Source organism: Pongo abelii, chromosome 12 (genome assembly GCF_028885655.2).
Source record: "Pongo abelii isolate AG06213 chromosome 12, NHGRI_mPonAbe1-v2.0_pri, whole genome shotgun sequence".
In the NCBI taxonomy this organism is placed as follows: Eukaryota; Metazoa; Chordata; class Mammalia; order Primates; family Hominidae; genus Pongo; species Pongo abelii.
The window spans coordinates 94,052,437-94,124,525 of record NC_071997.2 but is presented as its reverse complement, the minus strand read 5'-3'; the positions used below and the strand labels follow the sequence as shown (position 1 = coordinate 94,124,525).

At 38.8% G+C, this 72,089-nt stretch overlaps 1 protein-coding gene across 2 annotated transcripts; it reads right to left on the bottom strand.

Moving 5' to 3' along the window:
- Positions 1–28,506: 28,506 nt before the first annotated feature.
- HNRNPLL (heterogeneous nuclear ribonucleoprotein L like) lies at positions 28,507–71,262 on the bottom strand. 2 transcript variants are annotated; one of them, XM_009237380.3, is made up of 14 exons: positions 67,667–67,842; positions 67,245–67,410; positions 56,304–56,422; positions 50,448–50,685; positions 48,648–48,733; positions 46,869–46,965; positions 46,710–46,782; positions 42,412–42,483; positions 38,180–38,397; positions 34,771–34,892; positions 34,100–34,301; positions 33,370–33,427; positions 33,183–33,281; positions 28,507–29,234 (listed from the first exon to the last, which is right to left on the bottom strand). In XM_009237380.3, the coding sequence occupies exons 1-14, from the start codon at positions 67,675–67,677 to the stop codon at positions 29,179–29,181; spliced, it is 1,617 nt and encodes a 538-aa protein (XP_009235655.1). In that variant the 5' UTR covers positions 67,678–67,842; the 3' UTR covers positions 28,507–29,178. The 2 variants fall into 2 exon arrangements, with proteins under 2 accessions (XP_009235655.1, XP_024098379.1); XM_024242611.3 differs by having other exon boundaries at positions 67,245–71,262.
- Positions 71,263–72,089: the final 827 nt, after the last annotated feature.

The following is a 72,089-nucleotide window of genomic DNA, read 5'->3' as shown; positions in this document are numbered from 1 at the left end:
CAGAACCGACTCCTTGGAGGATGGAATCTTGAGGTTTTATGTGGGAGCAGAAGAGAAGCAAGCACCAAATATCTATCAAATGCCCACAGAGGGAAACACTGTAGTAGCTGCCTAGAGATTCAGTCCTGCTCAAGTTTCTCTGCTCAGATCTCAGGCGCAATTTTGAGAAATGTTCTTCTTCCTCAGTGGATAACCTAATCAATGACCTCACCCTTTATGGGGAGGCATGCCCATACGCACAATAACACAGTACTCATAAAGTCCAAGAGAGGCCGGTCCAGGCCTTGGCCAGGGAAGCATCCATGGACTTGGGCGTTCCTTGCAGAATCTTCAGACAGGTGTGGATGAGGGGTGAGGCCCTGCCTTGGAGGGGCTGCCCTCCCTCTGTGGCATGGAAGCCCTGCTGCCTGTGACAGGAGGCGACTGCACCTCACCCGCGGCCTGTATGCTGCAGGACCCAGCGAAGAGCTTCCTTAGTTTGCAGCTGTGCAGACACTAGGAAAGGGAGCACCTGCCAGGGAGATTTGCCTTCTTGGTCCGGTAGCAAATGCAGTCCCGCCGGCCCACCTGGTACAGGTAGGACGTTCCGCAGGCCTTCCAGATCTCCTTGGCAGGTTTATGGGCGAGAGAAAGCGGTTCCCAGCCTCCTGCCCTGATGCAGCTGCACCTTCTGGACCACCGTGAACACTCTGCCCCCTGCCAGGCCCCCAAAATACTCTTCTGTCTCTACAGTTGTGCCACCTTTCCCCAGCACCAGGGAGCAGCTCGGCAGGACCAGGCTCTGGGTGCCAGCACATGCGTTCTTCACAAGCCTAAGCGGGCTGTCGTGAGGGGGAAAAAAAAAAAAAAGGCATTATATGACGTCATTCCAGCTTTCATACCCTTTCTGGAAAGAAGTGAGGATATAAAGAAATAGACATAGATTATGTACACACATACATGAAGGGTAAGTACTTGGAAAGGTTAAAGAGTTCGTTTTAAAAGTCCCTAGGCAGCACCCCTTTCTCAAGTTAATTCCCACTTGATCAAAGGTGGAGCTCCGGGCTCCGAAGAGGCGCGGTCAGGGTGGGAGGCCTGGGCTGCGCGGACCGCGAGCGAGCCTCCTGGGTCTCCCTCCTTAGCGGAGAAGATCCTCCAGGCTAAGGTCCAAGGCCCATCTCCCTTGGTGTTGTGGCCGCCCACCTCCTCCCCGCCACCCTGGGCTTTGGCTTTGTCCTCAACCACGCCCCGGGAGTGCGCGGAGCGGTCGCGGTCCTGCTAGCCAGGGCTGCGTTCCCACCGAGAAGACACGGGCGCGCGCTGCTGTGGATCGGCTCCGGTGCTCCGGCCACCAGGTGGCGCCACACGGCTACCTGCGCGCCGCTCTGAAGCGGTCGGATCGCCGCAGTGCAAAGGACCCAAGACCGGGGGTAACCGGTCACCCGAGCCGACCCACCGCCCGCACTGCCGAGGCTCAGGCGCCCCAGTTCGATGCCGAGAGGCAGGCCCCGGGGCCAACCTGGACAGGTAGCTTCAGCAAACTTGCCGGACAGTTAAAAAAAAAAAGTTTCCACCCCACCCCCCACTCCCAAATCAATTCAAAAACAGAAATTAAACTGTGGGCTGGGCGCGTCTGAAACCCCGTCTCTACAAAAAATACAAAAATTAGCCGGGCTTGGTGGCGTGCACCTGTAATCCCAGCTACTCAGGAGGCTGAGGCAGGAGAATCGCTTGAACCTGGGAGCGGAGGTTGCAGTGAGCCGAGATCACACCACTCCACTCCAGCCTGGGCAACAGAGCAAGACTCCGTCTCAAAAAAAAAAAAAAAAAAAAAGTTAAACTGTGGTGGGGAAAGTTGTTGGCGACAACAATACAGACCCGCATGGATACAGGCAGCGGGGAGCATGAGTTCTGAAGCCCAAATTGCTGAGTTCAAATCCTGCTTAATGACCTTGGGTGCGTTATTTAACCCCGTATATAACCCCATTACCTCATCTGCACATGCAAATAATTTACTTAGAACTCACATCATGAATTGTTGACAGGAATTAAATGAGTTGATACACCATATATATTTATACGTGAGTGTTTTACATATTTAATGTAAGTGCATATAAATGTATGTATGCATATAATCATATGCATGTATAATATATAAAATTATGTACATATATAACATATATGCCTAGTACATAGTAAGCACCAGTGTTAGCTATATTTTATGCATTTATATATTTATTCGTTATGCAAGTTCTATGAATTATTAATTTTTAAAAACATATTTTCACTCAAAAGAAAGACACTATTGGGGTTTAACCTTTTTTTTTTAAATTTATTTTTGAGATGGAGTATCGCTGTTTCCCCCACGCTGGAGGACAGTGGCATGATCTCGGCTCACTGCAAACTACGTGTTCTGGTTTCAAGCGATTCTCCTGCCTCAGCCTTCCAACTAGCTGGGATTACAGGCGCCCGCCACCATGCCCAGCTAATTTCTGTATTTTTAGTAGAGATGAGGTTTCACCGCGTCGGCCAGGCTGGTCTTGAACTCCTGACCTCATGATCCACCCGCCTAGGCCGCTCAAAGTGCTGGGATTACAGGTGTGAGCCACTGCACCCGGCCTTTTTTTTTTTTTTTTTTGAGTTGGAGTTTCACTCTTGTTGCCGAGGCTGCAGTCTCCCAGGTTCAAGCGATTCTCCTGCCTCAGCCTCCCGAGTGGCTGGGATTACAGGTGCCTGCCACTATGCCCAGCTAATTTTTTGTATTTTTAGTAGAGACAGAGTTTCACTACGTTGGCCAGGCTGGTCTTGAACTCCAGACCTCAGATGATCCACCTGCCTCAGCCTGCCAAAGTGCTGGGATTACAGGCGTTAGCCACCGCTCCTGGCCTGTTAACTTTTTATATGGGAATTTTCAAACATTTACAAAAGTTGAGAAAACAGTATAATGAACCCACATGGGCACATCACACAGTTTCAATAATTAACACATTGTCAATTCCATTTTATCTATACCCCAGGACCCCTCTTCCACTTAGCTAGGCTATGTTAAAGCAAATCTGAGATTACCTGTAATTTCATTTGTAAATACTTGACGATTATGAAGTATTTTTTAAAGCTCAATGTTTGAGATTTCCTTCATGCACAATATTATATTCTTCAGTCCATAGATTTCCCATGACCCTGGAAATCTTTTCCAAACCAGCATTTGATACAGAAGTTGGAACTGAATATTGAATCAGTTATGAAAAATTTGGAGCAGTGATTTATTTGCCTGAAAAGCATTTCCCCTTCTCAAGAGATAAGTTCTCCCTGAGGAAGGGAACATTACGCTCAGCCACTGGTTCTCTTCTAGTGAGAATCTACGGGGTGTTCTTTTATCTGCAGTGACACACCCCAGGTTGAATGATCACTCCAGGGAAGGAGATTCTTGTAATTAGTCAGATTCCTGCACTCAGAGAAGGATCTATCCATTTTAAGAAGGAAACCACTTCTCCAGACACTTGAAGGCTCTAGGATATATAGCCAATACTGCAGGTAAACCACTGTCTGCTCAAAGTGTCTTTACACCAGTGCCAAGTCCCATGCATACTAAAAATTTAAGCACGTTTATTTCCTCAAGGAATGTTGTTAATATGTTAAATTATTTATTTAAGATACTAATACACACACATCCCTGCCTAATAATACATTAAGAGCCCTTTGAGATAGGAGAAAGACAGAAACCAGGGAAATAGTTGTTCTTATTCAACTGTATGGTTTTGGGGGGGTTTTTTGAGACAGTCTCACTCTATTGCCCAGGCTGGAGTGCAGTGGCACGATCTTGGCTCATTGCAACCTCCACCCCCCGGGTTCAAGCGATTCTCCTGCCTCAGCCTCCTGAGTAGCTGGGACTACAGCTGCGCGCTACCATGCCCAGCTAATTTTTGTATTTTTAGTAGAGGCGGGGTTTCACCATGTTGGCCAGGATGGTCTCGATCTCTTGACCTCATGATCCACCCGCCTCAACCTCCCAAAGTGCTGGGATTACAGGTGTGAGCCACCGCACCTGGCCTTCCATGTTTTTACTGTTGCTTCCCCCTTCTTGACGTTGCTGGTGTTAGGGTTTCCACGTTTGATGTACCCCATCTCCATACCTCCCCACGGTCCTGTGCAAACCCCAAGTCTTCTAAAAAAGCCCCGTCTTTCCCTTCACTGAATTTCTGCCTCTACCACACAATTAGCACTAATGTACGTGGACATGCCCCCCAGAGGCTGAGCTTGCGTGAAAGGACCCAGGCATTTCTGGAGAGATGGGACCAGCCTAGAGGAGCTGACATGCATGAGGAGCCCAAGCAGCTCCAATTTTGTAACCACCCATTAAAGTGTGACAGGTGAGGGGGAGGAAAGGCATTGCCCCTTCCTGAAGAACCAGGACACTGAGGGGACTTTGGGAGTCTAGGGAACATGATGCCATTTTGTACTCTGGCAGAGCCCCAAGCACAAACCGCACCCCCTTCGGGGGGTTACGTGCCTGGGTGTCATGGGAGGCCACTCCCTCCCAGGGCTTCTCCAGCAGAAGGTGAGCCAAGGAGGAAAAACAGAGTGGGGGAAAAGGCCTTGAACTCACTGGATGAGTTTTACAGGGGACCTGAGCATACTGCAGAGGGGACATAGGTTATAACCATAATGTGATCCAGCATACAACCACAGACTGGGGAGGTTGAGAAAACAAAGGTTGTGCTTTTTTTATTTTACAAAAGCACTCTTAAAAATTATAATACACAAGCCAGATATGGTGGCTCATGCCTGTAGTCCGAACTACTCGGGAGGCTGAGGCAGGAGGATTGCTTGAGCCCAGGAGTTCAAGGCTGCAGTGAGCCAAAATCGCACCACTGCACTCCAGCCTGGGCAAAAAAAAAAAAAAAATTATAATACACACTCATAACAATTTAAATAAACTTAATTATAGGAAGCTAATATATTATATATAATAAAATATATATATATCATATATAATATTGACACATATTTTGTAATATATTATCATATATAATATATATATAATGTATATATTTTTTCCTCCCCTGTCCAATTATACTCTCTTGAAGTAACCAGTATTAGCATGCTGGTGTATATATCATTCCATATTTTTTCTATGCTTACACAAGCACTGAATCACCTGTTGAGGTCTCATTTATGCTTTTAATAAAAACATGGTCATATTTTTCATTATCGTTTACCACTTGCTTATGTTTACTTAACATGTCTTCTACACCTTCCCAAGTCAATACATATAAATGTGGTTCATTCTACTTGATGATTGCATAGTATTCCATAGAACAGATGTACTAGAATGTATTCAATGAACCCATCACTAATCGTGGGTTTTGGTTATAGCTCATCAGCTTTGTTAATTGTTTCATCTGAGCTAGTCCTGTTTTAGTTGTAATCTCCTAAAAAACAAAGGCCATACCGTAAACACAAACTTACTTCTCAGAACTTCGTCGTTGCCTACATATGTCACACATTTAACATGACGTGAATATCCCTTTAATTTTGGAAATGCACATAATTTCTTCTCATTTGTTAAAAGGACGACAGTTCTTAGGATGATAGGCTTATATTTGGCATGTTTACTGAGCAGGAGGAGATAATTTTTTAAATTTCCTAATCCCATATGGTCTGATTTTTCTCCATATGTCAACCTCCTTCCCAACAGGTGCGTCATACTTTCCCACGGCACTACTCTTGTATCTCTACAGAAATCATATAAACTCTACCTCCGTACCATAAAATGATTTAAGTTTCAGAGTGAGACTGCCTAATCCAACACACTCATTTTAAAGATCAACAAAGCTAAGCATTCATAACTTAGCTACCTAGCAGAGGAGCCAAGGCTGGGACCTATCCAGGGCTGTCTCCACTACAGGACACAGCCGCACCAGGGCTGGGGAGTGGCTGGGGCACAGCACATAGCGACAGTATTTTTATTTGTATAAATTATAAAGTAGGTCGTTAATTTATAAAGTAGGTGGCTAATTTATAAAGTAGGTCGTTACTTTTTCTCAAAGACTGAACAGGTAGCTGATGGGTGCCACTTGCTAACCACCTGTTTGAAGAAGGAACTCTTGCTGCTGGACCTCAGGTCTACAGCTTGTTTTTCCCCAGAGGCTGCTCTTGCTCCAGCTTGCGGTTTTCTCTGCATCCAGCAGCCAATAGAGTTGTGAATGCCCCTCTTTACTTGCATTCCCACACCATCCCTGGCGTGCCAGTGTGCCCTGGCTTGGAGTTGAGGCTGCTGACTATCTAGTTATATAAAGGTAAAATCCTTCAGGCATAGCCAGAGGAAGCCCGTCATGGGTGGACACAGATTTGTGGGGCCTAAACTTACAAAGTTTTTGAGATCATCTTTAATGGAAAACAATATAAAAATGTCTTATTTTTGCCATTTATAAAAGAAACATATGCACACATTGCTAGGTCCTCTGCCTAGTGTCTTAGAAAGGTCTAATCCCTGACAAGTGAAGGGTGCTGAAGCTTCATTTCCTTTATCTTCAGGGCACAACTTCCCCTGGGCCTTATATGGAGTCAGTAGGGACACACCTGGGGCACCCTTTGATCCTTCACATGTAGATGGACAGAGCTGCTCAGACCCCTCCATGAGGTTATGCACACAGTAGCCCAAAGTCCAAGATTTCCAGGACAGTCCCTGTTTTCAAATATTTAATTATGTATCAAATGATGCATCTTGACTTTTCAAAAAATATAAGTGATAAGGTTACAGAATAGAAGTACCAAAGAAAAACAAAAAAAAAAGCAAGCAAAACAAAACCAACACCCCAAAATGCATACAAATCAGGATGGAATTACCAATTGTTCCCTGTGGATTTTTCCATTCCCATCTCAGAATGGAAAGAGCAAGCCCAGGACGGACAGTAATGGCACCCAGCAGCGGCAGAGTGCAAAAGTTCCCGCCTGCTAAGAAAACAGCAGGAATCTTTAGAAGGAAATTCTCTTCCCTTATTAGGTAGCAGTAATTATGCTGCCAAGAAAAATCTTGCCTTCATAGACTTTTGTTGCATAAGAAATAAAGTTTAGCTGGAATGGACAAGTTGAGTTCAAAAAACTACTGAAGAATCTCCTTCTAGTCCCTGTCCTCAGCTTTCCATTCCATAGTAACTAGACCCGAGATTTCAGAGCACAGTGTTGAAGCTGCTATGCTGCATACGTATCCCACACCCAAAGACTCAGGCAACTATTCCACAGATTTCTTTCTTTTTTCTTTTTTTTTTTTTTTTTTTTGAGACAGAGTCTCACTCTGTCGCCCAGGCTGGAGTGCAGTGGCGTGATCTCGACTCACTGCAACCTCCGCTCATGGGTTCAAGCAATTCTCCTGTCTCAGCCTCCCAAGTAGCTGAGATTACAGACGCCCACCACAATGCCTGGCTAACTTTTGTATTTTTAGTAGAGACGGGGTTTCACCATGTTGGTCAGGCTGGTCTCGAACTCCTGACCTCAAGTTATCCGCCCACCTCTGCCTCTCAAAGTGCTGGGATTACATGCATGAGCCACCACGCCCAGCCAATTTCACAGACTTCTAAGGGGCTATCAGGGAACAAATGTGTAGTAAAAACTGTTCACCAAGCATTTATGAATCATCCAGGAAGGTCAGGATAGGTTTTTGTTTTGCTTTACAGGAGACATCCTGAATCTGAAAGGCAGAAGACACCTATCTGGCAGGTCCAGGGTTAGCACAGTGTATTCACTGCCTGTTCACGAATAGTAACAATGATCATAACAGACATAACTACTGTTTGTTGAGACTATGTGCTTTAAATGCATTATCTCACTTAATCCTCATACCAACTTTGTCAATATTCATATTTCACCTACAAGAAAATAGTCTTAGTGATGTGAAGAGACAATGTCATACAGCACACAGCGCTAAAGTTGATACTCAAACCCAACTCTATCAAACTGCAAAGGCCATTCATTTAACCGCCGTGAAAGAAAATAAAATCTCAGGACCCCACTTCATGATGCCAAAAGGAAAAAATTAAGCTGAAAGCTGAGTCATGCCAGAAATTGCCTTTCTCTTTGTTCCTAAGCAGACAGCTACAGATAAAAGGCCAGATGTCTCCACAGTCAGCTGCTCTATGTTCACCTTATCAGTGATCAGTGCTGATTTACTGAGTGGGAGACGACTACATAATTGTCTATTCTCCTACTTGCTCCTTTTCTCTGGCAACATGTGGATTCAGTCATGTGACCACATCCTCCCTCTTTCTCTTCCAGCCTGCTTTTCCCCTTTAAATACTGAAGGCTTCAACATGGTCTTTGAAGAAAAGCCCCCACCACAGGCTGTTTCTGTGATATCTGTGTTCCTTCTTCCGGCCATGTCCTTAACCTTGGCAAAATAAACTGCTAAGTTGATTGAGATCTGTCTCTGATACTTTTTGATTTATACCACTATATTTTCCAGTCTTTTTTGTTGTTGTTGTTTTTGAGACGGAGTTTCACTCTTGTTGCCCAGGCTGGAGTGCAATGGCGCAATCTCGGCTCACCACAACCTCTGCCTCCCAGGTTCAAGCAATTCTCCTGCCTCAGCCTCCCAAGTAGCTGGGATTACAGGCATCCGCCACCACGCCCGGCTAATTTTATTTTATTTTTTTAATAGAGACGGGGTTTCTGCATGTTGGTCAGGCTGGTCTCAAATTCCTGACCTCAGGTGATCCGCCCACCTCGGCCTCCCAAAGTGCTGGGATTACAGGCGTGAGCCACTGCGCACAGCCTCCAGTCTTCTTTAATAGGCAACAGATGGATTTCTAAGCAGTTACCTCAAGAAAAAAAAAAAAGGAAAATTCCGTGAAACAAATCCACAAGGATTAGCCGATCCCTACTTAGTGATGATGCCTACAGAAACTGCTGTTGGCCAGGCTCCATTCCCTCACCAGTCCCAGCAGCAGAATCACCCGAGTACTCACAATAAAGGCAGATTCTTGGGCCCATCCCCAGATCTATCGAATCAGAATCTCTGAGGATAGAGCCTGGGAATCCTCATTTAACATGACCCACCATACCCCAACTCCCAAGCAATTCCCCTTCACATTGAAGTTTGAGAAGAGCTGCTTGAAGGATGAGCATTCCTCCCAGCTTGCCTGGAAGACAAGTTTATACCTGTTATCCTGGCATATCAATAGTGCCTCGCTTTACCCCTGTAAGTGTTCCAGTTTAGACAACCAACTTGCATGTATATACTTCTATATTTTTTGTACCAAAGTAAACCATACTGTACAAGCTATCTTATAACCTGAAATTTTTATGCAATGATTTCTACTTTTCCATATAAACTTTTATCTTTTCTCATACCAATCTATATTCAGATGTTCTCAGTCACCTTTAAAACATTCTCTACATCTGGTTTAATCAGTCTACGCATTGCGTGATAATAGTTTCTCTTCTAAACTAGTAAGTTTTTCTCTCTATCTCTTCCTCCCCACCCCACATCCCCACCTCTCTCTCTCTCTCTCTCTCTCTGACACTGACTTGTTAATAGACTAGGCCAGATGTATTATAGGCTGGGCCATGTTTTGGATTTTTCTGGACACTTCTTTATGGTGTTAGTTTGGTCCCTTGTTTTCTGTATTTCTTATCAACTGAAAATTAGATTAAAATTTTTATTCTTATCAAGTTTGAGCCAAGTTTGGCTATACATCACAGGTAATGTTATTTCATCTTATATCACATCAGGAACATGTACTATCTTGTTGACCCACAATTAGTGACACTGAGATCAACCACTGAATGAGAGTGCCTTTTTGATCCAATGACAGGACACAGTTACATTCTTTTCCTTGCAACTGGGTAAAAATCTGTATGGTATCACTTTGGCTCTATATAAATATTCAGTTTCCCATCAACCTAACGCTTTCAACAATTTGATACTTGTTGCCTGAGTTCAGGGTGTTGCAAAATGTCAGTTCACTAGTTCTATCAATCTTCTACATGATTAGCAGACATTCTTCAGTACAAAAGAGATTTTTCTTCATTATCTGGGACCATTTAGTTACCATGAAAAGCAGTTCCTATTGGAAAGGCAAGTTAAATGTTTCTTTCCTTTTTTTTTTTTTTTTGTTGTTGTTGTTGTTGAGAGAGTCTCAGTCTGTCTCCATGGCTAGAGTGCAGTGGTGCAATCTCAGCTCACTGCAACCACAGCCTCTCGAGTAGCTGGGATTACAGGCATGCGCCACCACACCCGGCTAATTTTTGTTATGTTTAGTAGAGATGGAGTTTTGCCATTTTGGCCATGCTGGTCTTGAACTCCTGACCTCAAGTGATCCAACCACCTTGGCCTTCCAAAGTGCTGGGATTACAGGCATGAGCCACCGCACCCAGCATGAATGTTTATTTCTTACGCTTTATTATTTTCAAATTAAGGAACTAGTTTAATAGCCAGTTGGGCCCAATTTCTGTGGTCCATTTGCAATATCTCCATCAAGAGAGCGAAAACCTTCCAGAAAACTCTAGTGGTTATAGGAGAACTAAACAACGCCAGTAAGTTTGGCCACACTATGCACAGATACAACTGGCAACCAGAAATACTCCACTGGAAATGGTAGCCCTGGTGAGAAGTCATGGCCTAAGCTAACTAGTTTTTCACATCTGATCCTCTAGTCACATCATATACTGCTTTTTTTTTTTTTTTTTGCTCAGGAAGTTCTTGAAGAGCGCTTCATTTATGACAGAACACACTCTGTTGCCTCTCAGAAAAGAGCTTTCATTAAGCAGAAACAGAGCTGCTCTAGTAAATGGGCTCTCAACAAACAGGAGTACTGTACCAAGCAATAGGACAGTGATTCTTTGTGTTCTGAGTTTGACACATGGCGTAGGACTTTTCTGGCTGGGCACTATGGCTCATGCCTGTAATTCCAGCATTTTGGGAGGCTGAGGTGGGCAGATCACTTCAGGTCGGGAGTTTGAGACTAGCCTGGCCAATATGGTGAAACCCCGTCTCTACTAAAAATGCAAAAATTAGCCAAAAGTTAGCCAGATATGGTGGCAGGTGCCTGTAAGCCCAGCTACTCGGGAGGCTGAAGCACAAGAATCCCTTGAGCCCAGGAGGCAGAGGTTGCAGTGAGCTGAGATCATGCTACTGCACTCCAGCCTGGGCAACAGAGCAAGACTGTGTCTCAAAAATATAAAAATAAAAACAGTATTTCCAAAGGACATACACCACATACTGTGGCATATTTTATTTTCCAAAGATGGTAGCTATAATCTCTCTTATCCCACATGCTGTTCTTACAACATAATTTTGACACTTCTCCCCCTTGGAAGTAGAGTGTCCTTAAATCTGGAAAGGTTTATGGCATGGATGAAGTGACACTATGTAAGGATATGCCACAATTTGTTTATTTATTCACTTTTTTTTAGATGGGGTCTTGCTCTGTCACCTAGGCTGGAGTGCAATGGCATGATCATGGCTCACTGCAGCCTCAAACTTCTGGGCTCAAGCAGTCCTCCCACCTTAGCCTCCCAAGTAGCTGGGACTATAGGTGCATGCCACCATGCCTGGCTAATTTTTTTTATTTTTTGTAGAGACCATGTCTCATTCTGTTGACCAGGCTGGTCTCACATTCCTGGCCTCAACCAATCATCCCCCCTTGGCCTGTCACCTCCCAAAGTGCTGGGCATGAGCCACTGCTCCTAACCTATTTATTTCCTTTTTGATGACACTTAGGTGTTTCCAGTTTGGGGCTATTACAGATACAGTTGCTACGAATATTTATGTATGAGTCATCGTAAAGACATATACTTTCTTTAGGAGTGGTAGGTATATGGTTTAACTTTTGGAAACTGCCAAATTGTTTTTGCAAAGTGGTGGTACCATTTTACATTCCTATGAAAAGTATATGAGAGTTTCATTTCCTCCACATCTTCACCATCACTTAGTATGCTCAGTCTTCTTTTTTTTTTGTTTTTTTTTTGGTTGGAGTCTCATTCTGTTGCCCAGGCTGGAGTGCAGTGGTACAATCTCGGCTTACTGCAACCTCAACCTCCTGGGGTCAAGCAATTCTCTTGCTTCCTGAATAGCTGGGACTACAGGCACGCACCACCATGCCCAGCTAATCTTTGTATTTTTACCAGAGATGGGGTTTTGCCACGTTGGCCAGGCTGGTCTCCAACTCCTGACCTGAAGGGATCCACCTGCCTCACCCTCCCAAAGTGCTGGGATTACTGGCGTGAGTCACCGCGCCTGGCCTCAGTCGTCTTAATTTGGCCATTCTAAGACATATAGAGTGGTATCTCATTGTGGTTTTCATTTCTATTTACCTAATGACTAATGAATAATGATGGTAAGCATCGTTGCATGTGCTTATTGATCTTTTATGTATCTTCTTCAGTAAAATGTAGATTATAATCTTTTTGCCAAGTTTTAATAGGGTCATTTTCTTATTGAGTTTTGAGAATTCTTCATATTTTCTAGATACAAGTCCTGTATCAGAAATATATGTTACAAATATTTTCTCTTAATCTGTAGCTTGTCTTTTCCTTCTCTATTAGAGCAGAAGTTTTACATTTTGACGAGTTTATGAGTTTGGGTTTTGGATTTTTTTAATAGACCAATGTTTTTGGTGTTGTAAGAAAGCATTACTCAAAAAAAGGTCACAAAAAGTTTTCATCTATAAGATTCATAATTATAGCTCTTGCATTTAGGTCTTCCACCCATCTTGAGTTAATTTTTTGCATATGGAACAGCATATGGCTAGAAGGGGTCTTTTTACATATGTATTTCCAGTTGCTCCAACAACATTTGTTGAAAAGATGGTCCTTTTTTCACTGCATTTCTTTTCATATTTGTAACAAATCGGTATGCATTATCAATATATGTGTGGCTTTATATCTATATTCTGTCTCATTGATCTATTTTTATTTTACACACCTACCACAGTCTTCACTACTATAGCTGTATAAGTTTTGAGGTGGAACCCTCATGAATGGGATTAGTGCCCTAATAAAAGAGGTCCCAGGGAGATCCCTGCTCCTTCTGCCATGTGAGGTTACAGTAAGACAGCCATCTATGAGGAAGCAGGCCCTCATCAGACCCTGAATCAGCTGATGCCTTCATCCTGGCCTCTCTAGCCTCAGACGGAGAAATAAATTTCTGTTGTTTATAAACTACCAGTTTGTGGTATTTTGTTATAGCAGTCCATCCAAACTAATACTTACTCCAACTCTGGTTTGTTTTCAAAGTTGTTTTGGCTATTCTAGGTCCTTTGCATTTCATATGAATTTTTACAATCAGCTTATAAATTTCTACCTTAAAAAAAAAAAAAAAAAAGAACTGCTGGGATCTTGACAGAGATCGCATTAAATCTATAGGTCAATTCAGGGATAACTGACATTTTAACTATATTGAGTCTTTTGACTCATGAACAAGATATATCTCTCAATTTATTTAGGTCTTCTTTAATTTTTCTAAGCAATGTTTTATAGTTTTTCAGTGTACAGGTCCTGCATATCTTTAAAATTTTTTTATTTGTAATTATTTTTGTTGTTGTTTTGAGATGGAGCCTCACTCTGTCACCAAGGCTGCAGGGCACTGGCAAAACCTCAGCTCACTGCAGGCTCCGCCTTCCAGGTTCAAGTGATTCTCCTGCCTCTGCCTCCCGAGTAGCTGTGATTACAGATGCCCACCACCACACCAGGCTAATTTTTGCATTTTTAGTAGAGACAGGTTTTCTCCATGTTGGCCAGGCTGGTCTCAAACTCCTGGCTTCAAGTGATCCACCCAGCTCGGCCTCCAGAAGTGCTGGGATTACAGGTGTGAGCCACCATGCCCCGCCTATTTCTAATTATTTGTTGCTTATATTCACTGACTTTTTAATTCTTTTAATTTTTATCATTTACAGTTCTTTATGGTTTTGTCCTTTTTTATTGTTTAAAAGCATCCCATATTTATTTCACTCATGTAAAATCATCTCATCAAAGAAGGTAAAAGTTTTTGCTTTTTAATTTTTTTCTGCTCCCTGCACAGTCTGTTTTCTCTAGGTTTCTGTCTTTCATGTTAAAGGATTAATTTTTAGCAGTCCATTCATAATTAAGAGGGACATACTAAAAAGCCAATTAGCAGCTCTGCATGCATGGGCAAGGAGGATTCGGTAGTAGCTATCACTGTAACTGACCATTTAACAAGAAACCCTTAAAATGTCAGAATCTGTAGTATTTTTGCCTTTGGCTAGACAGCTTCTCCAGAGAAAAATCCTCCAATCTGCTTAATGAGCTATAAGCTGATTGCCAGAATTCTGGGAGCCTAGTTGGAAGGAGGGAGCAAGAAGAATGAGGGTGGGCAGTGTCAGTCTTCCATATGTAGATCTGCATTTCATTTTCATTTTCAGAACAGTGCCTCAGCGCTCATTCTCTCTGCCTTTGTTTCTGAATTTGATGCTTCTCTACTTTAATTTCTCAAGAAAATAAGCTTCCTTTCTTGTTCAGAGGTAAGGGAGAGGTAGCCATCTGGCAGGGTCGGATATGGAAAGGAATCTGTGGTTTTAAGTCTTCCTTATGTTCTTTCAACAAGACTCTGTTATGAGCCCCTCTCACCTCCAGCTAGTTAACGCAACTGAAAGGTTCCGATTCCTGAACCTTTCAGAGTAAACTTTGTAAACTGGCATGCCTACTGGCATTTTCTCTGCAGGCTAATTTCCATTTTTCATCGGCTTCACATTTTTCAGTTTGTTGACATCACTAATTTGCTGATTTCTTCTATCTTAGGTGGATTTAAAGCCTGCTTATTTTTTGCAAAAGTGTGCAATCCATATTTATCTGGAAGTCAAAATAGTTTTGAATTACCAAGTAATAACCCAAAGTAGCAGTCCTGACCCTTCGTGCCATCCAGTGTGGCTGCAGAGTTCTTACGTCTAAGGAAGGGAGGGAGGCTGAAAGGTGGGGCCTGGTTCACTCAAATTAGTAATTTTAAAACGTTGTTTGTAAAGATATATAAGAAAGTGTAGATGACTATTTTCTTTTTTAAGAGACAGTGTCTTGCTTCGTCACCCAGGCTGGAATACAATGGCATGATCACTGTAACCTCAACCGCCTGAGTTCAAGTGATCCTTCCACCTTAGCCTCCCAAGTTGCTGGGACTATAGGCATGCACCATCATGCTGAAGTGAGAAGTGCTTGAAGCCAGGAGTTCAAGACCAGTCTGGACAGCATAGAGAGATCTGATGTTGTTTTTAAATTTTTTTTTGTAGAGATAGGCTCTCCCTGTGTTGTCCAGACTGGTCTTGAATTCCTGGCCTCAAGCAATTCTCACGTCAGCATCCCAAAGTGCTGGGATTACAGGAATTAGCCACCTTGCTCAGCCAATTTCTATAATCCTCCTATAATGGCAAACCAATATAAAAGTAAAAATTAAAAATTGCAACGTCAGACAGAATTGCCCTTATATAAAAAGAATGAAAGAATAATTACAAATCAATAAAGAGATGAGCACCCAATAGAAAAATAAAGATGGCTAAAATATGTGAAAATAACATTCTTCACCTATGAGGTTAACAAAATTTAATAGGCCATTTCTTGAATTGAGGGGTGCAATTTGGCAATTCTGTCAAAATGTGAAATATGATTACTCTTTTCGACTGAGAAATTCCAGTTCAGGAAGTATCATGAGCACATAAATGGGTACTTGAAAAGCTATATGATGGGTAAGCATAGGCAGAGAGTAACCACAAAAAAAAGAAAAATATAGAAAAATAAAACTAAGAAAAGCGGTATGGCAAAAACCCATCAGCATGGGATTGATGACATAAGTTACCATTCCATCTCACAGTGGGATACTCTGCAGCAATGAAAAAATAATATTGGGGAGGTGATTTTCCTTTTGTTTAAACCTTTTTGACTGAATCTTTTCTAATAAGCATGTCTTACTTTTATAATCAGAAAAATCAAGATTGCCATTTCGTTTTATTCACTTAGAAGCAATTTTGAATAGTAGTTGAGAGTATGACCTTGGGAACAAAATTGCCTGGGTTCAAGTCTGAGCATCACCCCCTTGTTAAACCTTCAGCAAACTGCTTGATGTCTTTGCTCCTGTTTGCCTGTCACTAAAAGGAAGATAATAACAACCTCATGAGTTTGCGGTAAGAATTAAATAAATTAATATACAATATATTAATACTTGGAACCCACCTGGCTCACAAAAGGCATATATTAGCTATTATTATTTCATTTTGGAAACACAAAGATTATTTAATGATTTGTGTTTAGGCTGTGTCAAAATGTCTCTGATGTCAAACAGCTGTTTTAAAATGCCAGTGGTCAATGGGAAAAGACAAGAACCAAGTGACAGGTTTAAATACTGGAAAGGAAGAAACAACATGTAATTATTTGCAGATGATGCAATTGCCTACCTAAGAAAATCCAGGAGAATCAACTGAAAAATTATCAGGATGAGTATGAAAATTCAGTAGAATAGAAGAATAAAAGAGACATATTCTGAATTCAATAGCCTTACACTATACTAGCAATTACTAGTTAGAAAATAAAATGGAAAAAAAAATTCAATTCACAACAAAAAAACATAAAACATCTAGGAGAAAGTTTCACAAGAAATGTATAAATGCACACAAAGAAAATCAAGGTGTTGGCTCCTTTCCGGAGGCTCTAGGGGAGAAGACATTTCCTTGTTCATTCAGCTTGTTGGCAGAATTCAGTTCCTGACAGTGACAGGACTGAATTTACCTGCTGCTGTCAGCTGAGGAGTGTTTCCAGTTTCTGGAAGCTGCCCACATTCCGTGGTTTGCAGCCCCCTTTTTCTACCTTCAAAGCCAGCAACAGCAGGCAGTTCTCATGCTTTGAATCTCTCCTTCCATCTCCTCTTCTCTTAAAGAAGATAGGAAAGTTTCTCACTTTTAAGCATTCATATGATTAGATCGGGCCACCTAGATAACCCAAGAAACTTTCCCCATCTAAAGGTCGGTAACCCTTACTCACTTCTGCAGAGTCCTTTCTGTCATGAAGGTAACATATTTACAGGGGCTGAGGATTAGGACGTGGATATCTTTGGTGGGACATTATTTTGGGGGACTGTTATTATGAGAGTTAAGAGTGTCTGCTTTGCAACCAAACCTCAGGGTTTAGAATCCTGGTTTCACCATCTAATGGCTGAGCAAGATTGAGCAGCTTACTTTACATTTCCCCATCTTTATAATAATGGCCTCAGCCTCATCCGTCATAAGAATTACTTAACATGTATATTTAACAGGATGCCTAACACACAAGTGCTCAATAAATGTCAGTTATAATTATTAATAGTCAACTTAAACGAGGAAGATTTTCTGATCTCAATTAGGTTTTACCTTGTTTCCAACCCAGGGCTGCAGCCTGTTGAGAGAGTTTTTAATCTTGATTCTGTGGTCTTCAGTATTGTAACTTCCTTCTAGATTTGTGTTATCTTCCCTTTGATAGCATGCTTGCTCCTTCATCTCAGTCACAAAGTCAGGCAGGGTCACCCTGTGGCTTTGGCACAAATGGAAGCAGTTCTCATCTGTGAGAACAACTTTACAGAGAGACCTTGACTACATGGGCAAGGTGCTGAGAGGAAGGGAAAAGGAAATACAGAGTTCCCTGATGTTACGGAGTTCAGAGACGAATGACTGTTTTAACAAAAAAATAGAAAAAAAATGGGGTCACTGCAGTGGTACCCAAGGCCTACTCTATGCCACTCAATTTGGGTTTAATTAACAAATAAGATAAATAAAATTATTACTATTCTATAGATTAACAAAAAACTGAGGCTCACACCATCGTTAGGACTTTTTCAGGCTCATATGGCTAAAAAGGGCAGCACAGGACGCACATCCAGAATTTTTGACTTTGCTAAGTCCTATGCTTCCTCCCCTCAGCACCTTCTTTCAAAGGATATGGAAACCAAAATAGAAACAGTTTCCTATGCTTATCTAAAACTGGAGTAGGGTCTGCCACTGGCACACAGTTCTGTTTGTTTGCCCATCTGAAAATCTCAAAAACCCCAGAAAGTGGACAACTAAATGATGGAAAAAATCCCAGGGTTTTGATGAAAGAAGAGCTACTTAATTAGAAGAAACTAAAAATGATAAAAAAAAGAAAAAGAAAATTGAGACTCATCAACCTAGAAATGTTACAGTCGAGAAAAGAAACCTATCTAATCCAGACTGACAGAACTAAGATGGACAGGGACTGTTTATGATAATCTAGTTGGCACTTTTCAAACACCTGTTAAAGTACTTATTCACAGACCAGAAAACAAACTTATCAAACTCTGTATCTCCACAAAGAGTGCTGGCCAGAAATATTCAGGCAGGTAGTCATGCCAGTGAGTTTCTGGGAAAAAATACTAAGTTGAATCATTAGAAATTAAATTGTGTTTTCCCGTATGAACAGCAATATGATGAGGGGTCCTGGCCAAGGGGGTATCATGTCAAATAAACCATATGTATGGCCAACGTAATATTAAAACTCAATGTTGTCTCTGGAAAATTCCATATTCATTAAAAATAAAAGGGTCTTTATGTACCATATCTTGGTTATATAAGGAATGTCCATCTACCATAAGCTGCGTATACAAATATAATTCATATATATACAATACCAAAATTTCTATAATAAATTTCCCTTAAACCTCAAGGTTAAAATTTAAAAAAAAAATTTTTTAATAGAGATGGGGTCTCACTACATTGCCCAGGCTGGTTTCAAACTCCTGGGCTCAAGCAATCCTCCCACTTCAGCCTCCCAAAGTGCTAGGATTGTAGGAATATAATCTTAAAATGATGTTAACTTTGCCTGCCTTTAGAATTTAGGCGGGTTTTTGCTGATGTTATATGAATGAGGCAAGTCTTTTGTGTGTGTGTTATGAGAGCCAGGGTCTTGCTCTATTGTCTAGGCTGGAGTGAAGTGGTGCCATCACAGCTCACTGCAGCCTCAACCTCCTGAGCTCAAGCAATTCCCCCACCTCAGCCTCCCAAGAAGCTGGGATTACAGGCACACACCACCATACCCAGCTAATTTTTTTTGTAGAGATGGGGACTCACTGTGTCACCCAGGCTGGTCTCAAACTCCTGGGCTCAAGTGATCCTCCCACCTCAGCCTTCCAAAGTATAGGCAAGGTGTGAGCCACTGTGGCCGTCCAGCAAATCTATAAGAAAAAACAAAAGCCAGGTGCAGTAGCACTGTGTCTGTGGTTCCAGCTACTCCGGAGGCTGAGGTAGAAGGATCGCTTGAGCCCAGGAGTTCAAGGATGTGGCACACTATGATTGTACCTATGAATAACCAGTGCACTCCAGCCTGGGCAACATAGGGAAACCCCATCTCTTAGAAAAAGCTGTCCAGGCAGGTTGGGGTAATTTGAATTGCCAACTTGCTGTTATTTTCTAGTACCTGAGCTAGACTTTTTAATCTATAAAATCCATTTGTATTGCAGAAAAACCACGGATTCACAATGGCAATGATTGGATTGTGGCAGTTGATATTTCCTATTGTGGTAGCATAGGGACGCTCTGGAATACCCTTCTCTCTTCTAGAGATTTGTATTGAATGTCACCAAAAGTACTTTTCTACATAGTATTTCATTATGAGATCAGTTGGTCCTCAGGTATTGTTGCTATTCCCGTTTTATACGAAAAGAATCTAATGTTTAAAAGTCACCTTAAATGACTTGCTCCCAGTCACACAGCTCATTAGTAGCAAAGCTGGGATAAGCAGCCAGGTCTCACAAAGTCCTAACCCAGTGCTCTACTATACAATACTATCTCAAAATTATTGGGAATTATTTTAGGCTCATCCAAAATGACCAGAATGTAATGAGTTATTTCTGTCCCTTCCTAACTCCACCACATTATTTTGGGCTACATATAAACTGTGCCTTAAATGAAAAATACTACTCTTTCCCGCAGGATAACCAGCAGCTGTCTGCCAGCACAAAGATATTTCTTCCAAGAATCTTTGGGAGCTGGAGAGATGTATACATGGCCAAAGCAGGATTTCTAGTTGATAATAGTATGACCATAATCCAGACAGTAGACTACAATCCAAGTCTTCCCAGCAACGTCTTTCCTATTTAACCTTTTTTTTTTTTTTTTTTGAGATGGGGTCTTGCTTGTTGCCCAGGCCGGAGAGCAGTGGTATGACCTTGGCTCACTGCAGCCTCGACCTCCTGGTCTCAAGCAATCCTCCCACCTCAGCTTCCCGAGTAGCTGGGACTATGAGCGTGCGCCACCACACTTGGCTAACTTTTGTAGAGATAAGGTCTTGCTATGTTGCCCAGACTGGTCTTGAACTCTTGGCTTTAAGTGATACTCCCACTTTGGCCTCCAAAAGCGCTGGGATTACAAGCATTGCAGCTGACCAATTGATTTTTTAAATGCCTATGATCACTCCTCCCTCTCACCACTAGATGGCCAATGGCATAGTGAGACTTTCTTCTGACTATAAATGCTCTTTTCAGATTTTTCTCAAAGCCACATGACTGCAGGGGGAGTAATTATTGCGTCTCTTCTTCCCAAGTCTTTAGGATCTGGTATACCCCAGATTTCTTCAAGCTCAGAAAGGCCAGTCTTCGAAGAACACAGCTTTCAGGATATCCAAATCCAATACCTAGGTGTGCAAACACTGATTTCACTCCCTGCATCATAGCAACCCATTCTATCTAGATCCTGCCCCCATCCACCTTACCCATAACTTGACTAAGAGGAGGTAGTTGGTGTCAACTGGGAATCCCATGGGATGGAACCACTGCTGCTTAACAACCATTTCCTCAGCTATCTTCCCGTAGGCTGGGATAGAAAGTTCCCAGTCCGACCTCTCTCTCTGACCTACACCAGCTTTAAGGATCCTCACATGAGCATTTTTCATGATGCAGGGAATTAGCAGGCAGCCTGATCCTTTCCTTTATTCACTAAGATTGTTGCTACAATGCAAAGTTACTAGGTAACAAAAATAATATTAAATTAACTTGATCAATTTAAGAACCCTATTTGGATAATTCAGGCAAGAATAAAACCTTTACTGAATAACAGTTTTACCTATTCTATCCAAAGAACTTCAGCAGCCCCTTACCACACGTTAACTGCTGAGTCAGAAAAGAATCAGAAAAAGTATGGAACAGAACTGCATTCTTAACAAACCATGCCATGTAGCCTAACTTCTACATTATATAGATGAGGAACTAGACCTAGGAACTGAGTTGCCCAAGACCAAATAGTGACAGAAATGACTAAAATACAGGCCTCGCCCCTCAGTCTCTGCCCTTTCCCCTGTACCCTGTCACATATTCTTCATTGGAAGAGCATCATGACCCATTACACGGCCCTGAGCTCCATCCCATGTGTCACACCTGGTGGCAAGAAGGTTGAGGATGGGACTCCATCTATTCCCTGTGCACTTTCAGTGTCTTGCTCTACAGTTTATAAACCATGTGGCCTTCACTCACACATAATGGCAATAATTTGCCAAAGCAGTCTTCCCTTCCTCAGAAACATAAATAAACTAACAAAAATAACAGGCTTTACCGATCCTGAGTCAAGTGTTTAAGAGGCAAAACTGCAGGGAGCAAAGGGTTATTACACAGCAGGAGGAGGTACAACAGGTGTGGAGCTATTTTAGTCTTTTTGATCAAGTGGTGGAAATTTTGGCTCAAATACTAGTGCCTTGCTGAGAAATATTGTGGGATAAGTGATCATACTAGGTCTTTGTAGGACAAGCTTGAATTTGTATTGTCAACAGTTGTATAAATATTACTTACCCTTCTAACAGTCTAGCAAGAAAACCTCTACCATGACTGAGGTGGCTGATACTGCCATCAGTCCTCTCAATTTTCTGTTAGGCAGAAAAATCTGAGGTTTTATTATGTATCATACAGGTGCATAAAACAACACGCATTAGCTATCTCATTTTAGATTTTTTTTTCCAGAAGATTCCTAAAACCCTCTAAAGGATTTATAAATACATTGCACACATAATTTTTGTTTTTATGGATTTTTGTCTACATAAATCAGTCTCTTACTGAATTCCTCTTCAAGACTTTGAAGCAGCTATGTATATACGTTAGCACGTGTGCCAAAGTCTAAATGAAACTGGGAAAACTGGATAAAACAGTCTCTTAATTTTTCAAGAAAATGTGAGTACATTCATGAATAGATCCTCCTGCAGGCTGAGACTCAGTGAGAGTAGCTCAAAATTAGTTAGGATAAAGTCTGTAAACTAAGCAACCAGAGCATTACTCAGGCTTAGAACACAAGAGAAATTCTATTTTCTATTCACAGAATCATCCCCTCCCCACCCTCAAATCCTCTTTCCTAACTGTTCACTGTGCACAAGACCTCAGTGGGCTCTCTTCCTGGCTCTAATCTCTTGTCCCATAGTCCAAGGTGACCAGAAGTAGCCAGCCACCCTAGCAATACAATCATAAACCAGACTCAGGATCCCATCTCCTGCTCGTGTGGGAGTGAACTAACTCACAGATTCTCCCTACACACCTTCCCCAATGTATCTAACCGGCTACATTTAAGCCTTGCAGACCCATATTAGCCTTTAAACTAAAGGATTGCTGGGCTAGACCTACTTTGTTACTGTAGTAAAATACTGTAGCAAAATCAAATTACCATTTTAACCTTTTTAAAGTATACAATTCAGTGGCATTTAGTGCATTCACAAGGTGTACAACCATCACCACTATCTAGTTCAGAACATTTTAATCACCTAAAAGATATCTTGTAGCCAATAGCAACCACACCTCCATTACCCTCAGCTGGCAACCAGAATTTTACTTTCTAATCATTACCAAAGCAGTTAACATTGCTTAGGCTACTACAGCTAATACTTCTACTCAATGAGAAGAGCCAATTATTTCAATGACTCAAAAGGGCTTTTGTGTAAGATTTTGAGTATTAACATCTGGATTCAAGTCATTATATCCCTGTTTATTTTGTTAAACTTGGGCAGATCACAAAAATCTGGGTCTCTCATCCCCAATTTGTGAAACGGAATGATTATACAGCCTTCGCACCTCCACCACAAGTGCTGATCATTCCTTGACCTTATTTTTTCATCTTATAGTGGAATTCATAAAAGCTAAAAGATTTAGATTATATTACTCCAAGACTAAAGACTCCCTCATCAATTTTCAGTTCCTCTTAAGGATTTAGGAAATAGTCTGCCTCATATTTAGAAAGAAGGCTTAGCCATTTTTCCGTTGCTTCCCTTCTAAGCTCAAATTAACCTACTGACTTTTTAAAGCTAACCATCTGTCTGAACTTGTATTGTCTGGCATACTAAGTGCACTTGATAGAAGCTGGAATAAATGACTGAAATATCCAAGAAGCCAAATCGTTGCAAGTGACACTTCTGATATGGTTTTTGTAGAAACTGAAGGTTTTTTGGTTTAAAATTGTCATTATTTCTTTGAATTTCTAAGTTGCAACAAAAATAGTCTTGTCTACTTTACATTCATGCTTTGTGACATCAAAAATCAGATATTTTAAATGGAAATCAATGGATAATAAAATTTGTTTTGAATATATACACACATAGTCCAAGTAAGTCAGATGCTGCAGATTATCTGGGATATCAGTATTTTTTAAAAGTTCCCCACATGATCCTTTTTGCTAGTCATGAAATCATCTCCCCACAAAATAAAACGTTCCTCTCCTAAGTGTTGAGAAGCACTGCTAAATATCACCGTGCAGCACGGGCATTATCTATCTACCTTGTTTTTCTTCCCCTACTCTCCTAAGAAAAGGGTGTTTCACATAAAGTCACATCCAAAAATCACCTTAATAACCTAAACTTCACAATCATAAGTTGTAATCAAGTTTCACACTCCCAAGCTATACCACTGGTATTGTTATTTAATAAGCTATACTAAAATTATGGTAACAACGAAAGTCTTTCAGGCCATTTACTGATTTTCCGGGCTCTCAATAAACTATGACTACTTCCCAGAAAAAAAATAATAATAACATTGCTTCTTAATTTCTTTTGGTATTACTGGGGAGAAAAAAAAGGAAAAAATAAATTATGACCAGATTATAATTATCAACTCAACTCAAAGCAAACATTTCAAGGCTGCTCTGCAGCTTAGCCTGATTACTGTGTCACCCCACAAGGGAGCTGTGAAAGTTTCCAAATCAGAGACTGCCACTAATTCAGTGCTTTTACTTTATTAGCAGTTCTATATCACTTACAAGGGTTTAATGTATACAGTAGAGATGATTTCTAAGTTACATATAAATAAGCTTTCTGCTCTTGAAAATTAAACGACCCTAGAGTCGATTTTAAATGTTCTCACCACAAAAAATAAGTATGTGAGGTAGTGGATATGTTAATTAACTTGATTTAGCCATTCCATAATGTATACATTATACCCCATATATGTAATTTTTGCCCATTAAATGTTAGAAACTCTTCAACGAGCTATTAACAAATCTACACACAATGCTTTCAGTAAGTGTCCATAAATATTACATCTATGCCTAAACTTTGTGGTATCTGACAGAAGAGTACAAGGTACAGTCTCACGCCTGTAATCCCAGCACTTTGGGAGACTAAAGTGGGAGGATCATTTGAGGCCAAGAGTTAAAGGCCAGCCTGGACAACATAGCAAGACCCCCGTCTCTACAAAACAATAAGTTTAAACATAAAAGAGTTACAAAAAAAATAAAGCCTACGGTTGGCGAAAAGACAAAGATATATCATATTTAAAATAGGGACTTTTCGGGCACAGTGGCGCACGCCTGTAATCCCAGCACTTTGGGAGGCCGAGGTGGGCAGATCACAAGGTCAGGAGATCGAGACCATCCTGGCTAACATGGTGAAACCCCATCTCTACTAAAAATACAAAAAACATTAGCCAGGCGTGGTGGTGGGCGCCCGTAGTCCCAGCTACTCGGGAGGCTGAGGCAGGAGAATGTTGTGAACCCAGGAGGCGGAGCTTACAGTGAGTGGAGATGGCGCCACTGCACTCCAGCCTGATCAACAGTGAGACTCTATCTCAAAAAAAAAAAAAAAAAAAAAAATTGGGCCTTTTGTCAAACAATTGTCAGTGCTTTGATTTGATTGTGTTGTTTGTAGATTAAACTGCTGAAGATGAGATTTAGGCAAATGGAGACCCTTAAAATACATAGGTTGTGTTTTCAAACTCAAAAGAGAACTCTGAAGATGGGTGTATTTTGCACAAAATACCAAACTAGCCTATGCTCAAGGTGGTTTCCACTGTGTATTCCATTTTTCTCTACTAGCTAGTTTCCCTCAAGACAGCAAAATGGCTATAACAGTCCCAGGCCTAACCTTACACAAGCAGACCACATCCCTTAGCAAGAGCACTTCCTCATCCATTCTTCAACAAATCCTAGGTGTCATTCTCTTTGGATCAACCTAGGTTACCTGTTCAACACAGAATCAGATTATTACCTTGTTTACAGCAATGGTTCCCCATCCAATCTGATATCCTTTTACTATGCTGAAATAAAATCCCTAGTTAATACCTACCTACACACAGACACACACAACTTAAAGAAAAACCAAATAAAACTCTAATTGTTAAGGCAGAAATAAAATTTACGATAAAATGTACATTGTAATACATAAATGCTCAGGTATGGCTACAATAGAAGACAGAGATGAATGTGACAGCTACAAATGAAAACTGACCCTTGTGTATTATAATGGCAATCCCAATAATACGTTGATGACATAATTTTCCAAAATGGCGAACAACTCTTGAAAGCATTCTAAACATTATTTCCTTGATTTATAAGGTAGTTGTATTGCTAAAAATTCAGTGTACTGCATATTAAAACCACACAAAAATATTTTGCATTAATATATTAAAAAGTCAGACTCTAGGATCAGATTATAAACAGGTTTTTTACCTATTTGAGTATCTGACTGGAAATCGGAAAGTCATGCAGGACAAGGGATAATTCTTCCTGGTCCTACCCATCAAATTGTTTGCAGTGTCCCCTAACCACTGAAAACACACCCCTACAAACTGTCAAAATACCCCTGTAGGCGAACCTGCTGCCCTTATTAAGAGGTACTGAGAGTGATGAGGCTAAGTCAATGAGGCTCACTCAAACCTTGATTACTGCTACAAAACAGGGGAGGGTGGAACGGAGGATAGAGAAAACAATATCCAACATTACTAGCGTCCTCATTTGTAAGTTAAAACTAAGAGAATTTCAAGTGTTCCCTCGAATGAAGCGCTTTCTATGAAAGTAACTAGTAAAGCAAAGTCCATTTTATTTGTTCAAGTTCAAAAAAACATTAGAACTAAGATCCCTAGAAGACGGTATTTTGCTAAATAAAATATATTAAGTTTTAATCAACACTTGAATCTATTTGATGGAAATGCTAGGTTTTAGGCAAAAGCAATATTATGGATTAAATATCCACTATTTTAAATCCCAAATATCCACAGATTTAATATCCCAAATAATTTATTTGGTTTAAACAGTATTCATGCCTGCACATTCACTTACTTTTTGGTTGACACTGAAAATCATCATGAGCAGAGCCGCAGTACTATGAAGACAAAGGCCTGCTACTCTTCACATGAACTCACAGTGGACTAAAAGTCTCTTAGACCAAACCACCATATGGAGATAGGAAGTTCATCGCTGTTATCTTACAAGCACTTTTGTTACTTTTAAGTGAAGCAAAGCTCCTTGTGCTTCAGATTCCTAAGGTATGGGAGAATGTTCTACACTCAAAATTTCTTTATTCCAGAAAGAGTATCACTGATAGCTACTTTGCAGTTCTGTAGCAGCCTATCTGTAAAGAAAATATGAAACAACTCACCCCATTTAGTCATTTTTCCCCTCTTCTCAGTTCTGTTCAAGACATAGTTGAGATAACCAAATCACTAGGATGTTTGCAAAGTCTCACATTGGCTGCAGCTGCAAATATTTTTATTTGGTGAGGTAATGCCTTCAGCAGGAGAATAGGGATTTTAAAAGGCAGCTCATATTCCATAACTCAGTTTGGCAGATTTATTATCAAATATGTAGTAGACTTTGGATACAGAGATGGGATTTCAATTTTTTTAAAAAAACTCAAAGCTAGTATTATTTCTTTACAGCTCTTAAATCTGCTTTTTCTTGTTCTTCTAAAAACATAAAGATAGCACAGAGAAGAATGTTGCCAAGGCTAAGGAAAGAGAGAGTATTCACAAAGCAAACTTCATTAACAGCAGTCATGCCTAAGTAAACTATCAAACACATTAGTGACAGCAGCAGTATAGGGCTTACACACCAGTGCATATATCTTATCAGCAAGGCCCAACTTACCAACTAGTTTACTCCCAAACAATTCACTTATTTTGGTGGAGAGAGAGCCTTACAGATAAAAATCATTTCTACACATCAAAACTAATTAAAATCTAAATGAAATAAGCCCTGCCAATACCTACAGGTTTATTTCTTAAAATCTTAGGCATTAAAAAGTCTGTAATTCTGACAACCCACATTAATTTTCAGAGGAGGAAGGAAAGTAGACAACTATTACATAAACCAAAATTAAGGTATTTCAATTTTTCAACAGAGGTAGAAAAGTATTTATAGGGGAAAAAAAGCTTTATTGTAAAGTTAGATAAACTTAGGCATTAAATTGGCAACAAATAAGAAACATACATAGCCCAGTATTGAACACAGTTCACACAGTTACCCTTGGCATAACTTACTGGGTTCTGTGATAAGGGTCTAAAATACTTCTAGATTAAATTTAATTTTTTCTTTATCTTTAGAGGGCTAAATGCTGGTCCACTGCCATCATAATGAGGGGAAATAAATGTTAATGTGTGTTTAGTTTCCATCTAAACTTTCTATTAAACAGCTCTAAAATTGTAAACGCCTGCCTTATTTCTAAAAGGATTTTTTATATTAAAATTTAAAATAAAGTCTTTACAAAAGATCTAAATGGAACTTTCATTTACAAATTTGTTTAAAAGTGTCAGGATTACAAAACTGATATTGTCAACTATTGATATCAGTTATTCTAGGTAGACGACACATATTCTCCCTTCTTTTAAAGATGAAAACAAAATGGCCACATCAGTTTTTCTATTGTAAAAAAGCTGTGAACTTGATAACAATCATGCTATAGTCTCTTAATACCATCTTTGGTCCTTAAATCTTACTTGCCTATGTATAAAATCTATTATTTTAAAAGGAAAAAAAAAACAGATCCAGTGGGAGAAAGAATGTTTAATAAATGGTATTGAGACAAATAGCTATCTGTTTGGAATAAAAATAAAATTAGATCCTTAAATCTTGTACCATATAGAAAAATACATATTACTGATGGATCCAAGAGTAAAAAATAAAAATGTAAATATCCAAAATTCCACATACAGTTTTAGGGGGTACACAGATTCTCTGAAGCCCACCCATGGATCCCAGATTATTATCTATAAGAGGAACTGTTAATTATAACCTCTATTAAAATCTCAATGCCAAATACTAGCTGTATTTAAGATTTAAGTCACATGCAACAAATGAAAATGAACACATTAGCTCATTGTTATAACTTTATAAAATCTCCAAACTGGACTAGAAACAGAGGCATGTCAATACAAATGGACAGTGACTTAAAAAAAAATACACCAATTTAAATAAGTTTGAATGCATACTGTACACGCGTATCCATGTCTGTTAGCCTTTCAGAAATATAAAATCAGTTAAATCTGTAGTACTTAAAATTCAACATATGTAATGTTATTCTCAAACTTGATTAAAATAATAAATACAAGTTATGTTTAATATGAGTAACTGCAACATACTTAAACATCTAAACATATAATAGGAATTCTATATTAAAATGCAATACTTTCACCTGCATTAATCTCTTACACAATGAAAAAATACTTGCAGATAATTAGCATTAAGAATGCAAATATATTTTTACTGTGGAAGAAAAATTCTAGTAATAAGGTTAGAAATCATATATCTGTATAATCTACAATGAAGCTGTAGATAGTCTACATTATGATATTCTATCTTAAAATGAAAACAATTCAATATTTAAGTTTACAACAAATTTACTCAAGGCAAAATATGTTTATTACAGAACAGGATCTTAAAGTAAGCAAGGCAACATGAGATCAACCATTTTAGATTTTTTTTTAATGAAGTGTAGCTTTGAAATTGTAATAAAGGTGAACATAAATTCTAACATGCTCTTCTCTTCTTATAAATGGGATGATGTAGAAAAGCAAAGCTTCAATGTATAGGGATTGGAACCATCTGTAAAAAGTAAAAAACAGAGTTAATATTTCACTTCATCAAACTTTCAAGATCACCTTGAAGTACCAGAGTAAATTATTTCACCTTTTTATACTAAATATAAAAAATATGGTGAATATAATGCAGGAATATAAAGAAGTAAAATTGGCCAGACGTGGTGGCTCACCTGAAGTCAGGAGTTCAAGACCAGCCTGGCTAATGAGGTGAAACCCCGCCTCTACTAAAAATACAAAAATTAGCTGGGTGTGGTGGTGCACGCCTGTAGTCCCAGCTACTCAAGAGGCTGAGGCAGGAGAACTGCATGAACCTGGGAGGTGGAGGTTGCAGCGAGCCGAGATTGTGCACACCAGCCTGGACGACAGAGCGGGGTGACAGAGTGAGACTTCGTCTCAAAAAAAAAAAAAAAAAGTAAAATTTCTAAGTAAGGTAAGGGAAAGATTTTTATTCATATTTACTGGAAGGTAAGCTCATGAAGGCAGGGACTTTGTTCACTGCTACATTTCTATTGTTCTCAACACTGTCTGGCACTCAATTTTTTTTTAGTGAATTGATCATTAAAGAATAAATAGTTTCAGGATTAAGCAGCAAAGCTCACATTGCAAAAATATTGCCAGCAGTTAACTCTCTATAAAAGCCAATTCAAATACAGCTTGGGAAGTAGGACAAAGCTGGAATGTACATAAAGACATCTATGATCCCAAAAGGTTCCAGGAAATCTAGTATTAAATCTCTCTTCATCAATGGGGTAATATAAGTTTTGAAATTACTGGAAAAAAAAAAACCCAACTGGGTATACATCACAAAAATATTTCCATTTTGTAAATTTTTCTTTCCTTTAATTTTTCAGACCAGGCAGAAACAGCTCTTCCTCAACTGCATATATAATAAATCAAAGCAAAGAACCAGTTTTGCTATCTTAATGTATCACAATTTTAGTATTAAAAGCTGTAGTTCATTAAAGAAAAAAAATTCCTGTAAGGAAAAGCATATGCATCAACAAGTGTGTACAAGACACTGCAGAGGATAAAAACATACATAACTGTCCCTATCTCCAAATAGTTTATAATCTATATACTGTCTCTAAGGTATTTCATATAACTTTAAAGCTTTTTAAAACTTTCTCTCAAAAATTAAGCCTGACTACTTAATAATTTTTTTTTTTTTTTTTTAAACTAAAAGTAAAATGAGAAGAAAGCCGACATTGTGGCTTGTGCCTATAATCCCAGCAACTTGGGAGGCTGAGGCCAGAGGATTGCTTGAGGCCAGGAGTTCAAGACCACCAGCCTGGGCAACACAGCAGGATCCCTCCATGTAAAAAAATTTAAAAATAAACAAATATACATCAATAAGCTGGGTGTGGTGTTGCACTCCTATAGCCCCAGCTATTTGGGAGGCTGAGGTGGGAGGATCACTTGAGCTCAGGGAAGTCGAGGCTGCAGTGGGCCGTGATTGCACCACTGCATTCCAGGCTAGGAGATGAGCAAGACCCTGTCTCAAAAAAAAAAAAAAAAAAAGGTGTTTCTTACTTAACTTTTTATTAAGGAATTTTCAAACATACACAAAAATGTAGATAGGTTTAATGAATCCCCACATACCTATCACCCAGCTTCAATAATTGTCAATATTTGGCAGTCTTACTTCATCTACCTACCCTTCACACATAGTTTTGAAAGCTAGAATATTTTAAAGCAAATTTCAGATGTTATTCCACCCATAAATCATTTAGTGTATTTTTTTCTCTTTTTTAAACCATCATTTATCACCACACCCAATAATGTTTCCCTATTATTTAAATACCCTTTAGATCCAGGATCAAAGTAAATTACACAGCACAAACTTTCAAAAATTAAACTTGAGTTTTCTCACGCCTGTAATCCCAGCACTTCGGGAGGCCGAGGTGGGCAGATCATGAGGTCCAGGAGTTCGAGACCAGCCTGGCCAACGTGGTGAAACCTCGTCTCTACCAAAAATACAAAAATTAGCTGAGTGTGGTGGTGGGTGCCTATAATCCCAGCTACTTGGGAGGCTGACGCAGGAGAATCACTTGAACCCGGCAGGTGGAGGTTGCAGTGAACCAAGATCGTGCCACTACACTACAGTCTGCGGGACAGAGCGAGACTCGTCTCAAAAAAAACAAAAACAAACAAAAAAGGCCATTGTTACTATTATGGAGACAAACAAACAAGGTAACAATTTCACTTGACTTGACACAAATTAAAACAACCGAATACCATTTTTCATCTATCACACTGGTAAAAACTGAATATCTGACAACACTCAGTGTTACTAAGAGTGCTGAGCAATGAATATTTTCATATACCACGGTTGGTAATGTAAACTGGTACAACCTTTATAAAGTACAATCTAGCAACATTTCACCTAACTATAAACCTTCATGCCCTACACTACTGAAAAACTGTCCTACAAACACACATTAGAAAGTGCAACTATTGACCAGTTGTGGTTGCTCACGTCTGTAATCCTAGCACTTTGGGAGGCTGAGGCAGGAGGATCACTTCAGCTCAGGAGTTCAAGACCAGCCTGGGCAACACAGTGAGACCTTGTCTCTATTAAAAAAAAAAAAAAAAAATTAAAAATTAAAAAAAATTTAAAAATAAAAAAGTGCAACTATAAGGATGTTTCTTACAATAACAGAAAAAAAACAAACAGAAGCAACCAGAGTGTTCATCAGTGGGGGGATGGGTAAGACAAAACTGTGATATATCTTGACTATAAATAGCTATCCTGAAAATGCCTTAAAAAAGCAGCTTTGAATGTGGCAATATAGAAATAGCTCCAAGATATATTAAGTGAAAACGGCAAGACACAGGAAAGTATGTACAGAAGAATCATTTTGTTTTTTTATTTTATTTTTTTGAGACGGAGTCTTGCTCTGTCGCCCAGGCTGGAGGGCAATGGCGTGCTCTCGTCTCACTGCAACCTCACCTCCCGGGTTCAAGCAATTCTCCTGCCTCAGCCTCCCAAGTAGCTGAAATCACAAACGTGTGCCACCACGCCAGGTTAATTTTTTTTTTTTTTTTTTGTATTTTTAGTAGAGACAGGGTTTCGCCACGTTGGCCAAGCTGGTCTCGAACTCCTGACCTCAGAGGATCTGCCAGCCTCAGTCTCCCAAAGTGCTGGGATTACAGGCGTGAGCCACAGTGCCCAACCAAGTTTTAAAAATATATGTAATGATATATACACACTAGGGAAGAAAAAAGAACAAGACAAAAGGTTGAAGGTTGTAGAAAGCTTTAACTTTTCATTTTGTACCTTTATGTACTGTCTTAGTTTTCTAAACATATGCATGTATTGCCTTCCTCTAAAATGATCAGCAGGGATTGTGGAAGATACAGCTTGAAGGTGATTCCAACCTCCTGGTATTCCCACCCTGTATAGTCCCCTCCTACACTCACTGTACTATGTTTGGTCTCTGTGACCAAAAAAATTATAATGTTAAGTGACGGTATGCCACTTCCAATGTTAGATTATAAAAAACATTGTTGATTTATCTCTTGGATCACTCAGAGAGAAGTCAGCTACCATCAAAAGGCCAATGTGGCTTGACTGAGCCTACACACAACCATATGAGTGCGCCTGGGGGTGGATCTTCTGGCTTCAGTCAAGCCCTGAGATTACTGCAGACTTAGACAACAGTTTGACTGCAACTTCATGAGAGATCCTAAGCCCAAATCGCCCAGCTGAAATGCACCCAAAATACTAACTCTCAGTAAGATAATAAATGTTTGCTGTTTTAAGATGCTAAATTTTATGGCAATTTGTTATACAGCAATAGATAACTAATACAGGATTAATATGCCTTTCTTTTTTGTATTTATCTGTATTTTTTAAGAAGCCTATTAAGTGTTATTTTTATATTACCATGAATGTTTCTGTGAAGGTAACTGCCACTATATAATTACGACACAAATAAAGCATTTTACTTACTCGGCACTCTTATCTGATAGTGATTCAGTGCCGTAAGGGCTTCTACTGCATCAGTTTTGCACTCCCATTCTAATAGCCCAGAAAGTGTTTTGGCTGAAGCTAAAACAAAAAAACACAAACTCAGTTATTATTACTTGCTTATCACCAACTTAACCAGAAAACTTTAAAAGTGGGACTCTTCACTTACGTTTTGCATCAAACACTTTATATTTGATGAATGTAAGAACTTCATGGTCATTACACAACTGTCAAAGAAAGTAAAACTTCATTAAAAATATAGCCAAAATAATATCCCACTTTTTTACAGAAAGTAAACTTTATGGCAGAATTTAAGTTTTAATTCTCGAATGAATGGATTAAATCAAGTATGTTTTTACATTAATATCAAGCTGTATGAGAAAATCAATTAAAAACAGTAAAATTCTATAAACTATATTAAGTAACTTAGTGCTGTACAATAAAACCACAGATTTGTTAACTAAAATATATATTCTCAGAGTTAACCAGGATTTATCTAGTACTTAAGGTAGGGAGTAGAGTTCCACAAAATCATTTCTTACAGTTCCTACTTAGCATTTTCTAAGTTAGGGGAAACGATACGGATAGAGAAAATTTTGTTATGGGTGAGATTTAAAGACATCATATGTCTTTAAATAACTTTCTGAATGCAGGAGTAAGATGACCTCATTCTAATTCCAACTCTCAAAAGGATTGAGCCACAAATCAACAAAGACCAATGAGGAACGGAGGCCAGAAAAGTACAATGGTCAAAGAATCAACTATCCAGTACCAAGTAAATAAAATACTAATAATATCAAAAGCAAAAGAATGAGCAAGACGACTTCAAAATGAAGCTAAAACAGATTTTAAAATAGGAAATAGCAACATTCTATACACATTTGTATTTCAGTGCCTACCTTTGTGAAGGTCTCTTCTGTGACACACAATGGAACATTATAATAATGCAAAACACAGGAGGGTGGCTGGATTATATTCTTAGATGCTTGGCCAGCACTTGTAAAGCGATTATTTTTGCTCATTGCAAAATCTTTGTAGCTACTCGTACCATCCTCCAGCTCAAATATTTGACTTGGAACAACTGAATGTTGTTTAGACACGCTAAAGATTGGAAAGAAAAGACATACAAAAGTACTTTGTTAGATAAAAAGCAGCAAGTAGTCTCAGAATGCTAATATATTTTGCTTGCATAAATCTTAACCAAAAAAGGCATACACAGAGTTATTTAAATAGAGGATTTAGTTTGGGTTATAATCAATCACTCTTGTAGTTTAGACATCAATTAGAAAGAAAATCTATTAAATATATTCTCATATTAGAAAACTTTAACATAAAAACTTGCCCATTTTAACATGTTTTATCATCATAAAACTAAAAAGCAGGTATTGCTAAGCAAAATCTGAGTGATACGACCCTAACTCTTGTCTAAAATAACAATATTACAGCTGTTGTTTCAGATGTGCCCTCAGTTACATTAAAATATTCTCAAAGTTGACATTAATGTCTCTAATAAAAAGGACAAAGATTTTAAAATATTTTTAAAAATTTATCATTTAAGATAGATAATTACCAAACATTAAGTCTTTTCCCAAATAATTTGACATTATTAAGGTGTGTGACAGCTCTTTCTACAGCATACTCATCACCCATTTCTACCAGTGCTGTACCAGGAATGGTCTTCATAAATTTTACCTGTAAACACAAAATCCCAAAAAGGTGACCATTTAATTCCCTTTTACAGTAACAGAAATTTTAAAAGACAATACGACCTAAGTGGTTAAAGTAAAATACGGAAGATCACCTGGATTTTAACTATATTCTGCCATGTTATGAGATACCCTTAACTCTTATCAAAATTCAATAGTTAAAAAGGAACACTATACTACTATTGTATGGCCCACTGAAGAACAGCACAGGCTTACCCTAACTCTGTTATGTATTAATTGTGTGATTTAAGGGCAATATACTTAACTACTCTGAGCCATGGACTGTCGCTGAAAATACAGATAATACCATCTGGCAGGACTCGTTAATATTTATTCTTTCAACAAATATTTATTAAGTGTCTAATATGTTTTGATAAGCACTGTGGTAGGTACTGGGGATTTAATAGTGAATGTTAACAGACATTTTCTTCTTGAACCTTATATTCTAGTAGTTAAGTCAGAAATTTAAAAGTAAACAAATAGTAATTACCAACTATGTAGAATTCTGTTAATGCAGTAAACAAGATGCTATATAAGAAATAACACAAAACAGCCTTGAGACAGCATGGTCACAGGAAGGTTTGTGCAACATAGGGGAATACACGTTATTTCAGGACAGTTTGGGCAGAGGCCATACCTACCCTCTTGTACTATTTCCAGTTTTAGAATATAATGCTGTAAGGGTTAGAAGGCATAAAGTATGATATTCAGCATAGTGCTTAGCCCTTTGGAAGTCCCTAAGTGGCTATTAAGTACAATAGTTCCCCCTTATCTTTGAGGGATACATTCCAAGAACCCCAATGGATGCCTGAAACTGCAGACAATGCCTGGTGCAGTGGCTCACACTTGTAATCCCAGCACTTTGAGAGGCCAAGGTGGGATGCTTGTTTGAGCCTAGGAGCTTGAGACCAGCCTGGGCAACACAGTTGAGACCCCATCTCTACCAAAAAAAAAAAAAAGTACAAAAACCAGCTGGGCATGGTGGCATGCACCTGTAGTCCCAGCTACTCAGGAGGCTGAGGCAGGATTGCCTGGGCCCAAGAGCTAGAGGCTGAAGTAATCTATGACTGTGCCACTGTACTCCGGCCTCAGCGATAGAACAAGACCTTGTCTCAAAAGCAAACACACAAAAAAACTGCAGACAGTACTGAAAGATAATTAGATAGAGAGAAAGAGACAGACAGATAAAAGATTAAGCATAGTATATACTATATATAAGCACAGCATATATATACTATGCTTTTTCCTGTACATACATACCTATGATAAAGTTTAATTTATAAATTAGGCACAGTAATAGACTAACAAAATAATAAAATAGAAAAATTATAAATGATCTACTATAATAAAAATTACGTGAACATGCTCTCTCTCTCACAATATCTTATTTTACTGTAGTCACCTATTGTTGGAGCAATTAACAGTGAGTAACTGAAAGCAAAACTGTGGATAAGGGAGGACTCCTGTACCAATGACACAGATGACACCTTGAACATAGTATTTCCTTCTTATCTATTGACCTCTAAAGAATACTGAGAATGTATTTACACAACAAATGCAACATGGCTTCTATTTCCATCACTTCAACTACCCACTTTAATAGGATATACTACACCTGTACTTGAACAAAACTCAGTCGTAACAGGATTTTTCAGCTTTATTTGAAATCTCTTGTCTTCTCATGGACAAAATTCCTCTCCCTTGATTTAATCCAATGACTATCTACAAATCTAATAGTGACTAAATATACACATTAAATATGTGGTTCTTGTATTGGTAAATCTCCAAAAGAAAGTTAGAAAAAATTAACTATGGACCTTTAAAGGATTATGATAGTTTGAGTTCAACGTATCATAGCTTATCATTTAAGATGTTTTAAAAACTTGCGAGATGTAGAGTGAAAGGGACTAGAAGTAGTCAAATAACATAAAAAAATCTAAGTTTTATTAGAAAAAGTAATTTGAGTTTCTAAATCATATGAGACAATTAGTTCATAACACAAAAGACAAAGATCTACTAAAGATGTTGATTAAATTGCCTGATTCTGATTGTCTGCATATGTGAAAAGCACAAAAAGAAAATATTCTATAAAGAAAGTTAAAATATACATTAAAGCCCATTTAATTATCAAACATGCATTCCCTCCACTTAACAACTGGGTCTAAGATAAAGTGTCTGTGTGAAAATAATACTTCTCCCAATGTTACTAAACCTATCCCATGTATTCTTGCCCAGTTACACAAGCATAAGTATCCCATATGTTATCCCCCAGACCAAATGTGGAATTTTTTTTGTTTTGTTTTTTTACTGTGATCAAATGGTTGACAAAATTCTTGTTTCAGAATTCTGAAGAGTTGCTTCCTCAGATCAAGAAGACTTTAGAATTAATGAACTAAGAACTAAATGTAGCAACTTTTCAAGCCATGTTCCCCTCCCACACATAGTGACTCACATGCTGCAAGTACTTACTGTTGCAAAGAACACTAAAATCACTTAAAACAGGAAAAAAACACATTACTACAGTACTAAAACTCAAATTAGCAAGTGTTTTTATCAAACAACTGGTAACTTTAGACTACCCATTCATTTTCCTCAATTTTCCATGATTCTTTCAAAAACTATTTATCTCACATTTGTGAAGTATCAATAAATAAAACCTCGCAGATTTGGGGAAAACACAGTTATTTGATAATAAAGTTACAATTATTAAAGACCTTCAAAATAAGTAAATTGCTAGACAGAAAGTTTTGGACACATTCTATCAAAGTGGGTCAGTTTCAAATACTGATTGAGCTAAATGCACATGGTTCCTCTGAAGATAACAGAACCCTGGCATTTAGGAGGCAAGTGCATAAATTCTAGAACTCTTCTGAAATTCACAACTTCTGGCTAGGCTCTGAAGCTTGTTTTTATATATACCCTCCATGAAAGTAACTGCTCTTTCAACATGTTAAATGCTAGAATCTCTTTGAAATGAGATCACCAAAATATAGACTTCAGGCCTCTCATACCATAGTGGTTGATTACTACTGCTTTAGACTTCTTTTTATATTGGTTATTTAAAAAATATTTGTAGTATCAACAACCTATACTTATTACTTATCAACAAAAAACATTTTCCAGAGTTCCTATGTAATGGATTTTTAGCTTACGTGGGTCATTACTGAAAGAATTTGAATATTCCTGATACAAGGAGAAGACACATATTTGCAGCCTTTTCAGAACTACCACTGAATATCCTAGCAAAAGAAACTAATATAAAGAGAAACTTACCTTCTCAATATTTCCATATAAGCAGAACAGGTTGAAGACTCTTGAACAATTCATTTTTAGTTGATGTAATCCACTAACCATTACAACTGAACCAGAGGGATTTCCTCCATGCATGTAAGAGGAAGAAGCCTGCGGTAATGGATAAGCAACAAGTTCAGGTGTATCTCGAGAGCCCATTCTGTAACGACTTGGTAAAGGCAATAATGGACCATGGGATCCTATAAAAATGATCAAAATAAATAAGTTAATTAACATATACATATAGTTCAGTAGATATACTGCACCACACAAAAAAATAAACTTAATATTAGCTAGTTTGATGTACAAAGAAAACTCAAATGTATGAATATTTCAGTATAACCTGAGGAAAATTAATAAAATCTGTATTCATTTGCACCAGACACAATATATATTGACCTATACCTGCATACACCAGGATATAAGTTTATATTTTTAAAAAATTATAGTTTAATAAAAAAGGCTATGGGGGGGTTAAGAAAATGAATGTAAAATCTGGGGCTACTGTATATAAATTATACCTCAAATTTAAAAAATAAACCTCCTGCCAATGTCTTTTGGAGGAGTAATAATATTACATGTACAGTGAAATCTGGGAAGCTATCTCTATACAGATATAAGAAAAAGAAACTTCAGTTCCACTGAAAAGTTATTTCCTTGAATATATTTTACTATGTACTTTCAGGTTGGTATCTTATTCCCCTAATTCTAATTTAGGAAACTAAAACCCTAGATTTAGTTAATAACTCAACTACACACAGGTGTCTTATTACTCTACAACTTCCATTTTTTTGAAACAATATCAAGAACCCAGAAGGAAATAATGCCTGAGTATCTAAAACTATTTCAGCAGAAACACACACACAAATCTATGTCTCTTACACTGAGAATCCTCATTAAGAATCAACTTGCTAACTTTAGAGTAGCTTTAAACAACTTTATCTGTTTTTCCCATCCACAACAGATGTAACAAAAAATAAAGCTAGAGTGTAGAATGAAAAGAAATGAGGGTGGAGAAACTGACACTCAAAGTAGGCATACGGCACATTTTACAGCAATAAGAAGAAAGGCAGAGGAACTCAAAAGCAGCAACTAAGATGGAGACATGCAGCTTAGAAACAGAAACCCTACACATCTTAGATGCTCCTAATAATAACAGAAGCATCATCTAGGGTACATGCAAAGGTCCCTCTGATGTGCAAAACCAATCCAAAAGCCCAAGCCCTTTCTCTATTTCTCAAAAAGTAAAGAGTATGTAATGCCACTGAGTTGCACTTGTATACAGGACTAAGGGACAACTGTCATCTATCTACTAAGTGAGTTACTAAGAACTACTAAATTTTGGTATTCATAACATACTATTAGAGCTTATGGTGGACTCCAATTTTCAGTATTCTAATAGCTGCCATTCATAACAACACAGTAACACTACCACCAAGCACACACAAACACGGTGTGAATTTCTGCAATTTTAGGGAGGAATACTTTATCAATGTATCATCAGTGTCTCTCCTTAAATTGGTCATGGATTTCAACTACTCCTTTTATTGGCAATTGGTAGTTTAACAAAACAATCCATATGAGCGACTGTTTAGTAATTAGTTTTTAGACTGGTTAGTATTATTTTAGCCTCTAATTTAGGGTCTCATACACACACCAAGATTCAAATACCAATTATTCTTATTCCTATTGCAAAAGTACATATACATAATATACTGCCTCCCCGCCACCTACCATTTGCTTGTACAGTAATGACACTTCACTATCATCACACTAAATTTTCTTTTTCATGGAAGTAGAAAGACACATGGTAGACAGGCAGTGGAAACTTTTACTGTATGTATAGTGGCTAAAGTCCAAAACCTCTGAGATCTACTTCCCTAAGTAACAACCAAAATCAGTCCAAAAGAATAACTGATGTTTATAATTATGACTTTGAGCCATCATTATTAAATTATCTATACTACTTAAAGTATTTCCTATATTATTTAAGATAAGAAAAATCAGAAGTCTTTTAAAAGTTTTCTATACTAAATTGATAATAGAAAGTCTGGGTGTTTAAAAAACTAATGCTTCAAATATTTAAAAAACTGACGTGGAAAAATGCTACATAAATGGTATATTAACATTTTGAAGGCATTTTTCATCTATCAAGCTTTAAAATCTTTGGTCTACAAACCATATCCAAAGATGCCACAAATTAATATACAAACTCTTCTTGAGCTTATAGCAAATAAATCTATATATCAATTTCTGCCATGGTTCAACGATGAAAGCTTCTACCAGTTCATATCATTAAGTCTGGGCTTCCCAAATTAAAAGATGTAAAGAATTGTGATGATTCACATAGATTTCATACTGCTATAATAAACCAATGAATAAACTTAATCTGATGGAATCTATGGGTCCTGAACCATAATTAACTCTTTCTATTCCCTTTCTTATAGTCATCACATAGGAAAAGGAACAGGCATCTATAAGGTGATCCCAAAATGCAAGTAAACCTGTTTTGCTGAAGTGCTGATCTGAAGGGATACATTTGTGATTTGCAATATTTGTAAAAAGGCTCAATATCACTAGCACACATCCCCCATCTTTGCTTTTTCCCCTATTACTCATCTTACTTCTCTGCCTCTTTATTCACTCTCTTTCCTCCTATACCCCAATTCTGCTTACTTCCCTAGGAAAGTGAACAAATTAACCTCAGATTAAATATCTTAATGGACACAGCTCAGAATGGATACCCCCCTAAAAATCCCACTGCAACTATCAAAGAATTTCACAATAGGCTTTTTAAAAATAAAAAATTTTGGCAGGGTATACAACACATTTTGTTTATACTATTTTTCGGTAAAATATTTTATAAAGGAAGGCAGACTTATACTAAGAAAAAAATCTGTTTCCACACTACTACAGTAGAGTTCCTTGTCCTTCATTTATTCTTTCACAGATTTTTCTAATCCGCTTTGGCAAAATATTTAACCAGTTTTTAGCCTTCAGCTGACTGCCATGACTCTACAACTATACTACAAACTTGCAATGGCAAAGTTTTTGTAACCCTCCATTATCAAAGTGCAAAAGACACCCAATGTTTTTTTACTGCAGGATCAGAACTACCCATACAACCATGTTTAATGTTTACTCTGTTACAGGAATAACTAAGAAAAATAATCAAGGTACACATTCACTAAACCAACTGTAGTAAGATTTTCATTCTATACCACACTTACTGTTTTAACAAAACAGAGATGGTTTCAATCTTTTCTGCCATATAGACTATGGAACCTTGAAGACACACAAACACACACACACACGCACACACTACTAGAGTTCAAAAGAAAAACACTAGAAAATAAGCTAAAACTCACAGGTAAGAATGGTCATTAAAGTAAATATGTAGGCAATTTGAACTATTTAGGACAATAGGCAATACCAGGTGCTTTTCAGTGACCAATCCCAAGACTACAATATAGCAATTTCTATTTTGCCAGTTTTAATAGTATTGTGCTTCAACTTTAAAGCACAGAATAGGTAGAGTCAATAACTACCACTAAAAACTAAAGAATATTTTCAAACAATTTACAGCTAGTTAAAAGATTCTACTTATAAAAACAACAGTTTGATGCCTAACATTACCTAATTTTTTCCTGGGGCAGATTATTATTCTAGGTTCCATAATCTTATCAACATAGCAAACAGTAAAAGCTGAGAAGTTTTAAAAGGGGAATAAATATGAACAAATTTAACTGAAACCAAAATACCAGCTACAGAACTATAAGGTGAGTCTAACCAGAAGCATGTTTCCTTTTTGACAAATACCCTATTCTTTCTGCCTTTATTACTCAAAATTCCTCTTTGTTCCTAATTGCTGGAATGAAAGCAAATACACTTACTGAACAATAATTCTTCTTTCTGGTCCTCTTACAAGCCAGAACCCATTAAAAATCAAAACCAAACCAAAATATAATGGCAAAAAAGTATTCAATCCCCAACTAGTAGATCTCACTTATCTCGAGGATTTTTTTTTTAATCAATATCCTAAGAAAACAAATTTTGGACAACTCCTGGGAGTACATTACAAGGGACTGATCCCATATAAACCGAGGCAGATGCGCAGGAAAAACAGAGAGACAAGAAATGTGCCATACTTCATCAGAAATGCAGCAAGTCAAACAGTTCATCTATACTACCTTCTTTCTGCCTTGACAACTTACCATAGCCATCATGTCTAAACGAAGAAGGGTGTTCTCCCAAAATGGCTTGTCTCTGGCGACCCTTTCCTCTATCTGACACAAAAGTAGAAACATGGTTTTAACAATTTTGACCCAAGTACTTAACAGAGTTCTCAGATGGGAAACACCCATTCAAAACATCCAATACAACAATTCATAAAAGAAATACGATTCCTGGTTAACTTTAAACATCCATTCATATCCAATTTAAACACAACACCAAGAGTGTAAAAAATTAATTCCATCTAACAAATTCCACTTAACTTGAATATATCTTTTTGGCAAATGCCAAATACAATCACACTTTCAAATTTAAGGAAGAATGGATACTTTTCAGAAAGTGAATGTACACAATGCTAGAAGTTTGACACTGTACAGAAGTTTTTACCAATACATGTCTTTAAAACAAGCTTTAAGTGCAGTACTTTTGAAAGACAGTACCTGAATCATACTATTAGCTTCAACAGCAACACATTTTCAAAGTGGGCTTCTTTCAAGAAGTTTCAGCATAAGCCAACAACAACCTGTATTACATGGTTTCACAATCAGTAAACACAGAGTATTTTATAAGTATATGCACATATTTACAAACACCTGACTTGAGAGCTGAAAATGTTCACATCACTGACTCATATTATATCATGAATAGGTCATTGTCTATTGACCATAACACCAGGTAGGACTATGAGCAACCCCAAACTTTAAAGATGCCAAGATAAAGCTAACCAAGGGGGCTACATTATTGGATGAGAATACTACAATACTCTAAAGGATAATTTTTATTCTAGCTACATTTTCAGAAAAGGCATGCCAATTTTCCCAAATCTAATTAAAGACATCAACAAAAAAATTACTTATAAGTTTCTAAAATAGCACCTCCTATGTTAGTAAATTTTAAAAATCATTATACAATACTTTTACAAAGTTTGCTGATGAAATTACAGTGCCCAATAAGATTTTTAAAAATATGTATCTTAAGACTCTGGTCATTCTAATCCTTGAAAATTCAGAGAGGCTTTACCTATATCCTTAGTCACCTAAACAAATGAGGTTTATGGGAGATGAGAAATACTTTAATTTTCACTTCAGTCTAGAGAAGTAGAGTTTTAATCACCTATTCCAAGTTATTGTGGCATTGAAAGGGACTGAGGCCATCTAGTTTAACGTTTATTCAACGTAAAAATTCTCTTTACATCATCTCTGTCAGTTGGGACCATTTAGCTTCTGCTTACCCAAAACCAATAATAAGATTTCCAGATAGCCCTAAATTGTGAGAAAATTAATTTTTATATTGTATAGAAATTGATCCTCTACCCATATTCTACCCCATTTAGGGCCTTACAGACTTAGTCGTTGTCCAAAACCTCTTCTAAATGCCCAAGAAGTTATAATGACTGTCCCCCCGACCCCATTTCCCCAAAGTCATTTCTTCTTCTTCAATCCTAACATTCACAGTTCCTTCTACTACATGGCTTCTAACGTCTCTCATCATGCAAGTCTCACTCCTTTTGAGCCAATCTAGCCTACTAATCCATTCTGTTAATGTTCCTCTGCTTAAGCATACGCCATCAAACACTAAATACAATTCCTTCTCTGACCTAGGAATCTTAAAACCACAACAACCATAATGTCTTCATGACTCAGTTTTATTGATACAGTTAACAGTGTGCTATAAAGGAAAGACAACTGGGCTGGGAATCAGATGATTCCAACTTAAACCACTAATTTGCTGTATAGTCACAGAAACAATTTTCATTCATAAATGAAGGAGTTAGAGTAGATTATCTTCCAAGGTATCGTTCAGCCAAACATTCTCATTAATAATTCACTTCATTTGAAGTACTCACTGCATAACAGATCACATAAAACAGAAGTGAGCAGAAAGTTGAACACTAAATGTATCAGTCTCTTAACAGTGGTAAGCTTTCCTAGAGTCAAATGATCTGATAGAAGCTGTGAACCTTCTCCCCAAAAAGATGCACCTATCTACAGGTTCTAAGATTTCTGGATGGGTTCCCTGGCGTCCTCGTTAGGGATTCTTTACACTAAAATGTAATTCAAGCTGAAAAGGGCTTTGAAAAAAGTGAAGGTATGTTTTTAAAAAAGGTTTTATTTTTTTTGGTAAAAAAAAAAATGTTATAAAGGTCTTTACTTGGGGATAGCAACCTAACAGTTTCAATAGCTATCAACTTGAGTGCAAGCTAAGAGCTCTACAGAAACAAAAACATAAACTGTATGGTCTTGCAAGACAAATATCTGTAAGGAATTAGAAAACAAAAAATTTTCCTTCAAAGCATAAACTAAAACCGTTTTATGTGCTTTAATTATATTTCACTATTCACATATATACCTTATATATTTCTAAACTTATCTGACTAAAATTATATGAAGAACTAACCTCAGCTGGCTTTGTGTAAACTTCAGACCTTTTAAAAGAATAGATGTAAACACTATTAAAATAAGCTCATCTACACCTGTTTAAAGAGACCCTGAGAAAAATGCAACCAAAACTATTTCAAATGAGATTTTTTTTAAAAAACAAAACCCAGTGGTCAATAACTGTAAATTGACAGAAGTGAGACATTTCTCATCAACCACTTGTCCTGTTGTTTCAGTGCTAAGGATGTGCTTTCTAATACCGACATCAACTGCACCAACCCAAGGCCAAGCAGATTTCCATAAGTAGTGAAAAACATGGGGTCTAGCCAAAGCTGCATTACAAAACAAACCTATTTGCAATTTCATGCATAAGGCAAGATGATTTCCTGGGAATTGAGAGTTAAAGGAGCCAATCATCTAAAAGTCCTAAATATGCAAACATGCAAAAGATCAATCATCAAATTGTCTTTTTCTTTTTGGTAGAGTACATGCACTATAGAGTACCCACTCCCCAAGATATTTTGTATGCCATAAAATTTTTTTCTAGTTACTGACTTTTACAGACATACTCATCTTGAGCTTTTCCAACCTGTAGTTCAAACACTGATATTGTAGTTAAGATGTAGCCAATACTGCAGCCCCCTTGTTTTTACAAGATCCACATTTTAATTTGTATATTCCAGAATTGCCACACAGTTAGTTGAACAATTTTATCAGTCAAATTTATGCTCATGAAATCTAGCACTTATAGGTGAAGATGCATCTCAAATGAAATGCTCTTATTTTCAGATTTATCAAGTTTAAATATATTCTATCTTGAACAGACATGGTACTTTCACCTACATTTGAAATGTCAAAATTTCTAGTTACACAAATTGACAGTGATAATCTTAAATTGTTACAAAAAGTGACAACTTATAAACAGCCACTTTACAAAAATCAAACCACACAGAACGTCTTTCACATATAATGCACCTTTTCATTATGTTAGAATTTCTGTTCAGTGACCACAATTGAGAAAAAAACAAAAAATTTTAAAAGTAAACAATGCAGCAAGTGTGCACCTTTCTAATCCTTTTATTTTTACTATCTGTGTGGATTGGTTGAGCATTATCAATTCCCAAGACCTGTTAATAAACTGGTCCTGGTTATTTGCCAATTAACAATTTGAATCTAAGCTGCAAACAGTCACAGTAATGGGCAGTAAGATTTACAACATTGCAGATGAAGTCTAGTTTCCGTTAGTGGAAAGTCTTAAATTCTACAACTGAAACCTTAAGGGAAATCAGACCAATATATACATACAACTTGAATAAATGGGCACAGTCTATCATGGTGTTCATCCCATGCAAATTCTGAAGTACTGTTAAGTGTCCTCCTTTAAAAACTTGGGGTGATGGTGCATGCAGTATGCAGTCAAGGTGAATTGCGAGTCTGAGTTTTTCAGAGGGCTTTTTGCTGATGCCGATGTTGTGCATGATGAAGTGTAGAGTCAGCCTGCTGGAGTCCTCTATCCTTCTTAATGCCTCGTCCAGCTTGGGGGAAAGTCCTTTCCATAGAGAAGCAGTGTGCAAGTTTGCAGTTTGTAAGGAATATTCTGAATCAGTTTCCTCTCCTCCAAAGAGAGAGAGCTGCTTGGAGAAATGCAAGTCCTTGAACTGCGGGCGTGCCTGAATGTGTGGGCTCCTTGTTGAACTAAATATAAATAGCTCAGTACATACCAGTAGGGGGCACTAATGTTCAAGGTTATTTTCCAGCATTACATGGCCTTTTGCAACAAAAGCATTCATCAACAAGGTTTTCATTTGAATTAACTAGCTCATCTCAGGAAAAAAGAATCTAACTGCATGTAAAAATTTGTCAGCAGATTAAGTACATTCTAAAATGTATAAAATACCTACCTCGTCTTCCCAAATATGGTTTAGTGTAGTCCCAACTGTCATTGTCATTCCTAATAACATTTAGACGAGTTGGCTGTTAAGATTGAAAATAATGTAAGTTCAAACTGTATATCCAAAGCATAAATATTTCTTGGGTAGGGTGTTGAAAAAAATATTTACCCGTGCATATTCAATTTTTAGTGTGCAACATCCAGCATATATATCAGCTCCATTGAGTGCTGCTTTAGCTTTCTGGGCACAAAGGACTGATTCAAACATAAGCTCTATTAAGGAAATTTGGTTTAAGGTATCTGATACTTAATCATTATTCACTCCCAAAGGACAGGATTGAAAATAATCACAAGTAGCTCTTTTACTTCTGGAAATGTTTTACCAATTTCAGGATGAATTTTAAGAGAATTTTTTGTTTTGTTTTGTTTTGTTTTTGAGACGTAGTCTCGCTCTATCACCAGGCTGGAGTGCAGTGGCGTGACCTGGGCTCAATGCAACCTCCACCTCCCAGGTTCAAGCAATTCTCCTGCCTCAGCCTCCCAAGTAGCTGGGACTACAGGTGTGTGCCACCACGCCCAGCTAATTTTTTATTTTTTTAGTAGATACGGGGTTTCACCATGTTGACCAGGATGGTCTCGATCTCTTGACTTCGTGATCCGCCCGCCTCGGCCTCCCAAAGTGCTGGGATCACAGACGTGAGCCACTGCGCCTGGCCAGGAGAATTTATTTTTAAGATCAGGGGTGGCTGGGAACAGCTGCTCACGCCTGTAATCCCAGCACTTTGGGAGGCTGAACCAGCTGAACAGCCTGAGCTCAGGAGTTCGAGACCAGCCTGGCCAACATGGTGAAGCCTCATCTCTACTAAAAATGCAAAAATTAACTGGGTGTGGTGGCGGGTGCCTGTCATCCCAGCTACTTGGGAGGCTGAGACAGGCGAATCACTTGACCACCCTGGGCAACAAAAAGCGAAACTCCGTCTTAAAAACAAAAACAAAAACAAAGGCACCAAAGAAAACATAATACAACCAAACTATCTACATTAATTCTTTTAGGTCATCATTAGTACTTTATAAATCGGAAAGCAGAGGAGATAATGGAGCATGGTCCCATTCCCTAGCAAAGGACAACTTGCAACCTTGAAACAGAAAAAATTTTACTCTTTAAAAAGAACATTACAAAGAGCCAAAGTAATACAAAACAAATACATGATTTTTACATATTTCTGAGAAGGCAGAGTTTTATAATACTCTATCTAAAATTTTATCCGTTTTTTAAAAAATTACTTAAGTCCATAATCTTAAAAAAATAAAATCACAAAGGTATATAAGGTAAAAAAACAAAGATAAAACATAAGTCCCTTGCCAGAAGGAAGCACTATTAAAGAGTTTGCTGTATATCCCTACCTTCTTCTATGCATACACATGCACACGTAGGTTGGGGTTTTCTCTTTATTATTATTATTATTTAAGATGGATCCAGCTTGGGGGAAAGTGTATTATCTATACTATTTTGTAACTTGCTCTTCTTATTCAACGTATGACAAATTTAACATAAAGAAGTTCTTACATAAACCGTTACCATTTTAAAGGTTCAATAAAAAAAGGTAAGATTTTACTGACTCTAAAGTTTTGGTACTTCCAAACTACTTTAAGAGGGAGTCAGAAAAGTTCACTTAGGATAAATTCCAAAATAGTACAAGTGTACATATCTTCAAATAGTGTTATTTAACAGCTTAAAAAGGAAGCACTAGATTGCTTTCTGGTAGCAAGTTATTCTCTTCATAAATAGTAAAATTCCCTGTGAGTACTGCAGTTTCATTTTTTAAATCTAAGTCATGTAGATTTTTGAGAGGACAAAGTAAACACCACTTGTCTAGAAATGCTTAAGCCAGAAAAAATAACATCCATATGAATTACACATCAATAAAAATTTACAAATAAAGGATATTCAACCATTGCTTGTATCCCATTTCTCTTGAATATAACAATACGTTGCACTTTGCCAACAGGGTTGCATACAGTATATAAAACATCCTATGAAGGAAAAGAAAAAGATTTCTTCACACTTTACATCTGAAAAAACATTAAAGCTATACTTCGTTTTGTTTTACCTAAAAATCATCAACTGTCAAGATGTCATTTCTATTGATTAATAAAATTAATTTTTAAAATTATTACTTTTTTTTTGAGACAGGGTCTCACACTGTTGCCTAGGCTAGAGTGCAGTGGCATGATCACAGTTCCCTACAGCCCTGACTTCCCAGGCTGAAACGATCTCCCACCTCAGTCTCCCGAGTAGCTGAGACTTCAAGGCATGCACCACCACACAAGGTTAATTTTTTCATTTTTTGTAGAGACAGAGTCTCACTATGTTGTCCTGGCTGTCTCAAACTCCTGAGCTCAAGGGATCCTACTACCTCAGTCTCCTAAAGTACTAAGATTATAGGTATGAGCCACCATGCTGGCCTAAAATTATTATACTTTAATAAATCTTATTTCTTCACCTACACAATACACCCACATTAAAGAAGTTCCAATGGAACATTTGGAAAGCACTGTCACCTATTTTATCGCCGAAATGAATCCTCAATTTTTATTTTCTTAACAGGTGACTAAAATAACTTCTGATGATATAAAATTAATAAACCAAAACTATAATTAATGAATATTTTTTCCAAATGTACACTGAAATGTTTAATATTATAATCACTTGTGTTATAGTAATAAATATGTATTAAGAGATAATATTAGAACAACTCTGGTACTCATTTTTCAAGGGACAATGGCTATAAAGAAAAGACCCAAGGAAGACCATACAGTTACATGTCACTAAACAAGATGCCTGAGTCATCTAAGAATCTAAATACCTACTTAGGAGTAATTATTCAACTATCAAGAAATTTCTTGAGCATCTATAATTTACACAACTGCATTGTTACACACCAGAGATATAACAAAAAACAGAGTACTTACACTAGATTAGCTGTATGTTTTCCCAACACCAAATATTATAAATATATTAATACTATATATTAATAAGTCTATATTTAAAATACAAAATGTCCAATTAAATCTAAAGAATATCTTATGCTTTAAGTTTATGTCCCAATATCATATGCCCAGACTACATATGATACCAACTGAAGTTTCCCTTACTGTGATGTTGTTCTATTCATTACAAAAATTAAGTGTCTGTGTTACTAGCTTATTATGAAACAGCATGTGAGTAGGAAGAAAACTGGTTCTGGAAACAAACCCTTTTTAAAACTTCTACCAATAACACTTTTCAAAAGAGTAAAGAAGCAGGGAATTTAAAGTAAATCAAAGACAGATTTTTAACAAGCTACTGCAAAACAGTTCATAATGATATGTGCATCTTACCGTAACATGGGATTCTGTCATTACCTAGTAGATGCTCTTATATATATGCTGGCATATGTGTGACAGAGATTTTTTGAACGATTTCGAACAAGTCTGTCTATAATTCCTTATTATCAAAAACAGAACTGGTACTGATTATACATTAAAAATTTCAATGTGCCTATTTAATTATGACAACTGTGCTTATCTTTTTAACTATAGCGCTCAGCACTTTTTCCTTGTTCATTAAACTTGATAAGATTAATTTTCAAAATTAAAAAAACTATTTTCTAGTATCTAGATGGCAATGAAAAAACTACAGATCAGTCACTCTGGAGGCAAATTGCAAAATCACTTTTAATTTCATTTGTCATACTAAAACACATACCACTGTAATTGGATAAAGTGGATTCTGAATTGAGAGCAGAAGAACTTTGTTGCCTCCCGATGGATCATCAGTATTTCCTGGCCGAGTGATCCTTTTGCTTGTAGAATAGTTGAAAAAAGCCTGTTGACCAGCAATGTACACGGGTTCATCTGCAGCAAATGTCACACATTCTTTGGCACTATCTATGTTTTCAAATTCCACTAGAGCCTGTCGTTTAAATGGCATCATCATCACATAGCTGAAAAGGGAGATAAGGAGGAAACACACAAACACAGCAAGTTCCGTTAACATTATTTGTCCTCAATTAAGTAAAAGCAGACTTTAGTAAAAATGTGTCAAATTCCACAGTATTCTTCACTACCTGTGTCCAGTGTAAGTCAACTTTGGAGTCTCTCTCTGTCACCCAGGCTGGAGTGCAGTGGCGTGATCTAGGCTCACTGCAAGCTCCGCCTCCCGGGTTCACGCCATTCTCCTGCCTCAGCCTCCTCAGTATCTGGGACTACAGGTGCCCGCCACCATGCCCGGCTAATTTTTTATACTTTCAGTAGAGACAGCGTTTCCCCGTGTTAGCCAGGATGGTCTCGATCTCCTGACCTCATGATCCGCCCACCTCGGCCTCCCAAAGTGCTGGGATTACAGGCATGAGGTAAGTCAACTCTTAAATCACCCAAAGAATTGTGGTACAACAGGTAGATGTACACACATGAAAGCTTATCTCCCAGTGATTAAGTTTATCTACCTCATGACCTCCTCAAAAACAATTATCTGTTATTAGTTACTAACAAGACAACCCAGTTTATTCTTTGGGGTGCTACTCCGAAGCAGTATTAGAAAATTTCAAAGACACAGAAACCAACGGAGATCAAACTCAACAGAAGGTTGGCAGACAGAATCCCTACTTAACAGCAGAAACTACTACCTCTCTTGAATTTTCTTGAATAAACATCCATACTAATAGCTAAGAACTGACTATACTTTTAAAACAGAGATAAATATAAATGGAAGCAACCACAGACTGACCAAAGTTCCAAAATTCATACAAATAATCTCCTCCAAAACATTTTAATATTAACCATCCATAAAAAATATTCATCAGAATACGGCAATCATGATTGTCTATGAGCGGGAGGGTAAGATGTTTACTTTTCATAGTATACTCTTTACTAGAGAGACAAACAAAGCAGCAAAAAAAAACCCAAAATATAATTCAGTACGTTCTTTTTGGAGGAGGTATATTTAATACAGGAAATGAAGAATAAAAAAGATATATTTTAATACAGGAAATGAAGAATAAAAAATGAAGAATAAAAAAGGAAGGAAGAGTTGAAGACAGAAATCATAGCACCTGGATCACAATGAGGGAAACATGTCCTCTATTCACAGGAACAAGAACCTTAAAAATGCTTTAAAATACAATTAAGTGGTTTTCGTAATAGCAGAAGGTCAAAGAAATGTCGGGTCCGGTACTCAGTGACATCACTGTTTCTCAATCAGGCATCCAGGACCTACTGCTACACTATGGAAACTGACAAATGGTACAGTATTAATAAGAAAGAAACAGATCACCTTACAGCCTGGCAAATTATTATTATAATAAATGTCAGCCTCCTCATTTATAAAACTTGGAGAATTGTCAAGATTAGAGTTAACATACAAACTGTTAAGCGGATTGCCTTGCACATTGTACACCCTCAATAAAAGGTAACTATTACTCTATTATTATTTTTTTTAAACATATCTTGCCTCATTCATCTTTATGTCCTCAGAAGCTAGAAACAGAGCCTAGCACATATTTGTTAATCTAGGGGGCTTATTAGTTTTCCCCACCCATATCATTCAAAATTAAAGAAGTACAAAAACAAGGCGTTGAATTTAAAGATTTACCAACTAAAAGTGCAAGATATAAATCCTAGGAGACATTCCTTTTAGAAACACAGACGCTTCAATGAAGTTCTAAAGTCTTGCACATGAAAAATAGAAAACGCTGGTATCGGGTCTATGCTAAAGAAATTCAAGAAGAAAAAATCTTCTTTCACAAAACAAAAAAGTTGGTTTAATATCTAAATGTATTACTAAGTTTATGTTATTACACTAATAATGCCATATGAAAACAGAAAATTATAAAGGTACTGATAGGGTTTGGCTCTGTGTCCCCACCCAAACCTCGTACTGAATTGTGATCGCCGGTGTAGGAAGTGGGGCCTAGTAGGAGGTGATTGGCTCATGGAGGTGGTTTCTAATGGCTTAGCACTATCCCCCTAGCGCTGTCTCCTGACAGAGTTCTCACAAGATCTGGTTGTCTGACAGTGTGTGACACCTCCCCCTTTGTGTGCGCGCTCTTTCTCCTCTTTTTTTTCTCTCTCTCCTGCTGGCTATGTAAAGATGTGCGTACTTCCCCTTCACCTTTTGCCATGATTCTAAGTTGTCTGAGGCCACCCCAGAAGCAGAAGACTGTATAGCCTGCAGAACCATGAGCCGATTAAACCTCTTTTCTTTATAAATTACCCACTCTCAAATACGTCTTTATAGCAATATAGCAATGTAACAACAAACTAATACAGGTACAGAAGTAAATTATTTATTGGACTGTTATAGACTTAGTAAATTTGCTTTCTGTGACTAAAATAAGAAGTGAGCTGGCTAGACACGGTGGCTCATGCCTGTAATCCCAGCACTCTGGGAGGACGAGGTGGGTGGATCACAAGGTCAGGAGTTCAAGGCCAGCCTGGCCAAGATGGTGAAACCCCTTCTCTACTAAAAATACAAAAAATTAGCCGGGCACGGTGGCAGGCGCCTGTAATCCCAGCTACTTGGGAGGCTGAGGCAGGAGAATCGCTTGAACTCAGAGGAGAGAGGTTGCAGTGAGCCAAGATCGCGCCACTGCACCAGCCTAGGTAACAGAGTGAAACTCCGTCTCAAAAAAAAAAAAAAAAAAAGGTGAGCTAAAAGTACAACTTAAAAGTGAAGGTTACCCAGAAAAGTAGCATCAATGAAGATAAAGAAAAAATTAAAATGTTTTATTTTCCTTTTTATCGCCAATATTCAATATAAAAAAACTAAAACGTTACAGACATTTTAGCATGTGCTTAAATTGCTTTTTGAAAATCTTTAAAACGCACTCATATGAAACCAGGTGTGGTGGCTTGTGCCTATAGTCCCAGCTACTCAGGAAGCTGAAGTGGGAAGACTGCTTGAGCCCAGGAGTTCAAAAAAGTAAAGAAAAAAGGTATTAATATGAGAAAGAGTGGGAGATCAAAGAGAGAAAAGGCTAAAGAAACAAAAAAGCTAAAGGACATGGTAGGATCAATGCTTTTAACTCCATCAATTTAAAAATCTTTACTAATTTCTAAATAAAAACATAGGAGAAGACAAGATTTAGTGCACAAACTGTGTCCTCCCAAATGTTGTATTGTAAAACTAATCATTTCCTAATATCTCCTTTAATGGGAAAGAAGGGGAAATAGAAATACAACATATATTTTAAATACTCTTTTGATTATAATGCATACAGTATAGAAAAATAACAAAAGTTAAAAAATACAAGCAATTTTATCCTGACACAACACAACCATTTTTAGTATCTTGTTATATTTTCTTCTGAGCTTCTTACCTATGCATCTAGTTTTTAGATATAAGCTTACTATATACTGAACTTGGTGATTCACCATTTTAATATAAGCAGTTTCTATACTGTTTATAATCCCACACATTCCGTTAAATAAACGGAAAGGTTCCAAATTGTAACACTTTGAAGCAAAATTTCTATTGGAGGCTGTTCAAGGTTCTTTCAGCCTTAATAGCAGCCACCTCTTATGCAAGTTCATTTCATACAACTGAAACTCCTATTACACCTATTTATGCCAATTAAGCTCTTAATTACACACTAATTTGTTCCAATTATTTCAGACTTTTCTATCCACATAACTACTAATCTTGAGGGCAAAATGACGCAAATTAACTGAATGACATTCACATACGGAAGATTTTACCAGAGATTAAGTATCAAATCAAAATTTTAGAGTCTAAAAATGCAAAGGCCACCAGGAGTAATTCAAATTACTAACTTAAAATGGTTCTATTTCTTTAATTCCTAACCTTCATGTCATGGTACTAATTAACATCAAAATAGTTACTGCTTCCCAAAGTTTCCATTTATATTTGCTCATCAACTTGTTTTCTGACATCTGCCTAAGAAAATAAATTTTAAAGCCCTAAATATACAAGAATAGAGGAAAAATAAACCACAGACACCCACCTCTTTATAATTTCATAGGACAATGTGCCACTTATATAATCATTAGAAGGTCCTTATAGAGACTGGGGTTAGTCTACTGTCAACAGCACGACTAAAGTCTAAGGAGTCTGTCTACTTAATATGTATCCACGCAGATTTAATTTCAATATCCACTCCAAATGACTGAGAACTGATATAATCAACTTAGTGATACACTTTCAACATACAAACTTTACTATGCCCATGTGGATTCTCAATTTGTACGTCCAAGGTTAACGTGTTTGCCAAGTCATTTACCTCTCAATGAGGTCACCCAAGAAAATACAATTATACCATGATGGAAGGTATCACCTAATACTACTATTCCTTTGAAGAAATAATCAATTTCTGCTGGATAACCTCTGCTGGACATCTCTGATCACTACCTCACTATCTATGCATTTTCCTCTCAATACTCAAATACTTAACATGAATTTTTATAAAACTGAAGCAGTAAGGGTAAGTATCTCGGAAAATACATTGAAATTTCTCTTCTATTTATATACTTCAACTTGATCTGTGTCTTTGATAGCTATAACAAAAACTCTAAACATATTCATCAAGAAAAAAATAATAAAATCAACTCTAGATTATCTATACTAAGAAAAGAACAACAGCCGGGCATACTCCAAAAATAATTTAGAATTTTTAAGTGCCTATTTTTGGCAGCAGATTCACTTTTCTAATTACGTTTTCACTTAAGTTAATATTCTTAAGTATACACCAGCTGTGGGAAGAGACGGGTAGTCTGTGTGAATACAAGGCACAAAAGTAAGACAAACTAGGATAAAATATTGCTCAGGATTTGCATTAAGAACTCACAGAGCCTATAATCCCAGCACTTCTGGAGGCTGAGGTGGGAGGACAGCTTGAGCCCAGGACAGCAGCTGGGGCAATGTTAAGAGACCCCCATCTCTACAAAAAATTTTTTTAAATTATCCGGGCATAGTGACATGCGTCTGTAGTCCCAGCTATTAGGGAGGATAAAATGGGAGGATAACCTGGGCTCAGGAGGTGGAGGCTCCAGTGAGCCATCAATGTGCCACTACACTCCAGCTTGGGCAACAGAGTGAGACCCTGTCTCAAAAAATAAAAAGAACTCACAGCAATATGCACCTAAACAAATAATGTCTACCCTTAATCTGCTTACTTTTAGTTGCCAATTAATTCCTAAATATTCCAAAATCAAGAACAACAAAAAAATCAATATTTAAGCATCACTACTTGAAACTTGGAAGATGAAGCATGTAATCAACTCACTGGTTTAAAGAGTGTTTGAATAGGACTCACGGACTCATTTGAAAATCAGATGAAAAGCGCACATAATTTCTTTATACAACTTTGGTGGGGAGTGAGAAGTGATCATAGCTCCACAAAAATACACTCATGCATCACCCAGGAAGGTTAAAAATAGCAGGCTTAAAACGTTCCAAAGAAATACAGTCATAGGCAAACAATAGATACTACTTTGTTTATATATACAAACAATATTTACTATGCTAAACATCAAGGCTTGTAACAAGCAAGCAAGGATTATTCTACCACACTGTTTTCAATCTACATGAAGTCCCTATCATCCTTACCATATTGTCCCAAATTTTTCCAGCGCTTCCACGAGGTCTGCTTCCACCACAGATTCACAGAGTCCTCGAACATGGACGACGGGTGAAACAGAAACTTTATGATGACTTCCACCTGCCTCCTAGCAAGAGAAAATAATTTCTAGTTAAAAAATGTTTAAGTCTAAGGCCGAACGCGGTGGCTCACGCCTGTAAACCCTGCACTTTGGGAGGTCGAGGTGGGCGGGCCACTTGAGGTCAGGAGTTCGAGACCAGCCTGGCCAACATGGTGAAACCCCATCTCTACTAAAAATACAAAAATTAGCCAGGCGTGGTGGCACATGTCTGTAGTCCCAGCTACTCTGGAGGCTGAGGCAGAAGAATGGCTTGAATCTGGGAGGTGGAGGTGGCAGTGAGCCGAGATCGCGCCACTGCACTCCAGCCTGGGCAACAGAGTGAGACTCCATCTCAAAAAAAACAAAAAAAAATTTAAGTCTAAGTTGAATTGCATCTTTTAGTAAATTCAAATCTGCTTAAAAAGTAAACATTTTTTTAAATCCCAAACCAAATCACAATTCACAAGTTAGCAAAAGGATATGAGAATAAAATAAATGTTTGTTTTAAAATTTTTAATTTCTAAAAAGGGAGCATTCTATCTCAGTAAGAAGTACAAAGATGTTATTTAATAACATTTCAACTTCAAGAAAATCTCAGAAAGAAAATTTAGCAGATACATGCTACAACTGGAAGTATATTTGATACTCATTAGTTCAGTGTTACCTCCATAAAATCAAAATCTCAACTAGTACAAATGAACAAAAAGTTCCAATCAAAAATTTTTCCTCAACATGAAGATAATATACTTATCTTTCCTGTAACGTAGTAATTTGTATCATCTTTTGTTCTTGTTTAATTGGTTATCTAGTCCCACTATAACTTGAAGATACTCACTTAGCAGTATTAATTCATTAAACACACGACAACTTAAATTTATACAAGGGTACCATCTTTGCAAGGCAGGGGGATGAATAAGAACTACTCAAAAATGCAAGCCCTCCTGGGCATCTACGGAATATTGTGTATCTTCGAGTATGCCTGGCAGGATGTTTCAAAATGTAAGAATATGGTCTTAAAGTTTATTTTTAAACGTAGTATCTGTACAAATTACTTTGAAAATGCAAATAGCTTTCATTTACTTATTCAAGTTCCATTAAGACAAAGATCTGTATTTACAAATGCCATCAGGCACTTCTCTTGCATCATAACTTCAGAAATTACTTCCACCGTGTACATCCTTGTCTATACAAAAAGAAATTTATTGAAGTTTTTTTCTCCTATAACAAGACTAATCTGAAAGCACTATTTTATCATTAAAATTTAACAATTGTTTTAAGAAAATTAAATCTCTTTAAGGCTATTTTAAATGACTCACCAATTTTTCTTTATTATAAAGACTGTTAGGAAAATATAACAAATGGAGTGCCCTGCCAGTAAAAAATTATGTCACAACTGAAAGGAACTGATTTAAATACATAAAGTAACCACAGAACTACTCAGGCTACTGTCAAATCCAAAAAATAAACTCAGTCCTTTGCCAATACTAATTCTATCCTTGGAATTTATTTGAATTGCTTATGCTCCGTCTTTCCTATGGTTAAACAGATATCCCTTACATGCCACTAAGTTTGAAATGAATAATTCTGACTATACCCTACACTTAGTTTATCAACAAAGTTTATCAACACTTTCTTAAGCAACATTAACAATGAGACTCTGTCTAGATGAAATTCAGCAATCAAATGTGCATATCATCATTACATTCTTAAATATAACTGGAAATGAATCAAGCAGGAAGAGCTCTAAATAATACCTACCTGCCAAACAGAGCATGTATTTAAAGTATAACAACTTTTACTCTCAAAATAATTAGAAAATAATAAACTGCAAGATATAATTAAGAGAATCATTTCAGTCCATTCTTAGAAATCAGGTGGCAAAGGTAAAATAAAAGGACAACAGAAAACTGTATTGGCCTCAACTCTTCAAAAAGTTAGTATCAAAAAATAGTGGAGGGAAGATTCTATATGGAGACTAAGAGACACAGCAACCAAATGCTGGGCCAGGCGTGGTGGCTCATGCCTGTAATCCAGCACTTTGGGAGGCTGAAGCAGGTGGATCACAAGGTCAGGAGTTCCAGACCAGCCTGGCCAAGATGGTGAAACTCCGTCTCTGGTGTGGTAGAGGACGCCTGTAATTCCAGCTACTTGGGAGGCTGAGGCAGAGAATTGCTTGAACCCAGGAGGCAGAGGTTGCAGTGAGCCAAGATGGTGCCACTGCACTCCAGCCTGGGCGACGGATTGAGACTCCGTCTCAAAAAAACAAAAAACTTAAATGCTGGCCGGGCACGGTGGCTTACACCTGTAATCCCACCACTATGGGAGGCCAAGCCAGGCAGATCACAAGGTCAGGAGTTCAAGACCACCCTGGCTAACACGGTGAAACCCCGTCTCTACTCAAAATACAAAAAAATTAGCCGGGCGTGGTGGCAGGTGCCTGTAGTACCAGCTACTCTGGAGGCTGAGGCAGGAGAATGGCATGAACCCAGGAGACAGAGCTTGCAGTGAGCCAAGATCGTGCCACTGCACTCCAGCCTGGGCGACAGAGCAACACTCCATCTCAAAAAAAACCCAAAAAACTAAAAACAAACAAAAAAACCAAATGCTGTATGTGAGCCTTTATTATACAACAGTTAAAACTACTATCAAACAGATATTAGGAACAACTAGAGAAATTCTAATACAGACAGGATATTAGGTTAACATAACAGAATTAATTATCACTGTCTTTAGTAAGAAATAGTAATGGTTATGTAAAAGAACACCCTTATTCTTAGGAATGTTGCGATATTTAGGCATGAAATGTCATGATGTTTGAAATTTACTTTCAAATAGTTTAGGGGAAAATAATATAGGGAAAAAAAGTATGTATATAAATATAGATATGCAGATGTAGAGAAAAACCCCTACACAGCAAAAAGCTAAAAACTGCTGAATCTAAGTGAAGGATATACATAAGTTGAACATTTTATATAACAAAAAGTTGCAAAATTATTTTATAATATTTAAAGCCTGCTAAAAGGTATGAATAACTTTATTAAAAATACCCACGGCCAGGCACAGTGGCTCATGCCTGTAATCCCAGCACTTTGGGAGGCTGACACAGGCAAATCACCTGAGGTCAGGAGTTCGAGATCAGCCTGGCTGACATGGCAAAACCCCATCTCTACTAAAATTACAAAAATGAGCTGGGCGTGGTGGTGCACATCTGTAGCTACTCAGGAAGCTGAGGCAGGAGAGTTGCTTAAACCCAGGAGGCAAAGGTTGCAGTGAACTGAGATCACATCATTGCACTCCAGCCTGGGCAACAGCACCTCCGTCTCAAAAAAAAAGAAATACCCATGAACCCACCATCCAATTTAATAAATAAAACATTATTGGCCAGGCGTGTTGGCTCACACCTGTAATCCTAGCACTCTGGGAGGCAGAGGCGGGCTCAGGAGTTTGAGGCTCAGGAGTTCGAGACTAGCCTGCACAACGTGGCAAAACCCCGTCTCTAGCAAAAAAACAAAACATTAGCTGGGCGTGGTGGGGTACACCTGTAGTCCCAGCTTCTCAGGAGGCTGAGGTGGAAGGACTGCTTGAACCCAGGAGGTGGAGGTTGCAGTGAGCCAAGATCATGCCACTCCAGCCTGGGTGACGAGCAAGATCTTGTCTTAACAAAAAAAAAAAAAAAAGAAAAGGAAAAAAAAAAGAAAAGACAAAAAAAACACAAAACAATAAATTGATCACATCTCTTACTACCCCCTTCCCTTCCCATTATAGGTAACCACTATCATGAATATAGTGCTAAAAATATAACTATTTTTCAAATTGGTCTTCTTACAAAGAAATGGATTATACAATCGATTTTTAAATCTCTCAAAAAAATCTCATTTTAATATATTATTATTTAATTATATTTCCTAAGTGAAATAAACTGAAACCACAGTCATCACTTAAAAGCTGAACGATGTGGGCCGGGCGCAGTGGCTCACGCCTGTAATGCCAGCACTTTGGGAGGCCAAGGCAGGCGAACACCTGAGGTCAGGAGTTTGAGATCAGCCTGGCCAACATGGTGAAACCACATCTCTACTAAAAATACAAAAATTAGCTGGGCGTGGTGGCGGGCACCTGTAGTCCCAGCTACTTGGGAGGCCGAGGCAGGAGAATGGCGTGAACCCGGGAGGCAGAGCTTGCAGTGAACTGAGATCGCGCCACTGCACTCCAGCCTGGGCGACAGAGCGAGACTCCATCTCAGAAAAAAAAAAAAAGGGTGGACAATGTTAAATATACTCAGTATGGTAATTAGGGGAAGATACGATTATCTCAACGTCAAGGCAGAACACATACCCCTCACCCCCCTTGTATTTCCCTTATTCCCACTCAATGAATCTGCCATTCATAAGTTTATTTACCTTGATATTTCTATTTTTAAATTATGTCCCCTTTTCTTTAACACACATTTTTCTCATTCTTTCTGTAGCGATAAAAAAAAAAAAACCTATGGCTGTTTCCAAACATAAAACCAATGTATCAAAGATATCTTTCCAAACTATTTGTCTGCCAGCCTCTCCTGAGCTTCGTTTTCCCCCTTTTCTCCCAAAACACTCATACTTTTCTTAAATCACTTCTTTACCTGTACTATACACTGGTGACAAGAAATCTGGTGTCATTTGTAGAGACTTCTCTCTTTTTTTTGAGACGGAGTCTCGCTCTGTCACCCAGGCTGGAGTGCAGTGGCGCGAGGTCTCACTGCAACCTCTGTCTCCCGGGTTCAAGCAGTTCTCCTGCCTCAGCCTCCCGACTAGCTGGGACCACAAGCATGCACCACCACACCTGGCTAATTTTTGTGGTTTTAATAGAGACAGGGTTTCACCATTTTGGTCAGGCTGGTCTTGAACTCTTGACCTCAAGTGATCCACCCGCCTCAGCCTCCCAAAGTGTTGGGATTACAGCTGTGACCCACCACGCCCCGCCTGTAGAGATTATTTTACCTACTCTACAATAACCTCTTTTAAGCATCATACTATGAATCTTGACTCCTAAACTGGCGAATAAATCAGTTTTGTTTTTACCCAAATATTAATATTGTGGTCATGTCTTCTCCAGCTTAAGGAGTCCTTTTTCAATCCTTCCTCATACAGGAGCCCAAGTTATTTCCATTTCAGATGTTTAGTTACCTAGGCTCTCTCCTTTCTGTATCTATTGCTTACCAGACTAGAAACAATATCCCAGCTGCGTACCCAGAAAAAGAAGGCATGCTTGCAACATACATGCACTTTACAAACTTACATAATCTCTTCTTTAGGTCAATTGGGTTAACTGTAATGGCGGCATTATTTGGTCTCTTACTACAGGCTCTAGACCAGTCTACTTACAGACATTTCAAATTCTCAGCCCTTCAAAGGCCATTTCAGGGACAAACTCTTAATAATATTTTATTTTTTTTTATTTTTTCACAACTCCCTCTTCACAGCAATACTAACTTTAAATGCTAATTTTGACTACTGCATATTAAGAACTAAACTCTACTGAAGAGAAGAAAAGCTCAGTACAGTATAAACAAAGGTTCAATAAACACCCTTTATTGGTGTTTATTGAACAGTTATTGAAGAGTTAGCACACTCTACCTCATCTACATTTCCCTCTTCTACATAATCTTTCAATTACCGATATTTGTAATGATTTATTAAGTCACACCTAAGTTTACTCTTCAGACGAAATATCCTCCAGGTTCTTCTGTCACTCCTTTTATGATGCAATTTCTAGTGCCTTCTCCATTCTGGTAAGCTTTCTGGATACATTAAAATTTATCAATGTAGTCCCAAGCATGAGTACAGTATTTCCAGACATAAAACTATCCCCTATCTTACTCTGGACACTTCATATAGACCAAAGGACAAAGTTTTAACAGGCAGCTGTAAATATCATTTTAACCCACACAATGTTTAATCACATTTTTTCCCTACTAAATTAAATAATTATGTCTCTTGGTCTTTTTCTCTTTGTAAAGAAGCACATCTAAAACACAGGGAAACTAACTTTCCTATCCAAAGTTTTTAGGTACATTTGATCACATAACAGAGCAAAGATGTAAAATTATGGCCGTATGAGTCAAGTAACTTTTTTTATTTTTTTTTTGAGATGGAGTCTCGCTCTGTCGCCCAGGCTGGAGTGCAGTGGCACGATCTCGGCTCACTACAACCTCCGCCCCTCCAGGTTTAAGCAATTCTCTGCCTCAGCCTCCGGAGTAGCTGGGATTACAGGCGCTTGCCACCACAACCAGCTAATTTTTTCTATTTTTAGTAGAGACGAGGTTTCACCACCTTGGCCAGGCTGGTCTTGAACTCCTAACCTCGTGATCCACCTGCCTCGGCCTCCCAAAGTGCTGGGATTACAGGTGTGAGCCACTGCGCCCGGCTGAATCAAGTAACTTTTTAAAAAACAAACTTTTTTATTTTTGCTCATGTAATAGAAATCATTTGGTTTTGCCTACCCAGAATTCCTTACCCCTTCTGCTTAAAAATAAAAACATGCAAACAAAAACAAAACAAAACAACTCCGTATTATTATTATACGTTGGTATTTTCAATCACACAGTCATGCCTCCTCAACCTCAGAGGTGGCCTGGGGGAAGAGGGGAAGATCAAAAATGCTTGATAAGAAGGGATAATAAATAAGGGCTGGGAAAGAGAGGATGCTCTTTAGCTGCTAGCTATAATAATGTCAGCCTAGCTTTACCACTATACAGAGAAAAGGAGAACTGAAACATGGAAAGAGAAATCAAGTCCCTATGACATCATCTAAATCCCTGGATCCAGCTATTCCTAAAACCAGTGTCACAATTTGGCTTTCCCAGTTACATGGGCCAATAAATCTTCTACCCCACTCCCTTTTTGTTTTCCTTAAGCTCATCTGAATTGTTGCTGTGGCTGTAAGCCCTGAAAGTTGTATTCAATTTCATGGAGGCAAAAAAAGCAATATATGATGTAGAACCACAGATTTTTAGATATGTAATATTTTTTCACTATTATAGCCCCACCACCTGACATATGGTAGAAGCTCAATTATCATGTTTTAAATGAGGCTAGAGATCACTGAGTTCCAGAGAGGTTAAGTGAAAAAGCTTGTTAGCAGAGCCAATACACTTGCCTTAATTGTGCTACTGGCTCTATGAACAGCTCTTTTCACCGTAACGTACTAACATGAAGAAACAGTCTAAAACCAAAAGATGGTAAAACCTACTACTTTTCATTTCTTTCCCCAAACTAGGCCTAAAAATCCTCACTCTACTAGAACAGCTTTGCTGGAGGAGACACAAGACACTACTGCTATGCAAGCCTCAGGCTCTGGCACTTACCTCTGGGGCACACATCCTTTAACTACTTTATTTCCAGGAAGTAGTTACTACACAGTCTTCTAAACTTCTCCTGTGAGAGCTAAGTGACCTCATCCCATCTCCCAACCCATATGCATCTAATAGATCACAGTAATATTGCTATCATCAGTAATTTACATTGTGCAAGTATAACATAATAGTGTATCCTGAATTCAAACTGGATTTTCAATGTGCTGTATAATCCTTTGTTTGCAAATCCTAGGAGCTACAATTTTATCTTGGCATTCTGCCATCTTTCACGTCTATTTATTAAAAGTTGAGAAACAAATTTTCACTTCATCAGCAAACAAACCACTTAATAATCTTGATTTGCCTGTTTATTCACTAGCAGAAAACAGAAAAACTTTAAAATCTCCAAAATAAATTAGCACTCCATCCCAATTCCTCAAGTGGTTTTGCCAAGTGAAGCCTTAGTATTTCCAAGTCAAGCTGCTTTCTTAAAAGAAGATACAGAAACTTACTATTAATATGATCTTGAAGGTCATGCCTATTAAATTTAAGAACACTACTCCACAAGAAAAAAGTAACTACAATACGTGGCAGGAACCTCTATAATCAAGCCTTATTCAACAATGCAGCTCAGTGAATGTGAAAAACCCTAGGAGTTTTTTGCTCTATTAAAAAAAGGTACCAGAAGACACAAATTTGAAGGGTGTTTTATTTCTTATATCCAAAGTACTAACTCTTCTCTCATTTCTCTTTATACCTTCAACATAATGATCACTCACAATTATCCATTCATTTTTAAGAGCCTTTGTAGAACCATTATGTTTTTCTTAAACACTCATTTTCCTCTTTAAATGTAGTTAATATATTATCAAAGCACTCAAGGTTAATCATAAAAAACCAAGCAATGTAAATCTTCAAAGGTTTACTTTGCACTTTACAAACTTCCAACTAGAGTTGAAAAGAATGCCATCATTGTACCTAATCTGCATTTACTTTTAACAGTCTGACCACAAAGGTATTTCTTCTCTGGGCTGAAGGACCACTGAAGTTGTGCAAAACCCTTTTCAGTTACAATGAATTACCAAATATCTGAACGAAGAAGCACAAGACAGTAAACTTCTATCCGGGGAATGTCTATCCTAATAATAGAATTTTATTATGTACAGGTTGCCATAGTTGCCATGATTTCAAAATAGTACCAAAAATTACATGAAAAATATTTAAAAACAAGATAAACAAGGCTTCATTAGATTTCATAGTACAATAATGGTTTTACTGTTAAATGAAAACAATTCACCCTTTCCTAGGAAACATATCAGCAGTAAGATAAACAAAAAAATTAAAATTTATACCTCAATCTGCTTATATCAGTTCCCGCCTGGGTAACTTAAAAGCAGCATTAGCATTACGTTAATCACTGAACTACAGCTTCGGGTAAAAAAGGCATGTGTTTCAACCTTCATATTTTACAGACTAAGAGAACTCAGTAGTAAACTGACTTTCTCAGAGTCACACAAATTGTATGCTAAGACCAGGTGCGGTGGCTCACGGCTGTAATCCCAGCACTTTGGGAGGCCGAGTCAGCTGGATTTCTTGAGCCCAGGAGTTAAGAGACTAGCTTTGGCAATATGGTGAAACCCCTTCTCTACAAAATACAGAAAAAAAAAAAAATTGGCCCGGCGTGGTGATGCAGGCTTCCAGTCCCAGCAACCCGGGAGGCTGAGGTAGGAGGATCGCTTGAGCCAGGGAGATCAAGGCTGCAGTGAGCCGTGATCGCCAGCTGCTGCACTCCAGCCCCGGGCCATAGAGTGAGACCCTCTCAAAAAAAAAAACTGCATGCTAAGACTAGATTCTTGACCATCCCCAAACCCTACTCAGTGCCATTTCCACCGCTCCACACACTTCGCTTTGGATACATTAATTATATGTTATTTTCTTCCCAACATCCAAAATAATACTATTGATTTAATGCTTTACCTGTTTTCAAAAACAAATTTTTATAATCTGATTTAAGTATCTTTCCAAAATGCCTGAAGACATTTCATGATGCCGCACAAAAACCCAAGCAAGATTTCTAGCAACGAGGTACACTGATCAAATACATCGAAATATCAGTTATAATATTCCTGTTTCCAATTTCCACAACAGAGTTGGCTTTGAACTGAAACTTCCTAAGAAAAAATGCATTTCCTTTATTCACACTTCCAAGTTACATTTTGAATATTTCAAATAGCTCGGCACAAAAATCTAAAGTAATAGCTAACACCGTAACAAGACTGAGAGAAAAAATTCCTTTTTTAAATGTGTTGTTAAGTTTGCCCTCACATCCTGGTAACTGGAAACTAATGCTGGGTGACTACTGACCAGCCTTTTTTTTTTTAATTTAAAAATTCAAACGGTTATAAAGGGCTTCTAATGTGCGTCTTATTTTTAAAAGGTAAGGTAAAAACCCTTTTAACCTAATAGTAGGATACATGTGTACAATTTCGCAATTCTGTTAAAGTTTGCAGACTTAATCACAATTCATATGTGTTAAATGTTTAAAAAACATCTAAGTCATTAAAACCGCTTAAGTGCACCAAACAAGGGCAATAACGTTTGCTCCGCTTTGTTTCCTTAAAGTCTCCATCCAACTGAAGCTAACTACTTGCTGTGGACAAAATGATCACATTCCTTCTGCTTCCCCCTAACATTTCTGGTAAGAGAAAGACATGGCTCTAGGAATGTGTGTTTAATGCAGTCCTGAGCTCAGTTCATCCTCTCATGGGGCAAATCTGGAATAAATTACCAATGAAAAACTTTAGTAATTTTAAGATTTGTTTTACTTGAAGGTAGGGGTGTACCAACAGCTGCCAACACTTCTGTTGAAGTGTTGTAACCGAAGAGGCAAAAAGTGTACTGAGCAATCCACAAAACTGGGTAGAGCAAAGGATACACGCCATGCTTATAAAGAGTTTAATTTTAAAATTTTTTAAATTAAACCTTCAAGGGAACTAGCATGTGAACGCCAAGGCATAATCTGTTATTTAATTACGGGTCTCTATAGGACCGAGGTGGAGAGAGCCCCCGGTGGAACCGACGCAACCATCCCGGGATGGTGACCAACGTGCGGATGCTGCGGGCAGAGGGACTGAAGAGAATCGGTGGTCCCGACGCTGGCCCCGAGCCGGAGGAGTTAAACTAACAAAGAGCTCTCCGAGCAGCGAAACCCCCCAGAGCGGAAGCGACGCCTCCCCGCCGCCGCCGCGCCGCGACCCTCCCCAAGTTCAGGGCCCGGCAGTGGACTCGCTGTGGGGCCTGCGGCCAGGACGGGGCCGGGTTCGCAGTCGGGATGCGGGAAACAGGTAGAGGCCAGAATACAAGCCCCAAAGAGAAGAGCGGGCGCTTCCCCAAACGGGTCGGCGCAGCGGAAAAGGCTAATTGAAGCGAGCGGGAGGCCCCGCACCGAGGCCCCGCCAACCGGCCCTGCTTCCCGGGGAGCAGCCAGGCACAGCGGACAGGGGGGCCGCGCTTTGTTACCGGCTGGGAGAAGCTCCGGCCGCCGCCGCCGCCGCCATCGCCCCCGCCCCGGGGCGTCGCTTCCCGGCGGTTCTCGCTTTCCTCGGCCGAGTAGTCGATCTCCCCCTCCTCTGTCTTGAGACGCTTGGCCTGGCTCTCGTACTCCCGGTCCTCCTCGTACGTCTCCCTGGGGGAGGAAGAGGAGGAGGACATGGCGGCGGCCGGAGGGACCGGCTGGCAGGCGGGTGGGGGTGGCGGTGGGGCGCGCGCCTCGGATGCCGCCGGCCAGTCCTCGCCGCCGGCAGCGCCTCTTCTGCGAGGGTCTCCGCGGCCCGGCCGTCCGCGAGGACTGCGCGGCCAGGAGACTGGCGGCTGAGAAGCGCGGACGGACCGAGGGGGGCGCCCCGGGAGAAGGCTCTGGAGCGGCCGCTCCTCTCAATTACCGAGCCAACATTCAGCCTCTCCCTCCTCCTCCGTCTCCGCTCCCTGCCCGGAGGAGCGAATCTAAGGATGAGGACGCAACCGTGGCTTCCGGTCTTCCCTCCTCCCCTAAGCCGCTCCCAGCCGCGCAGGCCGAGCCTCCGCCCCCGCCTTCGCGGCCGTCGCGCAGGATCGAATCCAGCAGCAGCCTGCGGGAAGCGCCCCCCGGCCCGGGTTCTGCTCCCTATTGGCAGGGGCTGGAAAGTCGACCGGGCTTCCCATTGGCTGTGAGGGCCGTTCGTCAAAAGCCTCCCGCTACTCGACCTCGCCTCCCTCTCCGCGCCTTCTGAACTTGCCGCGGTCCTGCGAGGCCCGGCGCGCAAGGCGCGCCGCCTGGGAGCCGTTGGGACCCCGCAACCGTTGGCGCTGTGCTGCGCCTACCCGAGGCCAGGCGTGGAGTGAACACGGACGAGCGACGAGAAGTGCGGAGAGGCCAGGGTTGCGGGTGTTAACCGCCCTGCCGCTAATTTAAATGCTTTTTATCACCTCTTAAAAAGAGAACGAGGAAAAAAACCTCTAAAATCCCTGCAGACATACCCCCCGAAAAGCCCTAAAATTGCAGGTGATGAAGGGAGAAAACGGCTTGGAGCCATGAAAGTGGTCTTTCCACTGTTTTGTGTGCAAAATCTGGTAGAAGTGGGCGGACTCTCCCGCCCCTAGCTGGGTGTTGGAGAACAGCTGTCAGCGTTGACTGAAGGCTGCGAGGCGCGCGTCGGAAGGAGGCGCTGCACGCGGGCGCTCGTCGGTCTGATCGGTTATAACTCGTTTGTAACCTGGGCCCTTTACTGACAATGTAAGGGACTTGCCTGTCCCTGTAAGTCCCTGCTCCAGTTAAATATGTTTTAATCCTTCCATAGAAAATCTCATCCTCCATCCCAATTCTTTCTCTTCCGGACAATGTATTTATTTCACTTGATCATTTATGTCGAAAGATACAAAAGCCTTTCAAAGTTCTGTGATCAGAGCTTGCTTCCTCTGGGGCGTCCTGAGGGCTCTTCCAAGATTTTAGTTGCTGCTCTCTTTTTGCAACAAGGCCGCTTATAACTCCCTCTTAAGATGTTCTGTTTTAAAAACTGTGAGCGCCTGAAGACAGGAACTGTGTGCAATTTTCATTTTCGCAAGCCCAGTTCCTGTGCAATCTCCAGCACAATTTAGGTGCTCAACAATGCTGAATGAGTAGTCCTTGGGAAATAAAGGCCCAGTGTATCTTTCAGGACAGAAACTGGCAAATCAAGGCAACCTAACTGCCCTCTGTCAGGTGCCTCTTGGAGGACTGCCTGAAATCAAGAACCTCTTGTGTTTCTGTTGTCCTTGTCCCTCGGATGCTTTCCTAGATGTGGCTCTTCATTTCCTAAGAGTGTAGATTGCTTCCTCCTCCAGCCTAGTTCTCTCCAAAGTTATTTCCTCCTCCAAAAAAGCTATTTTTATTTATTGCTGAGAGTGCTTTAACATAACACTTTTGTACTTTGTAAATTACACCGCCTGTCATTTTGGAATCCAATTGCAAGATTTTCCACACTATGCAGCTATAATCAAATGTGTGTGCGGCTGCAGGTATACATTGACAAAACAGAACTAAAAAAATTATAAATTTATTTTTTAAATTAAAATGGAAGTCGACAGAAGAAATAGCAAAAGAGAGCCGCAGAGCTGGCTGCGGATGAGAAAATGTCATTGGCAAACAGCTCTGCAATGGTTTGGGAAAGTAAAATAGCAACAAGGGAAACAATGATACAATTCTGCTTAAAATATGTCCTATGGATTCATATGTCCCCTAACATATTCAGAATGCAGACATTACCTGGCCTTCAGAAAGCTGAAGATACCAAGGGTCAAAAAAAAGGTTTAACAAACCTACTTCATGTGTTATCTTTAGCATCCATTGTCCTTTTTATAGCAGTCTCAGTATCAAAGATCAGGAAAGGACGAGTGAATTAATAAACTTGATACAAAGGAAACTTCTTTGATGAGGTGAGATGGGCCATTCCTAAGATATTTTTAGTTTGCTCAAATTAAAAGAGAAGAGCTGAGAGCTTAAAACAATTGTTTTTTAGGAGAAAGAAAGCAATAGAATATTATGTGAAATAATTGAGAGTGATGAGAAGCACTAAATATCTTTTTGTTAAGTATGAGCAACTACCTGTTAATTTTGTTTTATGTACATTTTCATATGCTAGGTGAATTTAGTTTGGTAAATTCTATTCACTCACAACTGGATTTACTAGGCCTTATACAAACTTTCCAAATATTTCTTGTGAAGATGCAAATATTTTAAATTCTCAAAGCCCTGCATTCAACCTATGGATTATACCACATTACAATGCAACTCTCACACCAATGGGTAAGGAAACCCAGCCTTGCCAAACCTACGGCTGCTGTGCTCAGCGTTCACAAATAGCAGGTGGAAGTCAATATGTACCAGTATTAAACTTTGTTCTTTTTGTAAGTAGCCCAGTTGAGTAAAAAAAAAAAAAAATATTGAAGGAGTAAAACTTAGAAAGCATTCTTAAAGGACATCAGTCAGTTCGTTGACCATGGGTGAAATGCGAGCTTGTTGCAGATGAGTTGTTTAGACAGTGACAGTAGGTCCTTTGATAAGGAAAATACTAGCTAGCTCATCACCAGGGCATGAGAAGAGCTAAAGAGAGAGGACATAAATTATACTCTATATGATTTCACTTAGGTGAGACAAAGAAATTACACACTGCCCAGTAGCCAGAAATACCTAAGAAAAGCAGAAACAACTCCTAAATGCCATGACTGTCTGGAACCTCTCATGCATTACGGCCTCAGACCTTTGACTATTTTCTGAACATTTGATTGAATTGGCTGCTGTCAAGTAGGCAGCAGCCAAGAGCTCCCATTGCCACAGCTCAAAGGGGATTCCGGTTATACTGGAGTAGGAGACAGGCTTAGGGCAGGCCTAGGGAAATTGAGAGTCAAGGGCCTTTATAATCAATCCAGCCTCAAATTGCCCTTTAGTTTTAAATCTCGTTACTGACCTATTAAATTTATAAGACATTGTGCTAGGTGATGAGAGGTCTATGTGAGCTGGTCCCTGCCCTCTCAAAGCTTGCAATCAAGTTGTGGAAACAAGGCTCATACCCAAGAGACAGGCTACAAGCATCCATATGTAATAATACATATACAATAATTAATAGCCACATTTAATGTGCCGGTCACTATGCTAACCACTGAAAGGGTTTTGTCAATAAATTCTGACAGAAGCCTTTTACCAGAGGCATTATTATTACTCTTCCCAGTATACAATTAAAGAAACAGTCTAGAGGAGATTAAGAAACCTGCCTTAGGCTGGGCACAGAGGGAGGCAGAGGCAGACAGATCACTTGAGCCCAGGAGTTTGAGACCAGCCTAGGCAACGTGGCAAGACCCTGTTTCTACAAAAATTTTAAAAATTAGCCTGGAGCGGTGGTGCGTGCCTGTAATCCCAGCCACTCAGGAGGATGAGGTGGGAGGATTGCCTGAGCCCAGGGAGGTCCAGGCTGCAGTGAGCCGTGATTGTACCACTACACTCTAACCTGGTGTTGGAGTGAAACTCTGTTTCAAAAAAAAGAAAAGAAAAAAAAGGAAACCTGCCCTAAAGCTGCAGTTAAGAAATTGAAAAGCCAGGACTGGAACCCAAGCAATCGGGTTCCAGAGCCGGTACTCGTCATCAGAAGACCGATGATTTAATTATTGTGTTATTTAGTACCATGGACATACAGATCTAATTTATAGTCACTTATTATATAATGATGCTAATTCATTCACTAATTTCTCCTTTTTATTTATTTATTTATTTGAGACAGGATCTCACTCTGCTGCCCAGGCTGTGGAGTGCAGTAGCGCAATCATAGCTCACTGTAGCATCTACCTCCTGGGCTCAAGCAATCCTTCCACCCTAGCCTCCCAAGTAGCTGGGACCACGGGCACATACCAGCACACCCAGCTATTTTTTTTTTTTTTTTTTTTTGTAGAGACGGGGATCTCACTATATTGCCCAGGCTGGTCTCAAACTCCTGGGCTCAAAAGATCCTCCTGCCTTAGCTTCCCAAAGCATTGGGATCACAGGCATGAGCCACTGAACTCAGCTTCATTGACTAATTTATACCTGGGTTTATGTAGCTATAATCCTGGGAAGGGTTGAATAGGTTATAGTTTTCATCATTTGCATTTGTATAAGGAAATTCAATTTACTTCCACAGGAAATTACAAATATAATGCACTGTTTTAGTGTTAATTTTTTACTTTTTCTATTTTTATTTTTTTAGACAGGGTCTTGCTCTGTCACCCAGGCTGGAGTGCAATGGCATGATCTAGGCTCACTGCAACCTCCGCCTCCTGATTCTTGTGCCTCAGCCTCCTGAGTAGCTGGGATTACAGGCT

Coding starts and splice junctions, on each gene's coding strand:
- HNRNPLL (XM_024242611.3), bottom strand. CDS start 67,436: ATGTCCTCCTCCTCTTCCTCCCCCAGGGAGACGTACGAGGAGGACCGG. Junction 48,734..50,447: donor CACTTTATCCAATTACAGTG/GTATGTGTTTTA, acceptor TTTCCTTCATAG/GATGTTTTATATACTGTATG. Junction 29,235..33,182: donor CTATCAGATAAGAGTGCCGA/GTAAGTAAAATG, acceptor TACTTTTTACAG/ATGGTTCCAATCCCTATACA.